The sequence below is a fragment of the Nicotiana tabacum genome, chromosome 17 (assembly GCF_000715075.1).
Source record: "Nicotiana tabacum cultivar K326 chromosome 17, ASM71507v2, whole genome shotgun sequence".
Taxonomy (NCBI): domain Eukaryota; kingdom Viridiplantae; phylum Streptophyta; class Magnoliopsida; order Solanales; family Solanaceae; genus Nicotiana; species Nicotiana tabacum.
In genome coordinates, this window is record NC_134096.1 from 149,080,596 (window position 1) to 149,146,879 (window position 66,284).

General features: G+C 39.4%; 2 protein-coding genes and 1 long non-coding RNA gene across 9 annotated transcripts; 1 reads left to right on the top strand and 2 right to left on the bottom strand.

Moving 5' to 3' along the window:
• Nucleotides 1–32,903: 32,903 nt before the first annotated feature.
• On the bottom strand, nt 32,904–33,753 carry LOC142172166 (uncharacterized). Its single transcript, XM_075235950.1, has 3 exons — nt 33,549–33,753; nt 33,337–33,464; nt 32,904–33,254 (listed from the first exon to the last, which is right to left on the bottom strand). Exons 1-3 carry the CDS (start codon nt 33,751–33,753, stop codon nt 32,904–32,906), a joined length of 684 nt encoding a protein of 227 aa, XP_075092051.1.
• A 14,591-nt stretch (nt 33,754–48,344) lies between these two features.
• On the bottom strand, nt 48,345–52,547 carry LOC107763250 (uncharacterized). Of its 7 annotated transcripts, none has more exons than XR_012701531.1 (4): nt 51,996–52,547; nt 50,924–50,986; nt 50,175–50,846; nt 48,346–49,554 (listed from the first exon to the last, which is right to left on the bottom strand). It is a non-coding gene; the product is annotated as an uncharacterized LOC107763250 (long non-coding RNA). The 7 variants fall into 7 exon arrangements; XR_012701529.1 differs by having other exon boundaries at nt 51,884–52,193; XR_012701527.1 differs by lacking the exon at nt 50,924–50,986 and having other exon boundaries at nt 48,347–48,953; nt 49,305–49,554; nt 51,884–52,180.
• A 168-nt stretch (nt 52,548–52,715) lies between these two features.
• LOC107763249 (uncharacterized) lies at nt 52,716–53,904 on the top strand. The gene is made up of 2 exons (XM_016581723.2): nt 52,716–53,217; nt 53,394–53,904. The coding sequence occupies exons 1-2, from the start codon at nt 52,870–52,872 to the stop codon at nt 53,586–53,588; spliced, it is 543 nt and encodes a 180-aa protein (XP_016437209.1). The 5' UTR covers nt 52,716–52,869; the 3' UTR covers nt 53,589–53,904.
• The last annotated feature ends 12,380 nt before the right edge of the window (nt 53,905–66,284 follow it).

The window sequence follows — 66,284 nt, forward strand, 5'->3', positions numbered from 1 at the left end:
ATAGCTAGTAAATAGGACATGCACTGAAAAGAGAAATAGTAAGCCACAACATTCCCACTAGCTATCTTAGACAAAAACCCTATATGGCTAGTCCCACCATGGTATGAAGTAAGGCACGACTCAACTACCTCCTAACCTACAACCCTAATACTCGACCTCCACATCTTCCTATCAAGTGTCATGTCCTCGGAAATCTGGAGCCTCGCCATATCCTGCCTGATCACCTCTCCCCAATACTTTTTAGGTCACCCTCTACCTCTTCTCGTGCCATCCACAACCAGTTGCTCACACCTCCGTACCGGAGCATCTGGGCTTCTCCTCTGAACATGTCCGAACCATCTAAGCCTCGCTTCCTGCATCTTGTCATCAATGGGAGCAATATGCACCTTCTCCTGAATATCATCATTCCTAATCTTATCTATCCTAGTGTGTCCGCACATCCACCGCAATATCCTCATTTCTGCTACTTTCATCTTCTGGATATGTGAGTTCTTAATGGGCCAACACTCAGCCCCATACATCATGGCCGGTCTAACCACCGCTTTATAAAACTTACCTTTGAGTATCGGTGGCACTCTCTTGTCATACAGGACTCCAGATGCTAACCTCCACTTCATCCATCCTACCCCAATACGGTGTGTGACATCCTCATCGATCTCCCCTCCCCCTGGATAACCGAACCAAGGTACTTGAAACTGCCTCTACTCGGGATGACCTACGAATCAAGCCTCACATCCACACCCACTTCCCCTGGCTCAGCGCTGAACTTGCACTCCAAGTATTCCGTCTTCGTCCTGCTCAGCTTGAAACCCTTAAACTCAAGAGCCTGTCTCCAAACCTCCAGCCTCTTGTTAACACCGACTCGCGACTCATCAATCAGAACTATGGCATCAGCGAATAGCATGCACCATGGCACATCCCCTTGAATATGGTGTGTTAACGCGTCCATCACCAGGGCGAATAAGAACGGACTGAGCGCAGAACCTTGGTGTAACCCCATTACAACCGAAAAATGCTCAGAGTCGCCTCCTACTGTCCTAACCCGAGTCTTAGCCCCATCATACATGTCCTTAATCGCCATAATGTAGGGAGCCGACACACCTTTTTCCTCCAGGCATCTCTAGAGAATTTCTCTAGGAACCTTGTCATACATTTTCTCTAGGTCAATAAACACCATGTGCAGATCCTTCTTCCTCTCTCTGTATAGTTCCACCAACCTTCTAACAAGGTGTATAGCTTCTGTAGTCAAACGACCCGGCATGAACCCGAACTGGTTGTCGGATACAGACACTGTCATCCTTACCCTCGCTTCAACCACTCTCTCCCACATTTTCATGGTATGACTCAGTAATTTGATACCCCTATAATTGTTACAACTCTGGATATCACCTTTGTTCTTATACAATGGAACCATCGTACTCCACCTCCACTCATCCGGCATCCTTTTTCCCTTAAAAATAATATTAAACAACCTAGTCAACCACTCCAAACCTGCTCTCCCCACACACTTCCAAAATTCCACCGGAATCTCATCTGGCCCAGTCGCTCTGCCCCTACTCATCTTACGCATAGCTCCCACGACCTCCTCAACCTCGATACGCCTGCAGTACTCAAAGTCATGGTGACTCTCGGAATGCTCCAATTCGCCTAGTACAATATCTCGATCCCCTTCTTCATTCAGAAGTTTATGAAAGTAAGTCTGCCATCTCCTCATAATCTGGGCATCTTCTATCAATACTCTACCATCTTCGTCCTTGATGCATCTCACTTGGTCCAAATCCCGAGCCTTCCTCTCTCTCAACTTGGCCAGCTGGAATAACTTCTTCTCCCTACCTTTTTCCCCTAATTCCTCGTATATATGACTATAAGCCGCAGTCTTAGCCTCTGTGACCGCCAGTTTATCCTCCTTCCTAGCTGCTTTATACCTCTCCATGCACACTCATCTCTCCTCCTCACCTATGCTCCCCACTAACTTCACGTACGCCGCCTTCTTTGCTTTCACTTTACCTTGGACCACTTCATTCCACCACCAGTCTCCTTTGTGCCCACCAGAGACGCCCGTCGAGACCCCTAACACCCCTTTCGCAGCCTCCCTAATACAGTCTGTTGTCGCTGACCACATAGTACTCGCGTCACCACTGCTCCTCCAAGCTCCCATAGCCGACAACCGCCCCTCCAACGCTTAGGCTTTTTCCTTAGTTAAGGCTCCCCACCTGATTCTCAGTCTTCCTCGAGTAGACCTTTTCCTCCTCTTTAACATAATACCAACGTCCATCACCAAGAGCCTATGCTGCATCGCGAGTATCTCACCCGGAATCACCTTGCAATCCTTGCACAACCCTCTGTCACACCTCATGAGGAGGAGATAGTCAATCTGGGTCCTCGGCACCGCATTTTGAAAAGTAACCAAATGCCCCTCCCTCTTCCGAAAGCTAGAGTTTGCAATCGCCAACCCAAAAGCTTTAGCGAAGTCCAACAACAATGTACCTTCTCTGTTCCTTTCCCCAAAAGCTAAGCCTCCATGCACCTCGCTATAACCACCTGCGGTCGACCCAATATGCCCATTGAAATCCCCTCCTATGAATAGCTTCTCAGCAGGCGGAACCTGGCGTACAATTTCATCTAACCCTTCCCAGAAGTGCCGTTTAACCTCCTCATCTAGGCCCACATGTGGCGCATAGGCGCTAACGATGTTTAGGGTGCACTCTCCAACCACCACCTTAATAGTCATCAATCTATCATTCACTCGTCTAACCTCAACTACAAACTCTCTAAGTTCCCTATCCACCAAGATGCCCACTCCATGATAATATCTTAATATGATTAATATAATAAATACAACAAACTAAAACTAACTATGACTAATAATTGTCTAGAAGATTACTTAAGTCGTTATCACTAGCGTAATCGTGGACCTCCACGGCTATGGTTTTTTTCGCCTTCTCTGTGATGGGATACATGAACTGTGTTAAAGAAATTTGCAGATTCTTGAGCACATTATTTCATCTTCATTATAAAACTTATGCCATAATATCATCTAGCATCCACTCCTAAAGAAATGAAGACATAGGGTATCTAGTTCTAATGGTTCTTTTCCTATCCATTTGACATAATTTAGATTAGATTTTAATTTACATGCACGGTTAAAGTTTAATTTTGATGCACTAGCATGATAACACATCTTTCAGAATAGTGGTTTCATAAATTGATCTCATCGAGTATTTAAATGTTTAAATTATGTTGAATTTATTGAAGTATCTTGCATGTGTTATGGTGCAATTGTGATTGAGATGAGAAAAGAATTCAACTTGTCCCGCATTGTTAGAATACAAAAAGATAGGAATACTTTTAACCACTTCAACCATATTTTGAAATATATTAATGAATACTTTTAGCCACTTCAACCACATTTTGAAATACATTAGCGGACGAAAAGTCAAAATTGACTATACTATATAGCCTAACATGTATCTCAAAATTAGATAATTATATTCATGCATCCTATTAATATTTTAAATTTTTTATCTTAAACATGCTTAAATATCAAAATAAAATGATTGTTGAAAATACTGACAAATTTACAGGTAAAAGGAGTGAAATCGAGCTCGGATGAGCTCCAATGGTAGACGAGCAGAAAAACTAGCTAGAAGAAAGGAAATGAGAGAAGAAGCTTCGAGAGAGTAATAACATATAATTGGAAAATTGAAATGATTATTCCAACTATGCAAAGTATCCAAACCTCTTACCTATACACATGACAGCCGGCAAAAGTGTTCAAGAACAATAAGTCTCCAGTCTGACACAAGTTCCAACAACTTGAGTCAAAGAAATGGTAGAGGGAACAGAAGGATATCAGTTCCCTTGATGACAGTACAAGTCAACTCTCCACAGCTATAAGTCGCTGTATTGTTTCTCTGCACACGCAACAGTGCAAATAATGCAGCAGTCACTTTATGGAGTATGCCTTGTACCGAAAAATTGCATACATCATCCCAATGACCTCATTTGTATAAAACCAACATGAGGCAAGAGAGAAACACACACTTGCATAACCCTAAATCATCAAGTTTCTCTCTCAAGTGTGCTGCCGACTTTGAGTGACTTCAAGGCTTCAAGAACAAAGCAACAACTGAACGAAGGACCAGATTCCAGTACTGTGTTACCATGTGTCCTTAGTATTGTTGTACCTTTGTTAGAGTGATCTACTTGTAACTCCTACTCAGCTTAGTTAGAAGCATTATGTAGGAAATCATTTGTAAAATCATAAACCTTGTGTTTGTGTTTTGACTAGAGTTAGTCAAAGTGTGAGCTTTGTAATAGAGTTATTACAAAGAGGCTCGTAATAGAGTTATTACAAGTATGTGAAGAATTAGAGGTTAATTCCTAGGTTACAATGGTTTGTAATCTAAAGTTTGCTCAGTTAGTGAAGTTGAAATCCTACGAGTATAGGTCGTAGTTTTTAATCCTGTGAGCTGGGAGTTTTTTATGTAAAACTCTGCTATGTCGTTTACTTATCTCTGTTTGTGTGTGTTCTGTGGGAATTGATAGAGAACCAGTTTCTCTATACAGTTTGGTGGACCCTAAGTTTCTATCAATTGGTGTCAGAGCAGATTCTTTCTATAGGACTAACACCTAGAAAGGATCCACATGGCTGCTCCACCAAATTTTGAAAAAGGTCAATCGACCTACAGACCACTAAGATTCAATGGACAATACTACAGATGTTGGAAGACAAGGACGCCTGATTTTATCATGGCTGAAGATCCAGAGCTCTGGGATGTCATCTGCGAAGGACCCTTCGTCCCCATGAAGACCATTGGCGAGCCAGCAGTGACATTTCCAAAGACAAGGAAGGAGTACAACGATGCTGACCGCAAAGCTATAGAGAAAAACATCTGAGCAAAAACGATCCTCATCTGTGGTCCTGGACCAGACGAGTACAACAGAATTTCTGCATGTCAATCTGTGAAGGAGATCTGGGAGGCTCTCCAAACCGCACATGAAGGAACAACTCAAGTCAAGCAGTCAAAGATTGACATGCTCACTACTGAGTATAAACTCTTTAGGATGAAGGATGATGAGTCCATTGAGGACATGCACACTCGATTCACCTCCATCATCAATGAGCTTCACTCTCTAGGAGAGATCATTCCAAGGAACAAACTTGTCAGGAAAATACTTAGTGTATTACCTGGTTCCTGGGAAAGCAAATTCAATGTTATCACAGAGGCAAAGGATCTGCAAAAGCTGACCATTGATGAACTCATCAGAAATCTGAAGACCTATGAAATGAAGAAAAAGAAGGAACATGAAATAATATAACCCAAAAAGGAGAAGAACATGTCCTCAAGGCTGACAACAATTACTCAAATGGTGATGATACTGACATGGCTTATCTGACAAAAAGATTTCAGAAAATGGTTCGCAGAAATGGAGGCATTACAAAAAGGGGTAGCTCCAGCAGACCAACAAGCTATGACTTGTGTCATAAATGTGGGAAGCCAGGACATTTTATCAAAGACTGTCCTTTGCACAAACAAGACCAGTACAAGCACAACACAGATAAAATAGCCAAGAGGAACCCGGTTCTTGACAGGAGATTCAAGAGAAAAGATGTTGCTGACAATGTTATGAAACAAGCTCTTGCTGCATGGGGAGATTCCTCTAGTGAATCTGGGGAAGATGATAAATAAGGTGACACCTCCATGATGGCTATTGAAAGTGAAGCAACTGGATATGACTCTATTTTTGCCCTAATGGCAAAATCTGACGATGATGAAGATGATGATGACGATGAGGTAAACTTTCTGGAAGTTCAAAGAAATTTGAAGTCTTACTCTCAAAAGAAGCTTATATCCTTGGCAAATGTTTTAGTTTATGCTTATCATAATCTCATCAATGATAAAAATGTATTAACTATAGAACTGGGAGAGGTAGAATATGAGAGAGATAATCTTGTAGTTGTAGTGGTTGATTTAAAAGAAATCATTGAGGATTTAAAGAAAGAAAAATATGCTCTAACTGAGAAAATTGAAAACGTAGAGCATGAGAGAGATGACTTATTGGTAGTAGTTGTGGATCTAAAAGAAATAGTTGAGGAATTAAAAAGGGAAAACAGTTTTGGGAACACCCAAAAGGGAAAGGAAGTTGCAAGTGAGGCACATCTTAAGCCTGAAAATGAGCTCAAAATGGTGAAATCTAGTATGTGTGCTGAACTTGAAAGAAACAGACAACTTCAGGAAGATCTAGGTAGAGTTAAAAATGACCTAAAAAAATCTCTAAAATGGACCTGGTCCTCTGATGCAATCACTGCCATGTATAAAAATAATGGGGGGAACAGGTAGGGAATCGGGTTCCAAAAGCAAAAGACTCCCTACAATCCACATAGCAAGTATGTTACTGTCCATAATAACTGGCTTTGCACTCACTGTGGTAATACTGGGCACTTTAAAGAAAACCTGTAAAGCTAGATTTCTGTCCCAACAGAAAAATAAAGTTTTTGTAGAGAAGGTAACTACTGTTAAAGAACCTGGTCCCTCAAATAAAAATCGTGTGATGCCTGCTTGGACAAGAAGAAGTTTAATTCATCCTTTTCCTCACTACAAGGGACCCAAACTTGTTTGAGTTCCTAAGTCTAATCCATGATTTTCTTGTGCAGGGAGCAGTGAAAGGAAGCAGCCAAAGATGGTATATGAATAGTGGCTGCTCTAAGCATATGACTGGAAGCACTGATGATTTTCTCTCACTCAAAGCCCTACAAGGAGGGAGTGTGTCCTTTGGCAATGGAAAAAAGGGATACATTCTGGGAGTAGGAAGAGTTGGGAAGACACTCACTCATTCAATTGAGAATGTGTACTATGTGAATGGATTGAAATATAGCCTATTGAGTGTCTCTCAAATATGCGACAAAGGAAATAAAGTGAAAGTTTTATCAAAGACTTGCACTGTCACCAATCTTGTAACTGGTGAAGTGGTTCTGATGGCAAAAAGATTCAAAAATATCTATGTTCCTGATATTGAGTCTTTGAACAATGGGGATCCTACATGCTTGAGTGTTGTTGATGATGATGTTGAGCTGTGGAATAGAAGATTGGGACATGCAAGATTTTTGTTTCTGAACAAGTTGGTCAAGAAGGACCTGGTTAGTGGGCTGCCTAAGTCAAGGTTCAAAGATCATAAGGTGTGTGATGCACGTGTAAGAGGAAAGCAAGTCAGGTCCTCCTTCAAGCCCAAAAAGGAAGTAAGCACCTCAAGGCCACTTGATCTCCTCCATATGGATCTGTGTGGACCTATGAGGGTGCCAAGTAGAGGAGTAAAGAAGTACATTTTCGTCATAGTTGATGACTACTCTAGATTCACATGGACCTTGTTCCTCAGAACCAAGGATGAAACTTTTCCAGTTTTTGTTGCCTTTGTGAAGCATATTCAAGTGAAGATGAGCTATAATGTTGTGAGTATAAGGTCTGATCATGGCACAAAGTTTGATAATGCAAAGTTCGACGAATTTTATGCTAAAAATGGTATACGTCACAATTTTTCAGCTCCCAGAACACCCCAACAAAATGGTGTTATGGAGAGAAAAAATAAGACTCTTGAAGACATGGCAAGGACTATGCTGATTGACAGTGGTATTGCAAAAGGTTTTTGGGCGGAGGCAGTCAACACTACTTGCTATTTGGTGAGCAGGTTTGGGTGTAAATGTTTCGTTCTCAATAATGGTAAGGAAGCGCTGGGAAAATTGATGCCAAGGGTGATGAAGGAATCTTTCTTGGATATTCCTCACAAAGAAAAGCATACAAGGTCTACAACAAAAGGACTCGATGTGTTGAAGAAAGCATACATGTGATCTTTGATGAATCATACAACTTATGTGGGAAAGATTCACATGATAAGATTGATCAAGATGGATGGTGTCGCTCAAATTCACACCACTGATTGGGATTGTGAAGCGGTCGATGCAATTATAATTACCCAACTTTGAGTCGAGGTCGATTCCTCAGAGAGCTTATATTGGATTAGGTATATACTTAGACTAGGTGTATGACGTGCCTAAAATGTACTTCTGCATACTTGGTTGTTTCTTTCTACTTCTAAAATTTATGCTATTATTTGTAAATGTAAGGCTATAGAATGATATTTTTGGTGTTGTTGTTTTTCAAGTTTATAAAAGACCTAGGGCTGTGACTTCCACCTAGGTGGTTACCTAACGGGTTGTGGGATTTAGGGCATGTTTCGTTGGTCGGGGTGTAATATAGCAATCAACACGCGATTATCCACTCGATACCTCTCGATAGTTAGAGTGGTTTTTCCCAATTTGTCTTTCTCAAGTCCAAATGGGTAATTCACAAAACCGTTGATATATGCTCAAGTCGGGTCTTACTATCTCTAGATTCAACTCTTTAATTGGGGCCAATTTCTTGATTTCACCCCAATTTCTTGTTAGCCAAGTTTTCCTAGACTTAGTCTCTCTTTCTCAAGTAGAGACTAAGTCAATTAGGCATGAATCATTGTTTGCAACCATTAATTCCTAAATTCAAGCAAGAACTAGGCTAAATATTATACACCCAACTTTAAACAAGCCATAAATCAAACACCCATTAGGTACCCACACTAGGGTTGGGTCACAACTCTAGCTAGAGATTTAGCTACTCATAGGCAAAAATGAAGAAACTAAGGAAGAAAATAATATTAAACTCATAATAGATGATAAATGGATGAAAATCCAATGTTAAAATGATAAACTAATACAAAGTTTCCCAAAGCAATAAAGGAAAAACGGCGATCTACTTTCTGGAGTTCAAACTTAACCTAAATTTGATAAAAAGAACTATTTATACACAACTAAAATTATCGGACAAAATTACCCCTGCAGAGGTTCTTCGGCCGCACAATTATGTGTGCGGTCCGCACTTTGAAGATGGGCTTGACAGGATGGACTTCTGTGGCCGCACAATTCTGGGTTGCGGCCGCACGTCTTCAGATTTTGCGGACCGTACATTTCTGAGTGTGGACGCACTCTTGAATTTGAGCTTGACAGGAGAGACTTCTGCGGACCGCACATTTCTGAGTGCAGCCGCACTCTTGAATTCTGTGGCCGCACAATAATAGTACGATCCGCACTTCTTCATGGACTCAGAACTCCATCTCTTTGAACCTCATCTTCTGCGGCCGCATAATAATTGTACGGTCCGCACTTTGCAAAGGAATTCTGTCATAGGTCTTTCATAGTCTGCGGCCACACTCAATATTGTGTTGTCCGCACTTTGCTCTTTTTGCTTGGTTTTAGTCCTTGTCCAAAAATACTCCTTCTTGAGTTGAATTTCATTGTTTTGGCTCTTTTTCCTATGCTCCTGCAAGCAAGCACATTTTATCAGTTTTCGTGAATACCTTTAAGTATTTTTGAGCTAAAACTAAAGTAAAAGAGTGCAAATAAGTAGTCAAAATACCTACTTATCAATGGAGAGCAGTCAAAAGTTCCCGGAGAAGTTATTGATATGGCAAATGGAAAGGCTGACCCGATGAGTCAAGTCAAGGAATCCGACGAAGAAGATGCAGCAAAATCTCCAACTGATACAGAAGAACCTGGTTTTTCCATCACAACAACTGAAGCATAAAATAGAGTTGCTGATGCCATGTAATGAACTCCTAATGCTGAGCTGAGAATTGGCACTCAATCCTCCATTGATGCCAACAGTGGATCCCATTCAGAGGAACCTGGGTCTTCTCACAATGAGACTCGGGTGTCTAACTGGAAGCATAAAAGTTCACATCCTCTCCAAAATATGATCACTCATCTTGATTCAGGGATTCAAACCAGATCAAAGACAAGAAGCTCACTTGCCTTCTCAGCTTTCCTTTCTCAAATTGAGCCCATAAATATCAAGGAAGCATTGAAAGATGCTGACTGGATTAGTGCTATGCAAGATGAACTCCATCAATTTGAGAGGAACAATGTATGACACTTGGTTCCTCGACCCTCGGACAGAACTGTTATTGAAATCAGGTGGGTGTTCAGAAACAAGATTGATGAGTTTGGGAATACAACAAAGAACAAGGCCAGGTTAGTAGTTCAAGACTATAACCAAGAAGAAGGTATTGACTATGATGAGACTTTTTCCCGAGTTGCTCGAATGGAAACCATCAAAATTCTTATTGCCTTTGCATCTCATATGAAATTCAAATTGTTCCAAATGGATGTCAAGAGTGTATTTCTGAATGAGTATTTAAAGGAAGAAGTCTTTGTCAAACAACCACCTGACTTTGAGTGTCATGAGCATCCTTAACATGTATTCAAACTTGACAAGGCACTCTATGGGTTGAAACATGTCCTATGAACAGTTGTCCAGGTTCCTTCGGGAAAATGGCTTTACAAGAGGAAAAATCGACAATACTTTATTTTAAAGAAACGAGGGAAGAACCTGCTCATTGTGCAAGTTTATGTTGACGATATCATCTTTAGTGCAATAAATAATTCCTTGTGTGAGGAGTTTGCCAAGCTTATGGGAAGCGAGTTTGAAATGAGCATGATGGGAGAACTGAGGGGGGGTTCCTAGGTTTGCAAGTTAAGCAAACCTCCAAGGAAACGATGATAAGTCAGCAGAAGTACACTAAAGAGCTTCTGAAGAGATTTAAAATGGAAAGTTCAAAAATTATTGATACTCCTATTGCCACTGCCACTCGTCTAGATATGGATGAACCTGATTCTCCTGTGAATGAAATCATGTACAGAGGTATCATTGGTTCACTCTTGTATCTCACAGCCAGCAAACCTTATATTGTATTTAGTATGTGATTATGTGCTAGATTCCAATTAAGTCCAAAGGAATCTAATCTGAAAGTTGCTAAAAGGATTCTAACGTATCTCAAAGGAACATAAGACCTGGTTCTCCACTATCCTTCAGAAGATAATTTTAACTTAATTTGGTATGCTAATGTTGATTATGCTGATTATCTGTGGATATGAAGAGCACATCTGACATGTCACATTTTCTGGGGTCATGTTTGATTTCATGGGGTACAAAGAAACGAAACTCTGTGGCTCTTTCAACTGCAGAAGCTGAATATGTGGCAGTTGCCTCTTGTTGTGCTTAACTGTTGTGGATCAAGCAACAACTGAAGGATTTTGGTGTATTTTATGATTGTGTGCCATTACTGTTTGATAACACTAGTGCTCTCAACATGGCAAAGAACCCGGTTCAGCATAAGAGAACAAAGCACATTGATGTGACATCATTTTATAAGAGATAATGTTGAAAAAGGTCTCATCTGCATGAGTTCTGCAAAACAAAGAACCAGGTAGCAGATATCTTTACCAAAGCACTGACAAGAGAGCACTTTGAAAAGAATTGACTGGCATTGGGGTTGATAAAATCCATTAAGTAATGTGACTAAAAAGGGTAAATTAAGGTCTTAACGTTGGTTAAGATGGATTTGTTATAGGTCATGTGATTTGCAGCCCCAGAATCAAGTATCCAAGAGTCAGCATTTGGCTTAAAATATTCATATAAATGATTTCAGGGGTCAAGAGAAGTAGAGCAAGCTGAAATACCTGCAAAGTTTGTTGCTCCTGACCTCATGCCATAGTTGTCTTCTGCATTTCCAGTATGAAAAGTTTCTAAGATACTGATGAGCTAGTTGTATTGTTCTTTGGTCAGATTCTGCATCATTCGTCCCTCTTCTTGAGTCTGTGGCTTTCCCCCATCTTCTACACCAACATCTTTATCACCATAGTCTCCAAACACATTGGCAACCACTATTTTTACTTTATTGAACTTGGAGTCTTGTGGATAACCGTGAAGCTTGTAGTACCTGTTCTTGGTGTGCCCTAGCCTCTTGCAGTAATCACAGACTGGTCGAGGTCTGTTTGTGGAGTAGTTTCCCCTGAAACCATTGCTCCCAATGCTACTCGACTGATTGTAGTTTGTATAGAAATTCCCTCCAGGTCCATTTCCTTGTTGTCCATAACTAGTTCTGAAGTTATTATTTCTTGGCCTGTTCATACTCAAAGCAGTGGAATCAATCATTAATTGATTATTTAGTTTCATCTCCCTTTGCTTCTCCTCCTAAACGAGAATAGCAAAAACTTGTGCCAAGGAAGGCAAGGGGTTCATCATTAGGATGCTTTCCCTTACAACAGTATATACCTTGTTTAATCTCATTAGGAATTGAATTAACCTCATATCCTCTTCAGCTTTCTGTATATTTGCCTTGGCACCACATGTACACTAGCACTTGCATTGAGCACGTGCATTCAAGGTGTTTAGTTCTTCCCATAACTTCTTTATCTTAGTATAGTACCCTATAATATCGAGTGTTCCTTGACTCAAATTACTGATTTCTTTCTGTAATTGATATAGGCTTGCCCCATTAGTTTGATCATATCTATCCTCCAACTCCTACCAAAGATACTTAGCATCATTTACATATAGTAAACTATCCGCCGATCCTTTGAAAGAGAGTTCAAAATTCACGATGTCACTATATTATCACAGTGTTCCCATTGATCAAAAGTAGGATCCTTTGAGTCTAGTTTCCCACACTTCCCATTTATGAAACCTACTTTGTTTTTCATAGAAAGAGCCCTACGTACTCCTCGCCTCCATAATCTGTACCCCGATCCATCAAAAGGTACTGGTATAAGCATGGAGCCTGGATTTTCGGATGGATGCATGTAAAGGAGTTGGTTGAATCAAGTAGCGGATTAGGAGAATCTGAAGTACTTTCTTCAATTGCCATGATCCTAGTCGATATGTGCGCGAAGAGAACTCTTAATCACCTGATTTGTGTACCAAACATATATTTTGGGCTGACCTCAAACCTCAAAACGAAATAATATCAAACCTTGAGTTTTCTGGACTAAAAATGAAATTGAGCTAAGGATTAGTACCTCCACTCTAATACCATGACAAATTCATAGGTGAAAGGAGTGAAATGGAGCTCAGATGAGCTCCAATGGTGGACGAGCAAAAAACCTAGCAATGAGAGAAGAAGCTTCGAGAGAGTAGTAACACATAATTGAAAAATTGAAATGAATATTCCAACTATGCAAAGTGTCCAAACCTCTTACTTATACACATGACAGGTGGCAACACGTGTCTACTAACTAATAACTTCCACTATCAATAACAAGCTACATTAACAAACTAATAAAGCTAACAGCTAACTAACTAGTAAAGGAAAGATAAATACACGTGTGTATAAAGTGTATAACCAATCTCAATAAATACCTATTCAAGAAAGTTGTGTCTGTTTTAATAGAAATCTGAGGTATTATATTATTTTACGCCTCCAAGACGTAATTACTGTTAGATTTTCCTGACTACTATTTACTTCTCTTCTTCACCTTCAAATGTTCACGTCATGCTCTTAAGCAAATTCAAGTATTTTTTGGAGTTTGAACTTCTTTCGGCTTTGTAAATTTTGAAAGAATTCTGCCATTCACTTTAGCAATATAATGGGGATTTCAATTTCTTAAAAATAGGGATTACGCTATCAAAGCCATTAGTTTTCTGTTTATGCAATTTTTCCTGACGAGAGTGGACAATTAGCAATGTATAGCTATGATTGAAAAAAGAGAGAGAAGAAAAGAGTGATTGACATGAATGACCCCATAAAACGTTCATCTTTAAGTATTGTCCTTGTTATAATGTATTTAAAATTTAACCTTTCGACCCATACACACACTTATTGCTTTTCAAGGATTTAGCTCATGGATTGGTAGAGTTTAAGCTATATTTATTCTACCTATATTGTTAAAACTCGATCCGATTAGCATGATTTTGTGCTTGTTCAATTGTTCACCACCAAACTCTACCAGATTGATATAATTTTGTGTTATCTACATCGACATATCTGTCATCAAAGTCTACCAGGTAATTGGCATGATTTTTTTGCTTGTTCAATTATTTACCAAACTCCACCAGATTTGTGTGATTTTGTGTTATCTGCATTCGACCTATCTATTAAATTGCTCATCAAAGATGACATAATTTTTTTGTGTTATTCAACAAAATACTATTCGAATCTGCAATTTCAATTTCGATAAAACCCCGAAATCTGCTTCAAATGAGAAACAATGCATCTAAACGCCCGCACAAACTATTCTCAATAGTCAATTTAGTAAAAAAAAAAAAAAAAAAAAAGAATACCAAATCAAGAAGACTCACTTTATCTTCTTTAACACTTTCTAAGGACTAATAATGGAGTCTTGAGATTTCTAAAATGAATTATTAAATCAGTGTTTAAACACAAATTATTAATATTCAAACGAATTTAATAATAATAAATTATTAATTTCCCTTTTCCATCAATAAAACGAGAATCAAGCTTCCAAAATTAAAAAATTATGATATTTTTGGTGAAGAAGAAGAGTTGGGGAAAGAAGGAGATGAAGGGGCAAATATGTTATTGGCATACAATGGAAAGATGCCACGTCCATTTATTAAATATCACTAATTGGGAGGACATTCAGCTAAGACCAATCCCACTTGAGGGACACGCCATGTAATATTTTTGAAGAAAATAGTGTATATATGCTGCAATTCCACAACTATACCTATTTTCTCCCATCGCAAGACTTTCGTTGAGCCGTGTTTTCCTTTTACTTTGTTTAACATAGGAGGTTAATTGTAAATTTTTATATTGAAAAGGGGATTTACATAATTAAGTTTATTATCGAGAAAAGAAAATTGTTATAATCAGGTGCATGCAGTGTGAATTATAGCATTTGATTATTTACAAGGTATTCTCTTCCGCGTTGAATATCAACAAATCACTAATGGTTAATTACCTTCCCAGCTTAATTAATAGCTCAATCCAACTTCCAAGTAATTTTTATGCACACCTAAGCATTCACGACTACCTTCTTTACTTCATTATTTTATTTTATTTTCTTGTTAAGAAAGAAGAAAGCATGCGTTTAGACAAACAAATTACACTTAAACAAATTAGGATCGTCGCTTTTCTCGGAATAATACTGACAAAGAAACAAAGCATATGCTAGTCCATTAAAATTTTCTTATAACAAAAATGTTTATATAATTAAGCAATTGTACGTGTCAGGTTCGTTTTCTATTTCTTTATTCTTAATCTCATTGTTGCAGACCCCTTAAGATATAAGTAAAGATGCCTAATCAAAATTAATTAAAGATCCATATCTGTCGGTGACGTCTAGTCTTTTTCCAGACTAAAGTAAAGAACACCGATTTCAAAATTCAGGCCAATTAAGGGCCTCTCATTTAATTAATTAGATTGTTACTTCTTAAGAGAAGTGGCATGTAACGTGTACAACCTGTCACTGGAGACTAATGGCCTCGCCCGAATCAAAGTCATAAGATCCAATTAGTCCGTACTTAAGTGATTGTTGTACTTTGATTTTGTCTAATTAGTATTGCCTCTTTTATTTTTAATTACACCTATAGGCATGTGATTAGCAATATTGGCATATGAGGTTGAAGCATAATCTGCATAAAAATTAGGGTAGCCTACTTTATTTGGCCTTTATTACTTCATGATGTGATTGCATGTTAGGTAAGGCCATGATATTTGTAAGTTAAGAAACACTATCAGACCATAAGTGGACAACCATAATCAGAAGATTCCGCATGCTTATACTGAACAGAAATGTATAATTCCAAACCAGAACAAGGTCATTCACTCCACACAAAAAAAGTATACTAATTAACTATATAGGGTAAAATTAAAACCCAAAGACTTGGAGCTCATTTATCTTACCTTTTTCTTGTCAATCGTAATACTTAGTTGTTAATCTATTCATCTTCTATGTTATAATTAGGGGTGTGGATGTTTGGTGTCTAGTCCCGAGGGCTCAGATGAGTTTCAGACGTGTTTCAAAATGGTTTGAGTTGGTTTCAGGTTGCTGGTGTGTTAGTGCTCCAGTTATCGCAATTGTGAGCGCCAGCATCACAATTGCGATCACAGCAGAGGGGTCTCAGGTACCGCATTTGTGATACCTTGATCGCATTTGCGACGTTTAGGCTAAGATAGGGTAGGTTCGCAATTGCAATCAATTGGTCACATTTGCAAGAGTGACAGATTTCGCAAATGCGGTGTCAATTTCATATTTGTGACATTCCTCTAGGTTGTCAGTTGCAATTGCGACTTCTACACCTGAACAACATGGCTGGAAAGACAGGATTAAGTCTCATTTTTATATTTTTAAATCCTAGACTCGGTAGGAGGCAATTTGGAGAGGGGATTTTCACATTCAACCATTGGGTATATGGTTTTGATGAATTTTCAATTATATTACATGATTATATATGAGATTTAACGTCAAATTCATGAGAATCTAAGAAAAATTTGAGGATTTTTGCCTATGTTTTGAAAGCAAAAGTTGAGACTTGAGAGTCGAATTTGACTCGAATTTGAAAACAAATCACATATATGGACTCATGGGGTTATGGATAGTCGAGATCTATCATGTTCAAACGCATGCTTAAGGCTCCTTAGGATGGTGTTTTCACCAAGCTTTATTCTGGAACTTTATTTGAAATAGCCTTGTTGCTCTTAAACTCTGTTTCTGGAGTTACAACCACAAACCTTGCCGCATAAGTGTTTATATGACCTTATCTATAAGTCTTGGTTAGAGGTGTTGTTGATCACAGCTTAAGGACTAAGTGTTTTAATTTTCAAAATTGTTCAATTAACTCTGTGTGTAGTGTCGTCTGTATATCCAAGCTTAACATCCTTTGGGTAAGAAATTATTCATCTGGGCCTAGTATGTTGGGCCTGCTTTGGAATTAGAAGAATGAAGAACACAGTTTGCACTTGAAGTCTGGGCCTGTAGTCCACATGGAATTCTAAACCTATCTGAAGGCCCAATTATTACTAGGTTATTATGTATTCATATTTGTACCTGTAATTATTCAATAGGGCCTATAATAATTTGTAAACAAACAATGCGGAGATTAGTGAAAAGGGTTGGGGTCTCCTAATTCTTGCATAAACGGGTAGAGAGCATGCCTATAGGACATACCTGCTTTGTTTGCTACTTTGTTCGACATGTTTTATTTCTGTACACACATAGAAACCATGCCTATAGGAAATCACACACTTCACTTAACTTGCTTAATACTTGTACATTATTCAAAAGCATGATTGTTTGACTAAATATTTTACCTGGTCTCATGTCTACTTCTACATGATCATTAGATATCATGCCTATAAGGTTGTAATCATACATACCTTTGTTAACGCTCATCTAGATACCTTGACTATATGGGTATTAACTAATTAATTAATCGGTTGCTTCAGTTATTTTATTATACTGCCACTTAGATAGCATGCCTATAGGATAAGTACGACAAAATCGAGTTCAAATACCAACCATTAAAAATCTTGTCTATAGGATATTGTTACATGCCTAGAGAGCATGTCTATGGAATCAAACTTTGGTAATGCAAAATTTTCTAATACCTCTCAACTTAGAAATCATGTCTATAGGTTTTATAACATCTGTAATCTGCAAATTGGTTAATTTGGAATAGCAGCACTGCCTCTACGACTTGAAATTAAAATCATATAGAAATCATGCCTATAGGACTTAACGACTCAAATACGTCTTAATCCTGAAATGGTCTACTAAGTATCCTGGAACTCGTTTGCTTGCTTTGTTGCTACGTGCGGAGGCTAACATAAGGCTCTCTTTGCTATTATGTGCAATCCTACTTGTTTTGAATGTGTGATTAGTTTTATCATTTTGAGCAACCTAGGTGAAGTCTATAACCACCCGAATAGAGGTCCAAAGCCTCCTGGACCATAGGCATGGGACAGGTAATGCGCACCTAGGACACGATTTAGAATTAAATTAGAGCTCCTTTAATTAACAACTTCAACATAGTAATTGGGTAGCAGGAGATGCTTCAGACATTGGGTATTCTAGAGACCAATGGGGTCTCATTCACTACTTTTCAGTTTTCTGGGTCTGCATTCAGATGGTGGGAGACTTACGAGAGATGTAGGCCTGTTGGCACAGCACCCCTTACTTGGCATCAGTTCTCCGTGGTCTTTTTGGAGAAGTTCATACCTCAGTCCCGCAGAGAAGAGCTGCGCAGACAGTTTGAGCAGCTTCGCCAGGGTGATATGTCCGTGACGCGGTACGAGATGAGATTTTTTGAGTTGGCTCGTCACGCAGTCTGGTGGTTCCCACTGATAGGGAGAGGATTAAGAGGTTCATTGATGGACTCACATATCAGTTGCGGTTACTTATGACTAGGGAGAGAGTATCTGGTGCTACTTTTGATGAGGTAGTGGACATTGCTCGGCAGATAGAGATGGTTCGTAGCCAGGAACGTGGAGAGAGAAAGGCTAAGAGGCCTCGTGGTCTGGATGATTACAACGGTGTTCCTTCAGGGATTCAATTTCACCGTGGTAGGGGTCGTTCTTACATACACGCTCAGATGGGTCGTCCAGCTCATCGTGGTGCATCAGCTAGCCATGGTTCTTACAGTGCTCACTCAGGCCAGTCTTCATTCAGTGCACTACCAGCGTAGATTTCTCATCATGCCTCATCCGCACAAGCTTTTGCATGTCATCCCTCGGGTTATCAGGAGCAGTAGTTCCGTCAGAGGAAGGGTTGTTTCGAGTGCGGAGAATTTGATCATTTCAAGAGAGAGAGTCCTAGGCTGTTGAGTGGGGTTTCACAGTAGAGTTCTCGACCGACGGCACCAGCACCAGTAGTTATACCACCCGCCCTACCATCTCGGGGTGGGGGTTAGGTAGCTAAGGGTCGCCCAAGAGGGGGAGGCCGATTAGGAGGCAGGCAGGCTCGATTCTATGCTTTTCCTTCCAAGCCAGATGTTGTTACCTCATATGCAGTGATCATATGTATTGTTTCAGTGTGCCATAGGGAGGCTTCTATATTATTTGACCCTTGTTCCACTTATTCATATGCATCATCATATTTTGCTCATTATCTGGATATGCCCTGTGAGTCCTTAGTTTCACCTGTTTGTGTATCTACACCGGTGGGCGATATTATTACTGTGGATCGTGTGTATCGATCATGTGTAGTTACTATTGGGGAACTGGAGACTAGATTTGATCTCTTATTACTCGGTATGGTTGATTTCGATGTAATCCTGGGTATGGATTGGTTTCCCATGTCATGCTATTCTGGACTGTCACGCAAAAATCGTGACGTTGACGATGCCGGGGTTGCCAAAGGTTGAATGGAAGGGTTCTCTAGATCTTGTTCCTAGCAGGGTAATTTCTTATTTGAAGGCCCAACGTATGGTTGGAAAGGGATGCTTGTCATATTTGGCCTTTATGAGAGATGTTGATACAGATGCTCCTATTATTGATTCAGTACCGGTCGTGTGAGACTTTCCGGATGTATTTCTTGCAGACCTGCCGGGTATGCCACCCAACAGGGATATTGATTCCGGTATTGACTTGGTGCAGGGCACTCAGCCCATTTCTATTCCTATGTATCGTATGGCACCAGCTGAGTTAAAAGAATTGAAAGAGCAACTTCAGGAACTCCTTGAAAAGGGATTTATTAGGCCTAGTGTGTCACCTTGGGGTGCACCGGTTCTATTTGTGAAAAAGAAAAATGGTACTATGCGGATGTACATTAATTATAGGTAGTTGAACAATGTTACAATCAAGAATAAATATCCATTGCCGCATATTGATGATTTATTTGACCAGCTTCAGGGAGCGAGGGTGTTCTCCAAAACTGATTTGAGGTCTAGGTATCACCAATTAAAAATTCGGGATTCAGATATTCTAAAGACGACATTCAGGACTCGTTATGGCCACTATGAATTTCTTGTGATGTCTTTTGGGCTAACCAGTACCTCAACAACATTTATGCATTCGATGAATAGTGTATTTCAGCCATATCTTGATTTGTTTGTCGTGGTATTCATTGATGATATTTTGTTGTACTCACGTAGCCAGGAGGAGCATGCACAACACTTGGGTATTGTATTACATAGGCTAAGAGAGGAGAAACTTTATGCCAAATTCTCTAAGTGTGAGTTCTCGCTTAGTTCGGTGGCATTCTTGGGACATATAGTGTCCAGTGAAGGTATTAAGGTGGATCTGAAGAAAATAAAGGCAGTTCAGAATTGGCCAAGACCATCCTCAGTTACTGAGATTCGGAGTTTTCTTGGCTTGGCCGGTTATTATCGTCGTTTCATGGAGGGTTTCTTGTCTATTGCATCTCCTATGACTAAATTAACCCAGAAAGGTGCTCCGTTCAGGTGGTCAGATGAATGTGAAGAGAGCTTTTAGAAGCTCAAGACAGCTTTGACTACACCTCTAGTATTGGTGTTACCTACAGGTTCAGATCTTATACTGTGTATTGTGACGCGTCGCAGATTGGTCTCGGCGCAGTACTTATGCAAGACGGTAGGGTGATTGCCTATGCGTCCAGACAGTTAAAGGTACATGAGAAGAATTATCTAGTCCACGATCTTGAGTTAGCAGCTATTATTCATTCCTTGAGAATTTGGTGGCATTACTTGTACGGTGTCCAGTGTGAGGTATATACCGATCATCGGAGTCTACAACATTTGTTTAAACAAAAGGATATTGACTTTCAGAAACGAAGGTGGTTGGAGTTGCTTAAGGATTATGATATCACCATTCTCTATCATCCCGGAAAGGCCAATATGGTGGCTGATGCCTTGAGTCGTAAGGCAGAGAGTTTGGGAAGTTTAGCATACTTACCGGTAGAAGAAAGGCCTTTAGCCTTGGAGGTTCAGGCCTTGCCTAATCAGTTTGTTAGATTGGATGTTTCCGAGCCGAATCGAGTTTTGGCTTGTGTGGTTTCTCGTTCTTCTTTATATGATCGCATCAGAAAGTGCCAGTACGATGATCCATATCTGCTTGTCCTTAAGGACATGGTTCAGCACGGTAATGCCAAGGAAGTCACTATTAGAGATGACGGTGTATTACGGATGCAGGGCAGACTATGTGTACCTAATGTGGATGGGTTGCGTGAGTTGATTCCCCAGGAAGCTCACAGTTCACGGTACTCTATTCATCCAGGCACAGCGAAGATATATAAGGAATGAGACAGCACTATTGGTGGAGGCGGATGAAGAAAGATTTAGTTGGGTTTGTATCACGGTGTTTAAATTGTCAACAGGTAAAGTACGAGCACCAGAGACCGGGCGAATTGCTACAAAGACTTGAAATTCCGAAGAGGAAGTGGAAGCGTATTACCATGGACTTCGTAGTTGGACTCCCACGGACTTTGAGAAAGTTTGATGTTGTTTGGGTGATAGTAGATCGGTTGATCAAGTCCGCACATTTTATTCCAGTCGGTACTAATTATTCTTCGGAGCGGTTGGCTGAGATTTATATTCGCGAGATTTTTCTCCTACACGGTGTGCCAGTGTCCATTATTTCAGATCGGGGTACGTAGTTTACCTCACAGTTTTGGAGGGCAGTGCAGTGAGAATTGGGCACACATGTTCATATGAGTACAACATTTCACCCTCATACGGACGGATAGTCCGAGCGCACTATTCAGATATTGGAGGATATGCTACGCGCTTGTGTCATTGATTTTGGGGGTTCTTGGGATCAATTTCTGCCACTCGCAGAGTTTGCTTACAATAATAGCTACCAGTCAAGCATTCAGATGGCTCCGTATGAAGCTCTATATGGGAGACGGTGTCGGTCTCCGATGGGTTGGTTTGAGCCTGGTGAGGTTAGACTATTGGGTACTGACTTGGTTCAGGATGCTTTAGAGAAGGTCAAAGTAATTCAGGAACGGCTTCACACGGCACAGTCTAGACAGAAGAGTTATGCCGACAGGAAGGTTCGTGATGTTGTTCATATGGTTGGGGAGAAGGTTCTGCTCAAGATTTCACCCATAAAGGGTGTGTTGAGGTTCGGAAAAAAGGGCAAGTTGAGCCCTCGGTATATTAGGCCTTTTGAGATACTTAAGAAAATTGGGGAGGTGGCTTATGAACTTGCTTTGCCACCTAGTCTATCATGTGTTCATCCCGTGTTCCATGTATCCATGCTCTGAAAGTATGTCGGGGATCCATCTCACATTCTGGATTTCAGTACAGTACAGCTGGACGGTAATTTGACTTATGATGTGGAGCCGGTGGCTATTTTAGACCGGCAGGTTCGAAAGATGAGGTCAAAGAACATAGCATCAGTGAAGGTCCAGTGGAGAGGCCAGACAGTCGGAGAAGCTACTTGGGAGATGGAGTAGGAGATGCAGAACAAATATCCACACTTATTTGAGACTCCAGGTATTATTCTAAACCCATTCGAGGACGAACGTTTGTTTAAGAGAGGGAGAATGTAACGACCCGGCCGGTCATTTTGAATATTATAACCCCGTTCCACCATTTATTGCTCAATTTATGCCTTGCAATTGATTTATGACGTATCGAGTTATTTGGTTCGGGTCCGGAAGGAATTCGGAATGAAATGAGACACTTAGTCTCATAATTGAAAACTTTAAGTTAGAAAAGTGGACTGGATATGGACCTATGTGTAAATGACCTCGGATTTGAATTTTGATGATTCCAATAGCTTCGTATGATAATTTTGGACTTAGGAGCGTGTCCCGAAAAATGTTTGGAGGTCCGTAGAGGAATTAGGCTTGAAATGCCGAAAGTTGAATTTTTGAAAAGTTTGACCGGAGGGTTAACTTTTTGATATCAGGGTCGAAATCCGATTCTGAAAATTTTAATAGGTCTATTATATCATTTATGACTGGTGTGCAAAAATTGAGGTCAATCAGACGTGATTTGATAGGTTTCAGCGTTGTTTGTAGAGATGAAAAGTTTCAAAGTTCAATAGGCTTGAATTGGGGCATAATTCATTGTTTTAGCGTTGTTTGAGGTGATTTGAGGATTCAGATAAGTTCGTATGATGTTTTAGGACTTGATGGTATATTTGATTGAGGTCCCGATGGCCTCGGGTGAGTTTCGGATGGTTAACGGATCAAAAATTGAACTACAACAGCTGCTGCAATTTCCTTCTGTTGGAAATTTATTATGCCAGAAAATCGAGCCCAAATAAATCGAGCACAGAAAAAAAATTGATCCCAGAATCGAGCTCAAATAAATCGAGCCCAGAATCAAAGACGATTGAGCCCAGGGTCAAGGGCCACGATCAAAGGCAGGGTCGAGGATCAGGCTCGAAGCCATGATTGAGCCCAGGGTCGAGGGCCACGATCGAAGGCAGGGTTGAGGATCAGGCTCGAAGCCACGATCGAGCCCAGGTTCGAGGGCCATGATCGAAGGCAGGGTCGAGACCAGGGTTGAGGGCCAGGATCAAGGGTCAGAATCGAGGCCTAGGATCGAGGACCTCGATCGAAGGCCAAGATCGAGGTAGTCTGGGTAGAATTATAAAAACAGCGACTTCGTCCCATTCGCCATTTTTGACAAATTGGAGCTTGAGGAGAGGCGATTTTTGATATATTTTCAAGGAAAACTTGAGGTAAGTCCCTTGTGAACATTTCTACTCCATAATATTGAATTATCATCGAATAATCCGAGATTGGAACTTAGAAATTTGGAGATTGGAACTTAGAAATTTGAAAATAAGATTTGTAGATTTGAGGGTCGAGTTGAGGTCGGATTTTGGTAAAATTGGTATGGGTAGACTCGTGGTTGAATGGGCCTTTGGATTTTGTAATTTTTGTCGGATTCTGAAATGTGGGCCCCACGGGCGATGTTTGAGCTAAATTTCGGATTTTTATGAAAAATTAGTATTTTCTTATGGAATTAATTCTAATAAATTTTATTAACTAAAATGAATTATTTGTGATTAGATTCGAGGCATTCGGAGGCCGATTTGCGAGGCAAAGGCATAGCAGAGTAAAGAGTTTGACGTTTTGAAGTAAGTAACAGTTTTAAATCTGGTCCTCAGGGTATTAAACCCCGGATTTTGGTATCATGTGATTATTTTGGAGGTGACGCACATGCTAGGTGACGGGCGTGTGGGCGTGCACCGAGGGGATTGTGACTTGGTCCGTCCCGGAAAACTATAAAGTTGAATAATTTATTGTTAGCTATATGCTCTCTATGTGTTGATAAAAATTTGACTGTAAATCATGCTAGAAATCATGCTTAGGCTATGTGATAGTACTGTTGGGACCCACAGAGGTCACGTACTTATTGAATTGCCCGCTAAATGCTATATGTACTTAGTCTCAGTTTTTACTTGCACATTTTATCTCAGTCTCTGTTAGTATTATTGATACATCATATCATTGTTGGTTGGGCTGATTTCATGATTAATGAGAGCCCGAGAGGCTGGAGAGATTTATGACTGAGAGAGGCCGAGGGCCTGATTGTAAGATATTGATATCATAGCACATGAGTTGTCCGTGCATCACGTAAGTTGGCCGTGCAGATCTTTATATTATACTATAGCACGTGAGTTGGCCGTGCGGATCCTTATATTATACTATAGCACGTGAGTTGGCCATGCAGCACGTGACTTGGCCATGCGGATCCAGATATTTATATTATGGCACGTGAGTTATCCGTGCAGATTATAGCGCTTGGGTTTGTAGGAGCCCCTCTGGAGTGTGTACACCCCCAGTGAATGCGGGTACCCATTGAGAGAGTGATGAGGGCTGGGAGCCCAGGGAGTGATGAGGGATGGGAGCCCAGGGAGTGATTGTTGTCCTAAGAGGTTGTACTTGAATTCTATTTGTTGTTGCACTTAGTTGCTATCTGTCATTGTTGTGAAATCTCTGAAAAATTGTTGATATACGGATTACGTGAACAAGAACTGTATAAAAATTGATTTGACATTAAACTGTGAGATTTGATAGCATGTCTATTCTTTGATGGAATTACTGGAAATGAACCATAATTGTGTAACTCGTTACTATCTTCAGTTCCTTATTTATTATTGTTACTTGCTGAGTTGGTTGTACTCATACTACACCCTGCACTTCGTGTGCATATCCAGGTGTTCCCAGACATAGCGGGTGTTGATCCTTTCGCGCGATTGATTTTCAGGAGATTTTGAGGTAGTTGTCGTATTCCGCAGACCTTATTTGGTCTCAAACTATTATAGACTATATTTTCCAGACTTGTATTCATAGTAGATGCTCATGTACTCAGTGACACCAGGTTTTGGGGAGTGTTTGTATTGTATTTAAATATTATATTTTTAACCTTAAAGAGAAGTTTTGGTTTATTGAGATTTTTGGCTTGCCTAGTATCGAGATAGGCGCCATCACGACAGGTTGGAATTTTGGGTCGTGACACTTATGGAAATATATCAATATTTTTTACTTGTATAGATGGAACATCATACTTGGATGTACAATAGTAATTATCCTAATCGGCGGGGATTGCGAGAAGATTTTGTAGAAGGGGTTGCTGACTTTATTAAACATGAAATGTCACTTTCATCATAACAAATTGAATGAGTAATTAGATGCCCTTATGCCAAGTGTGATTGTGTGAAGTTTAAAAAATCGGAGAAAGTTAAGCTTCATCTTTATAGGAAGGGCTTTATAGAGAATTACTTTGTGTGGATTAATCATGGAGAGATTGATGGTAGCCGTGGAATATTTCATAACATGGTTGTTAGTGAAAGTAGTAGGTCGATGGAGAATAGAAATCATGATTCTAGAATTCAGGATATAGTTGCGGATGCTTTTGGGATGCACTCCGGGGGTGAGCCCAATGAAAATGTTGAACAAACTCCTAATGATGATGCAAAACGTTTTTATGAACAGTTAGAGGAAGCTAGTCGTCCACTATGTGAAGGAAGTCTGCACTCTGAGCTGTCTATTGTAGTTAGATTACTAAGTATCAAATCTGATTGGAATATTTCTCAAGCGTCCATGGACTCTTTCATTGATCTTATGAGTGAACTAGTTGACCCAAATATCAACTTACCTGATGATTTCTATAAGGCAAAGAGATTAGTTTCTAAGTTAGGACTTTCGTCGATAAGAATTGATTGTTGTGTAGATGGTTGCATGTTATATTATAAAGATGATGCAAATTATAAAGAAAGTTGTAAAGATAGTTTCTAAGTTAGGACTTTCGCTATGGCAGGATCATCATAGTCCCTGAGGGTAACGGGTAAGAGTTATTTGTTATTTTTTGCATTTATTGTTTTATAATGTTTTTACTAATATATTCATGTATTTTTATTGTTAAACTGTAGGTTCAGGCCGGGTAAGCAGACTACGAAGTTAAATACCGCAGGTATCAAAGAGCTTTATGATGGCCCTTATGCGACTTGGACTGATTTCCCATACTCACTGAAAAAGTAAATTTTCAATCAGTTTAAGGTATAAATGTTCTTTTAAGCAGTTTAATAATTTATATTTATGATGTTTCCATCTAATATTTAACTTTTGAAATGCAGAGCAAGTGTGTATGGGAAGACCGCTATAGCGAGGAAGTGGCTGCAAATTTTCATCATAAAGCCCGCAAATGCTTGGCAGATCATTTCTCGAATGGTAGAAAGAAGAACCAGAGGCCTGAATGGTGTCTGCAGCATTTATGGGATGATTTGTTAAGGCAATAGCAGACCGATGAGTTCTTAAAGAGGAGCGAACAAGGAAAGAAAGCTCGCTCATCTGAGAAGGGAGGCTCCTTGCACACTGGGATGCTATCAGGATTGGGACAACAAGCAAAAGATTGGTAATTGCTTAAATTATTTTACTAGGAAACACATATTTTAAAGAAGAAGAAAGAGGGGGATGGAGATAAGTGGGTCGAAGAACGGGCAGAGACTGCATATGTAAGCTTTCAATTTTATTTAAGTGTTATAATTTACTTTTGTAAGAATTTTTAAATACTAATTTAATTTAAAATAATGTAGGGTCGCTACCAAAGTAACGTGGAGGAATTCATTCGTAGTCAGCCAGCTGGTGAATCGACCAACACAACCTTCAGACGAGGATGCTGAAAGAATATGGTTGGAGGCTGTTGGCGGTCCAAAAAGAGGGAAGGTATACGGGCTTCATGAGAAAACATTCCATCGTTATAGGTGTGGTGCAAGGAATAGGGACTTCCTCATAGGGTGAGGAACTTAATAGGGAGAGCCTCTCAGTTATATGAGAGACAATGACAAATCTTACATCCGAGCTAGAAGCGGCTAAGGAAAGAGAAAGGCTTAGAGATGCTCAATTCTTTGGTATGCAAGCTCAGATCAAAACTCTCCTTTCTACTGGAGCCTTTCTGTTGCCCCGGTCTCGTGAGTCATCGCCAGAGGCTCGGCCTCCATGTGATCATTCCTCCCGTCCGACCCGCGATCGTTCTTCCCATCCTCCACAAGGACGTTCTCTATACCGTCTTGTAGATGAAAGTTCATTAGATGGTGATGATGTTGTAGAAAACACCCCTTGACCAATACTTTGATATACTTTGAACTAGACTAATAGAACTAGTTTTGAATTAGATTGAACAATTTTGAACTTGTTGTAATTACTTAGTTTTTGCTTGGTTTTGGATTGTGATGTTTAATTGAACTTTAATTTGTTAGTTTTAAAGTATTAATTGGATGTTTGGTTGTTGTTGTTGGATGTTTGGTTGGATTTGTGGTGAATTAGGGGTTGTATGTGGTAAATTGGTGGTTATTAGATGTTAATTGGGTTATTAGTATGTTGTTTTTATTTGGCAGATGGTGTAGCTACCAAAACAGGCATTTTCTGCCAAAATTAATCCCAGAAAACCGACCAACCTTGGTCGGTAACTTAAAAAAAAAAAATTCAAATTACCGACCAATGTTGGTCGGTTAATGCATATTGAATTTTCAAAAATTCAACATTACCGACCAACTTTGGTCGGTAAGTTGTCTGCCCTGTCCAGATTACCGACCAACGTTGATCAGGATTTTTAAATATTAATTATTTATAAAAAAAATATTTTCTAATACCGGCCAAAATTAGTCGGTAAGCAAAATTAATAAATTTAAAACACCGACCAACTTTGGTCGGTATAATTAAATTATTAAAATAACATTCCGACCAATGTTGGTTGGTAAGTCAATTAAACTGTCAGATGGTCGTGTAGAGTATACCGAATTGGTAATTTCCGACCGACTTTGGTCGGTATACTCTTCCGACCTTCAAAATACCGACCATACATTAATGGTAGCGTTTTGGACGGTTATTGTCCATTACCGACCGACTTTGGTCAGTTTTTGTAGACGGTTGTTCCCGAATTTCTAGTAGTGACACTTAGTCCTGAATTTAAAATTAGCAACTCAAAAATTCAAGACACTAAGTCCTGAATTTCCAAATTCAGGATACTTAGTCCTGATATTTGGGTGAACTGGCTAATCTTTAAATACATTGTAAATTGTGAATATATTTTAAATAGAGGACTTAAAAGTAGCTATTGATGCACTTCGCTCTAGCTAGGATCCATTGTAATTTTAGTTTCGAATTGGGCTAATAAACTAGAAGTCTAGAACCAAGAAAGATGGCCCATGATCTCTTTTAATTACATTACCAGCAAATCGTCAAAATACTCAGGAATTAGCAATTTTCGTGTTTGTTTATGCAATGTCGTTACATTCTTGTAAAGTAGGTATTTTCCCTATTACTGGCATCTTTTATTATATGCATGGAGGATCTCATGGTGAATTCATGAGCTGAAACGGGTCGAAATATACCATTCTCAGATGAATGCATCAGCTGGGTGATTTGTTTGCCCAAAGATGCACTCTCTAAAAAATCGATAATCAAGAAATTTGTGATGTCACAACCAGAGGGTACCCGGGATAAACGTTGACAAGATTAGTTAACAGTCATTACATGGTTAAGAACCTATAAACTTTAAATCTTAGATCCGTCTCAGACCATAATAGGTGAATCATAGAGAAAAAGTAAGAAATAATGAAAGTTCCATGGATGCTTTAATTCACTTTGTTCCACGGGTAAGTTAACAATCATAGAGTTATGTAGCAATGGCGACAAGTTGTTGTTGCCTATTGTTGGATTCTTTCAACATAGCGTTGGGTTTTATTCTAGCTCTATAGAGAGAGAGGTCAACGTCCAAAAGGATTAGTTTAATTTATGGAAAGGCGAATATAACATCATTTTTTCTATTACCTTTGTAATCTTCTAATACCATCGTCTACTCATCCCATTTACAACTTGAAGAAATTGATACAGAGATGAAGCTTCACTGCTAGATCAATGGAGCAGTGGATTAGGGTACATACAGAGATGAATATTCTAGAATCTGAGATAGAGAATGAAGAAGATAAAGATATTTTCTTATATCTCTAAGCGTATATATGACAACCTTTTATAGACTAATATAATGTTGTATTCTCACATGCACTACATATGCAATTAACCACCTCCAATAGTAATCACTAACTCTAACAACTTAACAGACTCTAACAGTAATTAGGCAAGCTAAGTCTATATTATTTCAATACTCCCCCTCAAGCTGGAGGGTGGAATACATCGAGCACTCCAAGCTTGGATAGAAGGAAATGATGCTGAATAGTCCCTAGAGCCTTAGTCAGTAGATTTGCCAATTGATTTTTGGTGTTGTCATGTTCAGGCACTATCATCCTTTTTTGATCATGCCTCTTACAAAGTGACAGTCGATTTCGATATATTTCATCATTTCATGATAGATAGGGTTGGAGGCAATCTGTATAGCTACTTTGTTGTCACAGAACAACTTCACAGGTGTAGTTACAAACACATTTAGTTCTTTTAACAGCCATGTTATCCAAATTACCTCTAAAACTGCAGCTGCCATGCTCCTATATTCTGCCACTGCTGAGCTTCGACTCACAGTGTACTACTTATTTGACTTCCACGATATGATAGAGTCCCCTAGTTTTACTATGTATCCAGTCACAGATCTTCTAATGTTTGGACAGGCTGCCCAATCACTGTCACAGAAAATAGTCAGTTGCGTGCAAGGATTATTCTTTAGAAAAATACCTTGACCAGGTGACCTTTTCAAATATCTAACTAGCCTGAGTGCCGCCTCCCAGTGTGAAGCTTTAGGTTGTTTCATGAATTGGCTTAGAACCTGTACAACAAAACTGATGTCAGGTCTAGTGATGTTTAGGTAGAGCAATTTTCCAATGAGCTTCTGATAAGGAGTGGCATCTGGAAGTACAGGATCTGTAATGCCCCCCATATGTGCATCATAATCCATAGTGGTGAACCTGGCATTTGCTTCCAAAGGCGTGTTCACTGGCTTTGCTCCACTCAAGCCAACATCAGAGATTAACTCAAGAGTGTATTTTATCTGATTGAGTAGTATGCCATCATGTGATATCAATACCTCAATTCCTAGGAAGCTCCTCAGTTCACCTAGGTCCTTGACTTTGAAATTATTGTGCAATGTGCTCTTTGCTTGGTCAATTAGCCTCCTACTGTTCCCAGTAATTAAGTAGATCATCTACATACACTAGGACAATAACTAGTTATTCACCTTCCTTCTTTGTAAACAAAGAATGATCATATAGACTTTGAATGTATTTGGCTGCTTGTAGAGCATCTATAAGTTTGATACTCCACTATATAGAGGCTTGTTTTAAGCCATATAGTGACTTGAGCAGCTTACATACTTTATACTCCCCCTGTTTTTCAAACCCTTAAGGAAAATCCATATAGACCTCCTCTAATAGGTCACCTTGTAGGAAAGCATAATTTACATCCATATAATACAGAGGCCAATTCCTTGAGGCTGCAACACTGATTAATGTCCTTACAGTCACCATTTTAGCAATTGGTGAGAATGTTTCATGATAATATAAACATTCTCGTTGAGTGTATCCTTTGGCCACAAGCCTGGCTTTGTATTTGTCTACTTTTCCATTTGGCTTGTAGTTAATTTTGTACACCCATTTTGATCCAACTGCCTGCTTCCCTTTAGGTAAGTCTGCGAGTTACCAAGTCTGGTTCACATCTAATGCATTGACTTCCTGTTGCATAGCTTCAATCCATCTCTGATATTGAGATGCTTCTTTAAAGGTCTTGGGCTCTGTGGGTGCTGAGAACAGACTTAGATATTCTTGATAACTTGTGGACAAATAATCATACTCCACATAGTTAGCAATGGAGTATAAGCAGTTAGGAGCCTTGCCCTTAGAGGTCACATAGTCTTTAAGCCAGATTGGTGGCCTGGTAACTCTTTTGCCTCTACCATTCTCTGCAATTTGCCCAGTAATACTAAGCTCTGCTGCTGCTGATTTAACTCTTTGTACTGAATTATCAGGTTCTTCTGTTATTGATTCAGATCCTTGCACTGAACTCTCAGAATTTGCAGGTTGTATATTATATTGAGAAATAGATGCATTGTCTGCTGTATTTGTCTCATGACCATCAGTGGTGTGAGGTTTTGTTGTTTCTTCTGCTATTGTGTCACTATTATTGTCATGCTGCATTGTGGGAGGATGATCTGGTGGTGGTGGTGTATGAGCTTGTCAGTGTCTGCTAATGTTTGTTATATCATTGATTGGTATGAACAATACCTCCTCTTCATTTTCAACCTGCATGGCTCTAAAAGGAAGAATCCCTTCTCTGAAGCTTACATCCCTGCTAACAAAGAAAGTCTTGGAATCTAGATCAAGTAACCTATATCCCTTTTGAACTTCAGAGTACCCCATTAGTACTTTCCTTCTTGCCCTTGAGGCTAGTTTGTCACCCCTGGGCAGGCTGCTTGCGTAGTACAAACAACCAAATACCCTTAGATGATCCAGTCTAGGTTCCTTACCATAAAGCAACTCATAGGGTGTTTTTCCATCTAGTATAGCAATAGGTAATTTGTTGATCAAATAGACTGCAATCTTTACACACTCTCCCCAGAATTTAACTGGAATTGAACTGTGTATTTTAAGGGCCCTTGCCACCTCTAATATATGTATATGCTTTCTTTCAACTGTTCCATTTTGTTGAGGTGTATAAGCACAACTACTTTGATGAACTATGCCAAGGGAAGATAACAATCCATTACATTGTGAATTGAAACATTTTGTGCGATTGTCTGATCTCAGTACCTTTACAGAAACATCAAACCGATTCCTTACTATTGTTAAGAAGTCTTTAAGCACAATTGAAACCTCACATTTGGATTGAATTATAGAGACCCAAGTATATCTACTGTAATCATCAACTACAGTTACAAAATATTATTTTCTTTCAAATGTAGCCTTTCTATAAGGTCCCCAGACATCAACATGAATCAACTGAAAAATACTACTAGATTTACTCTTACTAACAGGAAAATTTAACCTGATTTTCTTTGCCATTGGGAACACTGAGCAGTTCTCATGTACTACATTATTGACTTTATTCTTTAAGCTAGGGATATGTTACATTGCAACTGTTGATGGGTGCCCCAGCCTTAGATGCCATAACTCTGCTTCATTTCCTCCTCCGGTTATTGTTGCTCCTACTATGGGTTTGAACTCTCTCTATAGAATGTAAAAATCATTACTTTCTCTACCAATCCCCATTACCTTGCCATTGTAAAGTACCTGAAATACACAGAAGTTAGGGGACACTGAAAGTAGATTAAATTTGAAGCTGGGATATGCAACACATTTGTGATTTTATGACTCCCTAAAATTATTGTATTTGCTTCACATGCTATGGAAGATCTACTTCCTGTTGGCACGTGCACTCTACTGTCATGTTGTTTTTCCAAGCTCCTTTGTTCTTCTAATAGTTTCTTGCATGGTATAATATAATGAGATGCTCCAGAATCAATTATCCACTCACAGGCATAGGTACTAGATAACAATGTAACAGTACCTGCCATCACATTTAAGGTACTGTCATTAGATGGTGGCTTGTTCAGGAGGTCCATCAACTGTGAGTATTCTTCCTCAGCGAAGAAATGTCCTTGCATCTGATTTTCAGTTGTTGCATTATTGGCATATGGTCTGAATCCTCCACTAGACTGTGCTCTACCACCCGGCTAGCCTGTGTTTCCACCAAATTATCTAGTTTTCTTCTTACTTTTAAAATCTGGAGGATATCCTACAATTTTGTAGCAGTTTTCCTTCAAGTGACCCTTGTAACTACAGTGTTCACAGATTAACCATGTGTCCTTTGGTTTGAATCCTTGTGTCTTTCCTGCTAACATAGTAAGTGAATCCGTGTGAGTATCTACCACACCAAGTGTTCTTTGGCTTTCTTCCTGAGTCGCAATCGCATAAGCTTCATTAATTGTAACTACTGGTCTCCTTGCAAGTATGTTACTCCTCACATTCCCATAGCTTTCATTTAAGCCCATAAGGAACTGCAACACACGCTGAGATTTCAAATGTTCAACTGATGGCCTTGATTCCTCACAATCACAGGAAGAGAGTGGAGATTTAACATCCAACTCATCCCCATAGGTCCTTTATTTTAGTGTAATAACTTGTCACTGGATCTGTTCCCTGCCTCATTGTTTCAATCTCTGTCCAAAGGTGATAGATCCTTGTTAGGTTTGATCGATCAAATCTCTCCTGAAAGTTATTCCACACCTTTATCGCATCTGAGGCATAAACAATCCCTGGCATTAATTTGTTCGAAACTATACTTCCAATCCAAGACAACACTATCGCATTACACTTTTCCCATTATTCAACTAATTCACCTTTGTATCTGCTCTTAGTACAGGAACCGTCTACAAATTCAAGCTTACTTTTTTCTCTCAAAGCTAGTTTCATTGCCCTACTCCACATGGCATAATTCTCTGGCCCTGTGAGCTTAATTGGGATGAAAACTAGCCCTGGAGTATCTCCTGCTGGAAGAAATAGCGGGTGATTATGATCAAACGAGCTTACCTCGTTTCCAACCATATTTGCGGAAATTATCTTCTGTAATTAGCTCAATTTCGCCAGAGCCTCACGCTGGACCGGATCCTCATGATCGCCGCTCTGATACCATGAAGAAATTGATACAGAGATGAAGCTTCACTGCTAGATCAATGGAGCAGTGGATTAGGGCACATGCAGAGATGAATATTCTAGAATCTGAGATAGAGAATGAAGAAGAGAAAGATATTTTCTTATATCTCTAAGCGTACATATGATAGCCTTTTATAGACTAATACAATTATATTCTCACGTGCACTACATGTGCAATTAACCACCTCCAATAGTAATCACTAACTCTAACAACTTAACAGACTCTAACAGTAATTAGGCAAGCTAAGTCTCTATTATTGCAATACAACTAGCTACTCAAATCATGTAAATATTTGCATTGCAAATGGTTGTTCATATATACTTTGAGTTTGTATCCAAATGAAATAGAATTTTTGCTATGGCCATATAGTTCATGCCGGAAAAGTTCATATATGCAACTTCAATAAAGGGTGTGTTTGGTATGATATGGAAAATATTATTTTCATGAAAAATGAGTGGTTTTATCACTTATTTTCCCTTGTTTGGTTGGTGAGTGGAAAACTTTTTCCGAAAAATATTTTCTTGTGTTTGGTTAGAGAGTAGAAAATATTTTTTACGAAAATAATTTTTTATACTACCCTCTTCACCCCCTCGTCCCCATGTTTTCTGTGCTCCCACCAATACCCAATGTTTTCAGGACTCTATTTTCTTCAAGAATTTAATTATTCTTCTAAAAATTCACTCAAACCCAAAGGAACTAATGTGCTGCTTTACTTTTTTACGCAAAAATAATGTTGAAATTTGTGCTCCATAACTAAAAAGAAAATACTCTTTTTTTGGTTGAAAAAGAAAGTACTCTTTCTACAACATGAAAATAAAATATTCATTTTATTGAAATAAAAGAAAATATTTTTTTTACATCATGAAAAGAAAATATTCATTTTGTTGAAATTTAAAAAAAATATTTTTTTAACATCATGAAAAGAAAATATTTTTTTTATTGAAATGAAAGAAAATACTTTTTCTACATAAAAAGAAAGTATTGTTTTTTGTTAAAATTAAAAAACTACTTTTTATATCATGAAACAAAATACTCATTTGTTAAAATGAAAAAAAAAAATCTATCTATAACATGAAAAGAAAGTACTATTAATAATATTTTTATTTAGGGAGGGGTTGGGGTGGAGGGGGTGGGGTGGGTGGGTTGGGGTGGGGTGAGGTGTGGGGGTGGATTGGTGGGGATGGGGAATAGAGTGGGGAAGGTTAAGAAGGAGTTTTGGAAAATATTTTCCCTTCTCTTGATAGGGAAAATATTTTTCTCCAATTGGAGAAAAATGGATTCGGTTGAGCGTCGGCCGTGCCCCTCGGTTTTCTACTCTTGCCTCTCCATTGACTAAATTGACGCAGAAGGCAATTAAGTTCCAATGGTTAGATGCTTGTGAAAAGAGTTTCCAGGAATTGAAAGCAAGATTGACTACGGCACCGGTGTTGACTCTACCAGAGGGTATAGATGGATTTGTGATATATTGTGATGCTTCAAGAATCGGGCTTGGATGTGTATTAATGCAACATGGAAAAGTGATAGCTTATGCTTCTAGGCAACTTAAGAATCATGAAAAGAACTATCCAACACATGATTTAAAACTTGCAGGAGTGGTATTTGCATTGAAAATTTGGTGTCATTATTTATATGGGGTCCATGTGGATATATTCACGGGCCATAAAATCCTTCAATATATTTTCAAACAGAAGAAATTGAATCTAAGGCAGAGAAGATGGCTTAAATTACTTAAGGATTATGACATTGATATTTTATACCATCCGGGGAAATCTAATATTGTGGCAGATGCTCTTAGCCGAAAATCTATGGGTAGTTTAGCATACTTGGAGGCATACAAAAGGCCATTGGCCAAGGAAGTTCATCGATTGACTAGTTTGGGAGTTCGTCTTACGGATTCTAGTGAAGGAGGGGTAATTGTGCAGAATAGGGCTGAATCATCGCTTGTTGTGGAAGTCAAAGAGAAGCAATACAACGATCCATTGTTGGTGCAATTGAAAGAGGGAATTCATAAACATAAGACCATGGCCTTTTCTTTGGCATGGATGATAGTACACTAAGGTACCAAGGACGACTATGTGTTCTAAACGTGGATGGTCTCCGTGAAAGAATTTTGACTGAAGCTCACATTTCTAGATATTCCGTGCACCCAGGTTCTATAAAAATGTATCATGATCTTAAGGAAGTCTATTTGTGGAATAATATGAAGAGGAATGTGGCGGACTTTGTGGTAAGATGTCTGAATAATCAGCAAGTGAAGGCCGAATACCAAAGGCCCGATGAGTTGGCACAGAACATAGAAATTTCAATGTGGAAGTGGGAAATGATTAATATGGATTTTGTGGTTGGATTACCACGCACCCCACGTAAGTTTGACTCGATTTGGGTAATTTTGGATCGACTCACGAAATCAGCACACATTTTGCCGGTTAAGTCTACTGACACAGTGGAGCAGTATGCTCAGTTGTATATCAAAGAATTAGTCATGTTGCATGGCACCCCAGTTTCCATCATTTCTGATCGGGGAGCACAATTCACTGCTAACTTTTGGAAGAAATTTTAGCAAGGTTTGGGTACTCAGGTGAATCTTAGTACAGCCTTTCACCCGCAGACTGACGGGCAGGCAGAGCGGACTATTCAGACGCTTGAGGATATATTGCGTGCTTGTGTTCTAGACTTCAAAGGTAGCTGGGATGATCATTTACCACTCATAGAATTTGCATACAACAATAACTATCATGCTAGCATTCAAATGGCACCGTTCGAGGCTTTATATGGTAGGAGATGTAGATCTCCCATTGGTTGGTTCAAAATTGGAAAAGCAGAGTTGATAGGGCCAGACCTCGTGCATCAGACTATGGAAAAAGTTAAAATCATTAAGGAGCGGTTAAAGACCGCTCAGAGTCATCAGAAATCCTATTCGGATGTTCGTCGTAGGGATTTGGAGTTCAAAGAAGATGATTGGGTATTCTTGAAAAAATTTCCCATGAAAGGGGTAATGCGATTTGGTAAGAAAGGAAAATTGAGTCTGAGGTATGTCGGACCGTACAAAATCATCCAGAGGATCAGTGAGGTGGCGTACAAGCTTGAGCTACCACCTGAGATGTCATTAGTACACCCGGTATTTCATGTGTCTATGATGAAGAAAGTAGTTGGAGATCTGACACTTATTGTTCCGGTTGAGACTATTGAGGTAAATGAGAAATTGACTTACGAAGAGATTTCGGTTTCTATTATTGATCGCCAAGTCCGAAAATTGAGAAATAAAGATATTACCTCTTTGAAAGTGTTGTGGCGAAACCAACAGGTTGAAGAGGCTATTTGGGAGGCCGAGGAAGAAATGAAGAAAAAGTATGCTTATTTGTTTGAATGACCATGTATTTATAAAGTTGTGATCTAAAAAATTATAAGACTTACTTTCTATGAATTATGTATGATTTGTACATTTAATGTTGAGGGTGTTCCGTTCTGGAAATATATTTCTTATGAGGCCACAGTTGGTGTTGTTTCGTATTATGTTACGTCATTGGATTATGTATATGCTATTAGGATGTGTTTCTGGGCTCTCTGACAGGTGGATAGGCCAAATTACAAAGGAAACTCTAGCGAAATTTTTGAAAATTTAGGGAGTTAGTCAAACTTGGGACTGCTAGTTTGTGGTATAAAACAAACGAAGTTGCATATGATGCTAATGATGGATTTTACCCTCATTCGAGGGCGAATGATCCTAAGCGGGGGAGAATGTAACACCCCGAAAAATTTCGAAGTACTTAAGTGTAAAGCCCGATAAAATTTGCAAAGAAAATAATATTTCATGGTGCCACACTAGGCTTACGTGTTTGGGTTGAACAATGTACCGGAAAGTAAAGAAAACTTTTTGGCGAAAAAGCGCGTTTATGCGGTCCATTATGCGACCGTATAATCACTCTGTGGGCCGCATAATGGCCGCAGAAGTGAGCAGGAGATGGCCAAATCTGGCACCAGCTATGCGGTCGACTATGCGACCGCATAGTGACCGCATACACAGACAGATTTTTCATCATTTTGTCAGCAATTTTGCGACCTATATGCGATCCGCAGAACCGTTCCGGAGCTCCATTTTTGGGTTTTTAAAACCCGACCCTATTTCGTTAAATACACTCTTTGGGTCATTTTTTGAGCTATAATATGATATTTAGAGTGAGAGAGAGTGGCCTAGAGTGAGAAGGTGTTCTTCAATTCTTTCCCAAGTTTTGAAAGATTAAGAAGGGAAACTCACTAGGTCTTCATCCTAGAGGTAAGATTCTACACCCTAACCCTCACTTTCGAATTTTATGTAGAAATAGACATCTAGCAAGATAATATCTGGGCAGAGGGTTGTTTATTTACATGCATGTGTTATAAAAGAGTGTAGGAAGATTGTTGAGCTAAAAATGGTAAAGATTGGGTTGTGGGAAGATGGAATTCTTCATAAAAGGACCTTGGAACCTTAATGCACACTTAGTGTTTGATAAAATGCTCAAATGAGCTAGGACCATGATCATCTTCCTAATTTTGATTCAACTTGTTATATTTCTACAATAGATTAAAGTTGCTAAGAATTCCGGAATATTTAAGAGTTTAAGGAAGCTCATGTTGGCTAAACTCTTCTCTTAGAATTGGATCCCGGGATATTCGTGTGAATTATGTAAGTCCCGAGTGGATCATTATAAAATTGGCTGTTTCGGGTAAGATTGGGTTGAAAGATATAAGTTGAACAAGTACTCCAAATGCATTATTTATGTTATGTTATTAACTGAGGATGTGTTAAAAATATAGGATGTGCATTAGAAATGTTCGACTTCAAGTTAAATTCAAACGAAGGATATTATGCCAAATTTTGTGAAATATCTCTATGTGACTTAGACTCTTAATTGCTCACATGTTTACTACATGTCGTTATTGTTGATGATGATGTTGATGTTAGAAAGTGAAAAGGTAATCATGAAATACTAAATATGGCCAACGTGCCAAGAATGATCTTATAATAATGGCCATTAGTGCCAATGAAATGAAAAGATGTGAAAGTAATATGAAATGCGATGATTGATATAAAAAGGTTGATGTCTCGATTAAGACAGCCTAACCGATCGGGTCGTGATCGGACACCATGTCGCACACATGGTGGTGATTGTACTGGAAATTATAATTGAAATGGTAATTATGGTTGATGTCCCTAATGGATAGCCTAGCCGATCGGGTCGTGATCGGACTCCGTGTTAAAGATGGTGGTATTGATATTGAGAGTAATTGTGGTTGATGTCTCTAATAAGATAGCCTAGCCGATCGGGTCATGATCGGACTCCGTGCTGAGAGTACGGTGGTATTGGTATGTGGAATAATGGTATATCGATACTAAAAATCTCCCAATGTGAGATATGGAAATTAATTTGAACAGTGTCTTGATCCTAAATTGAGGTTTGATGTTGATTAAAGCTTCCTTTGATATTATGATAATCTTGTTTGTATTATTTGTTATTCTATTAAGAGGGAGTTTAGTTATACATACTAGTGCTATTCGATAGTACCAACATCACTTTTGCCGGGGGCGCTGCATCTTTCAATGGATGCAGGTGGTTCCACAGCAGGAGGTATTGGTCAGTGATAGCAGTGCACCTTCTTCCCAGCTGACTTGGTGAGCCCCACTTCATTCCGGGGTCATGAATCTTTTGTACCTTGTGTATTCTGTTTGAGGTATAGCCGGGGCCTTGTTGTCGGCATTATCATTGTACTCTTCTTTATCTATAGAGGCTCCGTAGACATAGTGTGGGTTGTGTATTGGTGCTGGAAAAAACAAACTATGCTATGTTGTGGTTGTATTACTTGTCCGTTATGAGACTTTAAAAATGGTGAAACTTATGGTAAAAAATTGATAATTACAGACATGACCACTTTATTATTTAATTAAGGAAAACATATATTCTCTTTATTCATGAATGAGTTTGGGTAGAAGGAATCTAACAGGCTTGCTCGGTCGGGTTCACTCGGTTGAGCGTCGGTCACGCCCCTCGGTTTTGGGGTGTTTGAAAAATATTTTTCAAAATATTTAAACCAACCAAACATGAGAAAATTAAAAAATATTTTCCGAAAAATATTTTCCTCTTGCCAAACGCACCCAAAATCTCCGTCCTAAGATCTCACCAAATCATAGCTTGCAATAATTATTTTTAGATTACACGTGCCGTGCATACAGAGTATCCACAGCTCAAACAATTAATTCATGCCAAACCATGTACGTATTTTGATCCTAGCTAATCCTAATCCTCCATTAACTCGATTGTTCCCACCGCCCAAGTTTGACTTAATCTGTCTATTTGCCACCTATAATTCTCCATATAATGATCCAAATTCAACAGCTAGATGGAATATCTTGTATAGTAAGACTACAATCCTTAGTTCAAGCGATGGCAGAGACTTTCACGTCTCTGCGCAAATAACAAATACAGCCAACCAGCCAAAATGATATTGGTGTAAGTGTTAGCTAGGCAGTAGAAAATATCGTCTTAAATTTACACAATATGAACGTCTTGTCAAATTACAGCTCACAATGCGAAAATGCTCTAATTATAGAAAGTAGACCAAGTTAAATGAATCGGATGCGCATTAGTGTGATCCATTTCTATCATACACCATTGACGAGCAAGCTAAGTTGCGCTCCTATTCTTGTGTTAATATATTAGGCTTAGAAAAAGTCAGCGACTAGAATTGAAAAACTAAATCAAGCTATAATTATGGCAATTAAATTGAGTCACGCATCATGAATTTTAATAGATCGAAGAGTCCATCAAGCAACAACCATATTGTTACACTGTCAAAATGCAAACCTGCCCCTCTCATTTTATTTAGGAAATAAATTATATGCATATCCTTTGGGATTTTTAACAAAATTGATATTGATAATTAACTTTATTGTTGGAACTTTTCCAAAGAAAAAGGCTTGATTCCAGGAATTAGTTCAACTTCCCTAGCTTATTTGACTCCTCTGAGATAATTAATTGCACATATTTATTAAAAAATTCGAAAACTCGTTTTTTAATGTTTTTTTCATCTTCGTTGAAATTCTTTCTCGTCAAAGGACATAAATCACATGAGGCTATTTTCATGTGCTCACTGTCATGGGAATATATCCTTTTATAGAAACCAGGTAAAGTGGCATTACATGCATGCATTCGGGATAGATAATAAAATTATTAGTACGTACTATATTTATGTTGGACCAATTTACCTGAGGAAATGGGTAAAAGGCAGAATGAGAGAATCAGATTTCTATTCTCAGATGGGCTATAAATAGAGTACTGGGATTAGAGCTCTAACGTCATTAATAGAGCAAATTATTAAAGCATGAGGAAATTAAGGAGAGAGGTCTTACATGAAGTGTAAGAACCCTTTTGATAGCCAAGGATGACTTGCCTGCTTCATTCTTAGAGGCTACTAAAATTTAATATATATATATATATATATATATATATATATATATATATATATATATATATATATATATATATATATATATATTAACGTGTTTGATTTCCAGGCAGGTGTCCTTAGCTACTCTAATTGGTTCTTCTTTTCATGCTTGACTCCTCTCTTCTTCTTCAACCCAGTAGAACCCCGCCACTGCCTTTTACGGATGGAGAAATTAACTTTGAGCAATATTGTCATCTTTAAAAATTTGACTTCTAATCTCCATAGGAATTATTGGTACATATATATATGGTTTAATTTGTCAATGCTCAGTGCAAAGTGGTGAGAATGTTCTGCAGCATGAAGGGATCGAGACTATGGACAAGGTATGTAAAATTTTAACAATATGCTCGTCTCATCAAACAAAACTATATGTTGAGTGAAATGATGATTAAATGAACTACTAAGTCGTTTCCAGAATAATCTAGTGTGCATAATGTTTTTGATCTACCCCATATTGTACTTTTATGAAGTTTAATTTTATTGTTTTTAGAGAAATTCCTGGACCCTATATTGCAGAAGAATAATCCCAAATCTAATGAGATCGGATCATTGAAGTAAACACTGTATTCAAGAATAGCGAATTGTACGAAAATTCCAGCATCTCATAATTTACAGAGGTATAGATGGAATACTGGGTCTGGATTAGAAGGCCATTGGGCTGGAGACAATTTAATAGTAGAGTGATTGTTGGGTCATTCAATGAGGAGTGCTATAGAGCCCAATGGTTCAAATAAAATTGAGATTTTGAGAATTATTTCACAAAATGTCGATGTAATTTGTCAAGATAAGTTAAATGCACCGATGACATTGTATAAACTATAAAGTACTTGCAAAATCTAGTTACTTAAAGATTACAACACATAAATCTTTAGAATAAGTATTGATGTTGTAAATTATTGTAACAAGTTAAATTGTATAAATACAGTAATAGTATAAAATTTTATTACATATTCAGCGTATATAATTTATAATCAATTTGTCAATTAACATGGTCACTTGATTGTCTACTCGAATCCAAAAAGGCTTGAAGCAAGTTTTCTCTCTTCAAATTCTTGTTAGGACTTGTAGTATCCAAAAATTAAAAAAACAACTAGTTATACAAGCAAAGGCTACACCACATTCAATTTCTACAATAGGAATTTAAAAAATTGGAATCAAATCATAATACAGAGGGCGGGAAGGAACACACGAACTTATGTTTGTTATCTTTGTTAGCTAGATACATTCGCGTACGGGCTTTGATATTTTATCCAAAGCAAATCATCCAAAATTCTTATCATAAGGGCCCACAGAACATGAGTTTATCCTAATTTTCAGTTACTAGTAGGGATAGCCCGGGCTTTGCCCGGCCCAACGTGAATAAAGCTATGCTATTACAAATAAAGGTACCGTGATAATATCTAGAAGAATGAGCTTTTGTTCAGAGGAGAAATAGAAGATTACAGAGTTACTACAGGAGCCATAATATTAAAATAATATGGCTTTCCAACAAAAGCATGTGATATGGATCTAAAAGATAGCAGTAGTTATAATAGCTCTTGTTGCGACCAAACACACTCACGCAAGTATACGCGGTCGTCAAGTAATAAAGTGACTAAAAGTCGGATGTCGAACCCACGAGGACTTATGATTAACTATTAACTAAATTAGACTATCCTAATTATCTAAACAAGAATTAAACCTAAAAATATTTTATTCTAAACTAATTAAATAAGAAAATATAAATAATGAACTTTGAACAGAGAAAGAGCAGATTTTTATGATATCAATGTAAGGAAAACGATCTAGGGTTATGGGCTATCTAACAATCCTATTGTATTCTTCAATTGAATTGACCGACTAATTTATCTAGCTTATTGGTTGACAGGGTTAATATTGCTCATAAGAATCTGTCGAGTTCTTACTCGCCTATTCAAGCTAACCTAACGCCTATATGTCTATGGAGTTAGAATCAACAAGAACGCATGTATAATTCCTGTAAATCAACCACGCAAGGTAATTAGGTATATGTCTATCCTAACCACGAATCTGTTCCCCGATGCCCGAGTTCAAGAACTTGCCCTACTCAATCCTATATGCAATATAAAATTCCCACTTTCGAGTTCAATTCTAGATTCGTAGATAATATTCAATTGGTGATCAAGCAATTAAATAATTAAGTGCAAGATTGAATAAATAAACTAATATGATAAATCAAGAAGTCAAAATCAATATCCGAATAACAATAGTCGTGAAAGAATCACAACCCTAGAACGTGAAGTTTAGCTCCACATAGACATGGTAGCCAAACAACAAATCATACAAAGAAACATAAAAATTACTAAGTTTGGTGGGAGAAAGATGAAACTTGATGAATTCCAGCCTCCACAGCTTTTTCGTGGCTTTTTTCCTCTCCCCAATATGTTAGATAACCTAAAGGAGGCGTTTTTGGCTTATATATTGCGTACAAAAGTCGTGGGCCAAAGCTCTCCTATTCCTAGTCCAAATCGGCTTCAGGGATTGATGCTAAGGTGGATGCGACGCATCCACCTCGTCCTCCATTTCAATTTTGCCTGCGAAGGTGGATGCGACGCATCCACCTTGTCCTCTATTTCTCAGCTTTGCATGCGAGGGTGGATGCGACGCATCCACCCCTAGTTCCTCCATCTCAGCTTTGCCCAGGTGCGGATGCTATGGCGGATGCTATGGGCTGACTTCACTGCTAAGGGTGCGCGAACTGATCTTTTTCTAGATTGGATGCGACGCATCCAATCTCTCTTCCTCTACCTAGAGCACCTTTTCTTCATATTTTTGCACTCCAAACACCCTAATTCACCACACACAACTCAACTAGTCATAAAACCAATAATTAAACCATGTTGGGCATTTTAAAGATCAAATAACATCAAGAAGCCGTTAAAACATGGGTAAAGTAACATCAACACATATCGAAATATGCCAAACATCACTACCCCACACTTAAACCTTTGTTCGTCCTCGAACAAACCATCCTATAGTAGACAAAACAAAATTAAGCTCTTATCATTCAAAGCACACTGCACCTATGACCATGGTTATTTGCAACAATTAGGCTCTAGACTATGCATCACACAAACTTCCCTTTACTTATGCTCTTCTTTAAACATATTCGAACAAAGACAACATGCTCACAACAACCCTAACCTCAAAAACCGACTCAATGTCACTATGCACTCATGGCTTGAACACCCAACATCATAGAGAAGTCTAATAACGTTACCTATCCCTCGTGAAACCATGTGCCCTCACAACAAGAACAAGAGAGCGAGTTCAATCCACACATTCGAATCTCATGATCAAATATATTTTAATGACTCACATATATCAAAGAAAATCACTCACTCTCACAGAGAAGTCACATGCATGCAATTGGTACCATAGGCTTGCCCTTAATGTAAATCTCTACTAATGTAAGCTCGCTCGATCTAAAATCAATTAGGACTTTTTCATGGTTGTAATGTGGGCTAAGGGAAAGGTAGGATATATTTTAGGAATAGTGACTCAACCTCCTAAGCACTTTAACACATCATCAAATAACTTAAGCGCAAATTCTTCAACACCACTTCAATTTCACAAATAATATCACCCCAATAATATTTCCTCTTTCTTTAAGCACTACTTTAATTCATACCCCCTAGCAAGAACAAGACAACAATTTATTCCTCTATATTTTTCTTTCTTTTTTTTTTCCGATTTTCCTCTTCTTTTTTTTTTTTCAATTTTCGCTAGTGGTGTATTATTTTACAAAATAAGTGTACCCTTCTTTCTTTCATTGGTTCCACTCAAAAGTCACCCCACACTTAGTCCCTTCTTACTTCTTTTAGCGCTCATCTAACAATTAAAGTGCTTTAAGAGGTAAAAGGATCAAAATAATGTCAATTAAGAATAAAAAGGGTATAGGCTTGTAATGTGGGCACCAAATAAAAGGTCTACAGGCTCAAAAGGGTTAACTAGGGATAGATTTTATTTGTGATAAGCAATAAGCTCAAAAAGATCAAAGAAAGCCTAAAATCATTTTTCAAACCGAGCATCACCTAAAATTTCGCTTCAACTCACATACCGGGCAAGTTCTAGACACAAGTACAATACATGGACAACACAAAAACCTCACCACACATGGCACATGACTCACTAAGGACGATCACATTCCGACTCTCAAGCAATGCAAGTATTCACGGAGCCACGAGATATTAAGTATTAAACACAAGGTGAACATAAGTCATGTAAACGAGACATAGGCACCACAAAACATGCTGTCCAATTTAACAAGGCATCATCAATAAATTCAAATCATACAGAAGATACTACACATGCCAAAGTATAAATATGTTACTATCAAACAAGTCAAGGGCGCCTAGGTTCATCATTCTTGCTCCTTTTATTCCCTAAATTCCTAATCTACTCAGAAAAAAAAGCTACCCGGTTCAAACTACATCCCATGGAAAAGAACCGAGGCACAAAGAAAAACCACAGGGGATTATTACTACCTAAAGAAAGCTAAAAGACATATTTTGGATTTTAGTTTAGACTTTAATCCCTCAAGAAAAACTGTCTAGGAGATCAATCGTCGGGAAAAGTCCAATTTTTCTACTTTTTTTTTTTCACAAAAGCTACTACACTTTAGAATGAGTACTACAACTAAGCTAAAATAGCACAGAAACTCATCCAAACGATCTTCTCACCCCACACTTAAAATTTTGCAATGTCCTCAATGCACACTATAAATAATAAGAGGGTAAACGAGACTCCTGATAGGCCAAAGGCCGAAGCAATAGCGGCTCACGAGGTACTCAGACTTCCCTCAGGCATCGTCCTTTGTGTGGGCACCCCACACTTAGTCCTCACCATCTAGCTCGCTTTTGCACTCTTCTAATGGCTTTGCTTCCTATGCTCATAATCCTACAAAACAAAAATAAATACTACAAAATAATAAAAATAAAATAAAATAAAAAATAAACAAAAATAAAAGAAAGCAGTAAAGCTGGGTTGCCTCCCAACAAGCGCTTGATTTAACGTAGTGGCACGACTTGAACCACTTTCTGCCTCCACCTCGAACTTATGAATTGTACCCCTAACATGGCATCCAGTCTGTGGCTATGCTCCTTTGGTGGGGATACAAAAATAAATAGGCCAAGTAACAAATTTTTCACTCTATACTTCTCGGCCTTTATATGAGGAATGTAATTTTTTCTCTCTGGCACGACAAATCCAAGAATGTAAGCATCCTGTTCCTCTTCCATTGACTCCTCCAAAGGCTTAGATGACTCGATTTCCATGTCATCATCCAAATACAATGTCGAAAAATGTTTAGAATGAGAACCAACACGCCCTAACTTTGGAATTGTATTACTATTTATATCCTCATATGTGCACACATTAGAGTCTTCAAATATAACATTATCTGCTACCTCGTATTGCTCTAGTGTACTTTTCTCAACATGGGCATCATCAACAGAAATATGCTCGAATGATTGGCTCTCCACTTTTAGCTCCTCAATTTGGCGTATAAGCTCCTTTTCAGCTTCTGACAACTCATTACTATTTTGTTGGGCGATAGACGCAACAACCTTTGCATTTAATTTATCTTGCAAGTCGTGAATAGTAGTGACAAATTTATCGATCCCTTGTCCTAGTTTAGATCTTCCCTCTATAAAGTGTCTCATCCCATCAGTAAGTTCCTCACGTTGAGCTTCATATATTTCTAACTTTTCAGCCTGTTCTACCAGCCAAGTTTGGCTCAAAATCTCCTCTTTTTCAAAAATTTTCTCTTGCTGGTACTCGCTCTCTTCATTCAATTCTTCCATATTGGCCTTCATTCTTGTGATTGCTGCCCTCATTTTTTTCATATCTTTTTTGAGTTCATCTTGTTGCTCTGCTACTTGCCTCAAAATATCCCTAATATATGCATCAGGTTCCATATCCTGCACTTCATTGCCCCTATCAAACTCAGAAACATCATTAGAAAGATCATAATAAGGGCTCAGAGAAGGATGAACAAAATTAGGACAACCATCCCAATGGCCATCTTGACCACCACACATATTATAAATATTCCACTCAAAGGATTGAGATTGTGCGCACAAATCGGTCCCGGGAATATTCTGATAATTTTTCTACCAGTGGGGTCCTCCACAATATGGACAAGGATCATCAAAATAAGAATAACCATCATTCGAATAATTTTCATTCCAAGATGCCATGCTAAAATAAATAAAAAATACTAACTAAACTAAAATAAAATAAAAAACATGAATAGATAAAAAAAAAATGTCTAATCTAGAAAAATAGCTATTTTCTGAGTCCCCGGCAACGGCGCCAAAAACTTGTTGCGACCAAACACACTCACGCAAGTATACGCGGTCGTCAAGTAATAAAGTAACTAAAAGTCGGATGTCGAACCCACGAGGACTTATGATTAACTATTAACTAAATTAGACTATCCTAATTATCTAAACAAGAATTAAACCTAAAAATATTTTATTCTAAACTAATTAAATAAGAAAATATAAATAATGAACTTTGAACAGAGAAAGAGCAGATTTTTATGATATCAATGTAAGGAAAACGATCTAGGGTTATGGGCTATCTAACAATCCTATTGTATTCTTCAATTGAATTGACCGACTAATTTATCTAGCTTATTGGTTGACAGGGTTAATATTGCTCATAAGAATCTGTCGAGTTCTTACTCGCCTATTCAAGCTAACCTAACGCCTATATGTCTATGGAGTTAGAATCAACAAGAACGCATGTATAATTCCTGTAAATCAACCAAGCAAGGCAATTAGGTATATGTCTATCCTAACCACGAATCTGTTCCCCGATGCCCGAGTTCAAGAACTTGCCCTACTCAATCCTATATGCAATATAGAATTCCCACTTTCGAGTTCAATTCTAGATTCGTAGATAATATTCAATTGGTGATCAAGCAATTAAATAATTAAGTGCAAGATTGAATAAATAAACTAATATGATAAATCAAGAAGTCAAAATCAATATCCGAATAACAATAGTCATGAAAGAATCACAACCCTAGAACGTGAAGTTTAGCTCCACATAGACATGGTATCCAAACAACAAATCATACAAAAAAACATAAAAATTACTAAGTTTGGTGGGAGAAAGATGAAACTTGATGAATTCCAGCCTCCACAGCTTTTTCGTGGCTTTTTCCCTCTCCCCAATATGTTATATAACCTAAAGGAGGCGTTTTTGGCTTATATATTGCGTACAAAAGTCGTGGGCCAAAGCTCTCCTATTCCTAGTCCAAATCGGCTTCAGGGATTGATGCTAAGGTGGATGCGACGCATCCACCTCGTCCTCCATTTCAATTTTGCCTGCGAAGGTGGATGCGACGCATCCACCTTGTCCTCTATTTCTCATCTTTGCATGTGAGGGTGGATGCGACGCATCCACCCCTAGTTCCTCCATCTCAGCTTTGCCCAGGTGCGGATGCTATGGCGGATGCTATGGGCTGACTTCACTGCTAAGGGTGCGCGAACTGATCTTTTTCTAGATTGGATGCGACGCATCCAATCTCTCTTCCTCTACCTAGAGCACCTTTTCTTCATATTTTTGCACTCCAAATACCCTAATTCACCACACACAACTCAATTAGTCATAAAACCAATAATTAAACCATGTTGGGCATTTTAAAGGTCAAATAACATCAAGAAGCGGTTAAAACATGAGTAAAGTAACATCAACACATATCGAAATATGCCAAACATCAGCTCTCAACAAGATGATGATGATAAACTATTAAGTAAAATAGCACCAGGTGATATGGATCTAAAAGATAGCAGCAGTTAGTTAACAAGATGATAAACTATTGTGAAAAATAAAGTATAGCAACAGTGAAATAAATTAGCCGTCGACAGAACTTTAGGAATCAATTTTTCGTGAAAACACTTATGGATAATGGAGTTGGACTTAACAATACCAATTAACGAAATTCCTGTTAGGTCACCAGAGCTGCTCGTTGCCTGCGATTATCTGTCTCGATTGCTTGAAATTTTTGAGCATTCTCATAAAGTGAATCAACACCAGATGTGCAATAAGGAGACATTCTCTTTAGGGATCTTGATGAGATTAAACAAGACTCTTGTCCTCTATTTTTTCCTTCAGTGGCTAAACCACCAGTTTCTCCAAGAACTTTAGTATGGGCATCAAGTTGCAGCTTGATCACAATCCTACAAAAGAAAAGAATAGTGCGATCAGGGAAGGCAAGGAAAGAAACAGATTCTGAATTTTTTATACAAATTATTAAAAGACACACCATATGCATCAAATATAAATTCACCTGCTTATTACTATAAGCACATCAAATACAATACTGTATAAGGACAACTAAATAGACGTATAAAAGTGTTCTCACTTCGCATAGAGGCTACCGAAACTGCCATCAATTAGAATAATAATTTATAATTCGATTTGATGCGTATAATCTAGAACACTTAACCAGCAAGGTCAAACCCACTTCCCATATTATTCAAGCTACAAGGACTATACCTTGTCAAGTCCATTTTTGCTACAGAGACCGAACTCATAGAAACACATATACACAAATAAAATAATTCTCATAAAAAGATCTAGTTAAAAAGATATATGGACTCAAACAAAACATAATGGATCTGACGTAGACAGTAATACAAAATAATCCTGTCAAATGAACTTTTTCTAATTAAAAACAAAGGCAGGGAAATAGCAGATAAATCATGAGAGCAACTCCAACTTATTACAAACTTTTATAACAACCTTAGATTTCTCTGTAAAGCCAAAACAAAATAATAAAATGAAAAAGAATATGTACCTTTCTGATCAAAATCCATTTGCCATCTTTCCAATTTTGTCGATCTCTCATGCCTGATATATGAATGCTAAGTTTCAGAGAGCAACCAAGTAGTCTCACCAAATAACGATCACGTGGTAACATACTGAGCACGATGGCAACTTTCCAAGAGCAGTCATTATATACCTCCACAATGTCCCCAGGTGCCCAAGTCTCCACATACTGCACTACAGGGGGCAGGGCCTTATCATCTTCCTTGATACCCTTTCTTCGATATTTTCACTTTACATTGGTGAACCAGAACCATATCTGACAACTGCAACTGTGGCCATTACCAGACACTATCTCGACAGCTAAAGGGATGCAGAAATATTGCAATAGTGTAAGTTTGACGCATTATATGACCAGTAGTAATATTTTCATTAGCATCAAAGCAGAATTGTCTTACTTTGGCAAATGAGATGGAAAGCTAACCAATGATGTTAGGTATAGCAGCTATCATTAAAGACTGCAAATAGGACAAGAAACTCGAGTATCCACTTGTACAAAATAGGCAAGCAAAAGAAAAGGGGAAGCAGAATTCCTAGTGATGTCATTATCTTACCCCTTTCCCCCAATGTACTCGGCAATTTGACCACTAGATATTGCTCCGACCATAGCACCCACATTAGATAACGAACCGAACAAAGAGAACTGAAAAGATTAACTTTAGTCAGAAATTGCTCTCAAGCAAATGAATCGAAATATATAAAGCAAGAATGACTCGTTACCTAAGAAACAGTGAGCTTCAGATCTTTGGTAATAGTAGTTTGCGCAGGCAAAGAATAACCAGACTACAGTAACAATAACAACAAGAACAAAAAATGTAAAACAATAGATCAAGCAGAGACATATATACGCACACAAACACATATACATACATACATATATACATACATAGCAGCAATATAAAACTGGTATGCATCCACGACAGTGCAAGTTACACAGAGACACTTCAACCTCTACATTAACTACGCATTTAGTTAGAAAATTGCCATAACAAATTGTAATCCCAGAAAAGAAATTGTATTCCCAATAAATAAGTAACTTTTATGCCAAGTGATCCTTTATGACTTAATATCAGCCAAGAAATTGCAGACTACATAATGAAAACTTCAATCTCTAAAATTACTACAGATTTAGGTTACAAGAATCAATAGAAATCTCAATAAAGACTCCGCCTTTTAGCCAAAATTGATCCTTTAACCACTAAGAAAGAAAGGTAAAACAGGCAACAAAAAATCACATGTAGTACTATCACACTTTTCATTGAAGGAATAAGTTGGAAACAGAGAGAAGCCATTATACATTTTAAGAAGTATGTCCATCCTTTTTGTATTTGTGCAGAATCGATCACTTCACAAATTACGACAATTATTCTTTTGCAGTCAAAACCTTTGATGTGTAAGAAAGATGATGATCACATGAGCATTATTTACAACCATTCTTATATCATTTAGCCCAAGCGAAATCAGAACAAAAACCATTGATACTCCTCAAGAGAAATACACATAGAGATGAATCACAAACAGTTAAAAAATAGAGAAGACAGAAATATGCATAAGAAATTTAACAGAAATGGTAATTCATTGAAGAATTTTCTCAAACACCTAGAGACCAAAATCCGTTGATACTCCTCAAGAGAAATATGGATAAAGATGAATCAAAGAGATGACAAAAGAGGTACCCACCAGAAAATACTATTGACGGAAGAAAACACACTGAAGTGCACACTTGACAACAAGAGGAAAGACGGAGAGCACAGACATTCTGGATTTTTCTTAAGTTTGAAGATGGTGTTACCTCTACACGATTGTTCGAGATTTAGCTGAGAAACCAGCGGTACTTCCACGCGCTAAAATTGGAATCCACGTGTTAAGCTATATAATCAAATGTATAGCTGTGAAAGTTTTAAAATGATAAAAATATCCTCATTTTAATTTTTATTTTCATATAAGCACACATGTTGACCTTGAGGTGCCAACTATTCCCTCTTATTAGTGAGTAGTAATATATGTCATAAGGATGAGTCATAGGTGCTGCCTCTCTTACCATGCCACGTTTAAGGCTATTTGAATTCCCAGTCCCAAATTGTTGGTATGTACTCCTTAGTCCATATACCCCCAAAATGAAATTTCCTCTTCCCTTTGTTGGATGTAGCAATAATTTGTCATTAACCTCCTTGTCCTTGTCCTTGTAATAGCAGCGAAGTGTCACATTAGTTTTTCAGTTAAAAATCTTCTTCCATCTTTATGTCCAGTCGACTCTGGCCAATACACTTGTCTTCCATTCTATGCTCTTAACCTCGCTCAGTGTAAAGCTGCGAAGTGTCACCTTCATTTTGTTCTAGTTGCGTAAGTTGCACTATTGCAATCAAATATCTTCTTCCAATCTTTTAATTATTACTCCTCTCTTTATCTCCCAGCCGACACTCACCACCTGTCTTCAACTCTCTGCTGCCACGATCACTCTTCGTTATCCTAAAACCCTCAACTCCATTAGTCACTTAACACCTGTTATGCCTCGAACTAGCCTTTCCAGCTTCTCCTTTCCCTATATAAATCTCAACTCCCCGCAGCTCACTCCATCACAACAAACCAAACTGCAAGTAGAATAATATTCTAGTTCTCTTAATTCGTCTAGCTTTGTTTGTTCAAGTTTTCTTTACTAGAAAGAGATGGCACAATACAACGAGGGATACGGTAGCCAGGGGCAAATGCGCCAGACTGATGAATATGGAAACCGGGTCCAAGAAAGTGGGGGCATGGGCAGTACTGGTGCCTATGGAACTCAGCAAGGTATGGGGGGCATAGGTGGTGGAGAATATGGAACCCAAGGCCAAGGTACTGGTATGGGGACCACTGGTGGTGGAGCCTATGGAACTCAGGGTGGTACTGGAATGGGGGCTATGGGTGGAGATCAGTATGGAACCCAAGGTACTGGAATGGGTATGGGTACTGGTGGTATGCATACTCAGCACCATGAGGGCCAACAACAGCTTCGTCGATCCGACAGCTCTAGCTCTGTAAGTTAAAGATCTTTCACATGGAGTATATAAAAGTGTCATTTCTTTCAAAGACAAAAGAAAAAGGAAAGTGTCATATAAAATGGAATATTGGGAGTTTTTTGTTCCTCCATTTGATATTACTTTGTGAAATATACCCTTCTAACGTGATTTTATTTATGTGGTTTAATTTGCAGTCTGAGGATGATGGAGAAGGTGGAAGAAGGAAGAAGGGAATGAAGGAGAAGATAATGGAGAAGATGCCAGGAGGACATGCCCAACAGGAAGGTGAGTATAACCAACATGCGCAAACAACTTATACTAGTACTGAAGGAGGAGAGAAGAAGGGAATGATGGACAAAATCAAGGACAAGATCCCTGGGATGCACTGAGAACAAGTTGATCAGCTTGTTCCTTAATTTGTTTTCATTTCCAGCTTATAAGTAACAAATAAGTGTCTAAAAAGCGCTTGATTTTATTTCATGCACTCGTGAGTCGTGAGTTTTCTTCACGTTGTATGTTTGAAGTTGTGTAAGGGCAATGTGCTGACTCTATGTGTATATAGGCGGCGGCCATGCTCGCTTCTGTGTATTAAGAAGAACAGTGAGTTTACTACTCAATATGTATCTTGTTAAGGTGTTGTGGTGTCCCATGTTTAATGCTGTACGTACTCTTTGGAACTAATATATGAGTTTAAGTTGTGTTGTATAATTTTACACTATCTAAGTTTAGTTGACATATAATAGTACTCCATAATGGTAACTCTTAAAAGAGGGCTAAATGGGTCTCTTGAACTGTTTTTTTTTTTTTTTTCTTTATACTGTGCTGCTATTTCCTACAAATATTTTCCAATAAAGCGATGTAGGTCTTTTTTCTTTTCTTTTTGTTTATGTCCTTTAATTTTTCCTTTGTGGTATCATTTTCTTCCTTCTAGATTGTAGTCTTAGGATGTTATTTCTGTTGTTGTGACTACTATTATTATGAATGAATAAGTTGTGCTCTTCAAATTTTATTCAAACAATAAACTACTACGTAATTTTATGGTAACAAATGAAAGGGAAAGAAATTAAGAAGGAAGCTCGATTATCCATATTTACTACGAATAAAGATTAGGGGGGGAAACTTAACTATGCAATCAAACATGTGAATAGAACTCTTCTTACACATTGTGGATCTATTTGGACCTTGAGCGTACGTATCTGTATTGAACATGGGCTGGTAACACTCTCATTCAATAATTTTACGTTCATATGCATCAATGGCAAAGGTTTTTAACTCTTAATCTTTAACAAGTTGAACTTTAAGAAAGATAAATATCTTGTTCGATTAGTTTTCGTCATGTAACTGGAGAAGCGAGAAGGCAATTTAGTGCGTTATAACGTCCTGGTGAACTTCTATTTTGGATTAATCAAACCAATTTATGGGGAAGAAATTAATCTTCAAACGACTAGGAAAACATTTTGTCATCATGAGAGTTGTCCTAACTACACTAACAAGTACAAGCAAAAAGAAAACCAGGACCGCGTACATACAAAACTTTAAATGTTAGTTAAAATTCTAAACCTAAAGAGTGGTGAAAGTTACCGAAAGTAGACAGAAGCATATAAAAGTTTTTTAAAAAAAAATACAGAAGCACACAAAAGATAAAGAAAAAGGCCCAAAAGTGACCAAATTTGAAGATTTTGGCGCATTGAGATTTCATGTAGGCCCTTTTAGTTCAAGACTCACCCTCCCTAACATTTTAACATAGTTGGTCGGTCCCACAAAAATAACTACAATTGCAAGTCAAATATAACAAAATATATATACTAATTATGTACGAAATATGTTATATTATATATTAATGTATAAAAAATATATATTTATCGGCTATTATTTTGAGTGGACGAACTGTATAAAAATTGCAACATTATTTTTACCGCAATGGTTTATTCTCGCCAGAGAGAACGTTGTTACCTCTCTAGAACCTACTGAGCTTTTCATTATTTCATATGCATCAAAAATGAAAATAACATTTGCTAAGTTCATTGAAATTTATATAAATTAATACAGCACAGTGTTAGTTAGCTTCCATCAAGCTGTTTATTGATTAGTATTGTCTTATTTTCCAGAGTTGGGTACTTGGAAGTTGGACGTGGTTCCAGATTTCAATGTACTTCTTTGCACCAATAGATTTTAACTTTGTATACGGTTAAAATCGATCCTCGGCCATGAATATCGATCGAGGATGGCATTTCAATCAAGGGGTATCTTCATGGAGACCCCGAACGAATTCCGAGATGGATGCGTCGAGCTCGGGCGTTCGAATCGACCGAGATAACATCGACCGATACAGGTCCCGAACATCGATGCCCAAAAGTGATCACCTAGCTCGAAACCAAGGCCGAGGTTCCGATCCGATACCGAGCTCGAGTCGGTATCGAGTTCACAGACAAAAAGCTATTACAACCGCACCAAAGGAGAGAATCTCTGCGGGAATTAAGGAGAAGACACACCATCATGGGTCCTCCACTAGTAATATTTATTCCATCATGTTGCTATAGATAAAGTAGTGATCCTTGGCTATAAAAGGAAAGATAGTTTGTAATAGAAGGCACTTTTTGGCTGGGATTAAGAATTCATTGTGTTTATCCTTCTAAAGCTCACTAAATATTTTTGTTCATCATCTTCTATTTTTGTACCATAAATACGTGTATTGTTATTTTCAGATCAAAGAAATCTACTTGCCCTTAGAACCATACATAAATTCAACGTTATCCGATTCTTCGGGTAAACAGTTTGGTGTTTGGCGTCCACCGTGGGGCTAAGGATAACAAGTGATTATTTGATACAAATATACAGTATACTCCAGCTTACAACTTCATACTAGCAATGGCTCCGCCAATCGACCTCGAAGCCGGCCTTCAGGATGAAACCAACAACTCGGTGTCCGTGGCCGAAAGGCTACCCAACAACGGCAACGAGGCTCGAATCGAGGAACCCGAAATTCGAGCCGAAGTACCAGTAGATATCAATTCACGAATAGCTCTAGAAGCGAATCAACATTCCGAGCAGGAAAGAAGCGTTCAGGGTGGCGCTCGACCCATAGCCCGAGACACCTACAGCGCGGGGGAAATCGGGGTCAGCTTGCGTATGATTTTCGAAATGCTACAAGCCCAACAAGTAGCGATAGCTCAGTTGCAGAGCCAAACTCATATGCAAAGTAATCCTAACTCCAATCCACTTCTTCGAGAAGTAACCCCCAGAACGGAGCCTGTCACAGTGAAATCGAACGAGCGAAAATCAGGAACCGCTCCTGAAATTACTAAACTACTCGAGGAACTCACAAAATGAGTCGAAGACAACGACAAAAAATTCGAAACATATGATGCTAGGATCGATCAGATCCCGGGGGCTCCGCCCATGATGAAAGGGCTGGATTCGAAGAAATTCTTACAAAAGCCTTTTCCATCGAGCGCGGCCCCAAAACCGATCCCAAAAAAGTTCCGTATGCCCGTAATTCCCAAATATAACGGTACGACCGATCCTAACGAACATCTCACCTCCTATACATGTGCCATCAAAGGCAACGATTTGGAAGACGATGAGATCGAGTCCGTATTATTGAAAAAGTTCAGAGAGACCCTCGCAAAAGGAGCAATGATCTGGTATCACAACTTGCCACCGAATTCTATCGATTCTTTTGCCATGTTAGCAGATTCGTTCGTAAAAGCACATGCTGGTGCCATAAAGGTCGCAACGAGGAAATCAGATCTATTCAAAGTAAAACAAAGGGGTGACGAAATACTGAGGGAATTCGTATCCCGATTTCAAATGGAACGCATGGATTTGCCACCAATCACGGACGACTGGGCCGTACAAGCTTTCACCCAAGGGTTGAACGGACTGAGTTCGACAGCATCACGTCGGCTGAAACAAAGCTTGATCGAATACCCTGCAATAACTTAGGCGGATATACACAATCGGTATCAATCGAAAATCAGGGTCAAAGATGATCAATTGGGATTTCCGTATGAACCCACGCGTCAGAACCGCGCAACCACTAAAATTCTGAAGGAAACCAACAGAGAACAAAGGTCAAACAGAGACCGACACCAGCCGTACGTCACAAATCGGGTGAACCATGGTTCGGCACATGAGACAGTTAGGAATAACCGCAGGTATGATCAGGGGCAAAATTCTCGGGGACTTATGAGCAAGAGAGGCTTTGATAAATATGCCGATCCTATAGAAGTTCCTCGATTATCGGAATATAACTTCAACATCGATGCATCCGCCATCGTATCGGCTATCGGACGCATCAAAGATACTAGATGGCCTCGACCCATGAAGACCGATCCGGCCCAAAGGAATCCCAATCAGATATGCGAGTATCATGGCACCCATGGTCACAAAACGGAAGAATGCAGACAATTAAGAGAGGAAGTAGCCCGCATGTTTAACAAAGGGCACCTTAGGGAATTTTTGAGTGATAGGGCGAAGAACCATTTTAAAAATAAGGACTTCGGCAAGCAAAACGAAGAAGAAGAACCACAGCACATCATTCACATGATCATCGGCAGCGTCGATACCCCTCAGGGACCTTTGCCCAAACGCGCTAAAACGTCGATTGTGAGGGAAAAGCGATCTCGAATTCAAGATTACGCTCCCACAGGGACTTTATCGTTCAATGATGAAGATGCAGAGGGAATCATCCAACCCCATAGCGATGCACTGGTAATATCCGTACTCATAAATAAAATTAAAATTAAGCGTGTGTTAATTGATCCAGGTAGCTCCGCCAATATCATCAGATCGAAGGTCGTAAAACAGCTCGGCTTACAAAACCGGGTCGTATCCGCAACTTTGGTTTTAAACGGATTCAATATGGCATGCGAAACCACCAAAGGCGAGATAACCCTACCGATAAACGTCGCCGGAACAATTCAGGAAACAAAGTTTCACGTGATCGAAGGCGATATGAGATATAACGCCCTTTTCGGAAGGCCATGGATCCACAACATGAGAGCTGTACCTTCGACCCTACACCAGGTCCTCAAATTCCCAACACCGACAGGTGTCAAAATAGTATACGGAGAACAACCAGCCGCAAAGGAAATGTTCTCCGTCGAGGAAGCAAAACCAACATCCTCGTCTTCGCCAGTGAATGGATCGGGTTCAAAAGGAGGGACAGTCGAAGACCAGAACGCCAAATAGCAATCAAAGACATCGCCCCCGACCCAGCCAGATAAGCAGAGCATCGAAGAAGATAATAATCAGTGGATCCCTCGATCCTTCGTGACCCCCTATGACTCCGATGCCACCAAATCAACTATTGAGGAATTGGAGCAAATCATTTTGATCGATCACTGGCCCGAACGAAAGGTATACCTGGGAAGGGGTTTGAGACCCGAACTCAGGAAGAAAATCATTCAATTTCTTATCGATAACATCGATTGCTTTGCTTGGTCCCACTTAGATATAACAGGAATCCCGCCGGACATAACGACACATCGACTAAGTGTGTCCCCTAGATTCAGACCGGTGAAGCAAAAAAGAAGACCCCAATCGGAGGTGAAGCACGCATTCATAAAAGATGAGGTAACCAAACTGCTCAAAATAGGATCCATTAGAGAGGTAAAATACCCCGAATGGTTATCCAATGTGGTCGTAGTGCCTAAAAAGGGAAACAAACTTAGAATGTGTATAGACTACAAAGACTTGAACAAAGCATGCCCCAAAGATTCTTATCCACTGCCCAACATCGATCACTTGATCGATGCCACGGCCGGCCACGAGATCCTTACCTTTCTCGATGCCTATTCCGGGTATAATCAAATCCAGATGAACCCGGAAGACCAGGAAAAGACTTCGTTTGTGACCAGATATGGAACATATTGTTATAACGTAATGCCCTTCGGGCTAAAAAAATGCAGGAGCTACTTATCAACGCCTAGTAAATAGAATGTTCGAAGAACAAATAGGTAAATCAATGGAAGTCTATATTGATGACATGCTAGTCAAGTCCCTGCGCACAGAGGACCATTTGTCCCATTTGCAGGAAACATTCGATATCTTGAGGAAATACAACATGAGGCTCAACCCCGAAAAATATGCTTTCGGAGTCGGCTCGGCTAAGTTCCTCGGCTTCATGGTGTCAAATCGGGGAATCGAGATTAACCTAGACAAAATCAAGGCCATTGAAGACATCACCATCATAAACAGCGTGAAAGCTGTACAAAGGTTAACAGGAAGAATAGCAGCCTTAGGCCGATTCATTTCGAGATCATCAGATCGAAGCCACAAATTTTTCTCTCTACTCAAAGAGAAGAACGACTTCGCTTGGACACCGGAATGCCAACTAGCGTTGCAAGAACTGAAACGATATCTATCGAACCCACCATTGCTGCACACTCCAAAAACCGACGAAAAACTTTACCTGTACTTGGCAGTATCAGAAGTCGCCATAAGCAGTGTCCTGGTTCGAGAAGAGGAAGGTACGCAATTTCCTGTTTACTACGTAAGTCGGACCTTAGGGGAAGCGGAAACTAGATATCCGCACTTGGAAAAATTGGCGCTTTCACTGGTTAGCGCCTCTAGGAAGTTACGACCGTACTTCCAATGCCACCCCATAAGCGTATTAACCACCTGCCCACTTCGTAATATTTTACATAGGCCTGAACTATCGGGCTGATTGGCCAAATGGGCCATCGAACTCAGCGGGTATGATATCGAATATCGACCTCGAACGGCCATCAAGTCTCAAATTTTAGCAGACTTCGTAGCCGATTTCACGCCGACCCTCGTACCCGAAGTCGAAAAAGAACTACTGTTAAAATCAAATTTATCGACGAAGGCATGGATCCTCTTTACGGACGGAGCTTCGAACGTAAAGGGGTCCGGGCTAGGCATAGTTTTAAAATCTTCCACGGGTAACATTATTAGGCAAGCTATTAAAACTATCAGGTTAACTAACAACGAGGCCGAGTATGAAGCCATAATTGCAAGTCTCGAGCTAGCTAGAAATTTGGGAGCGGAGGTCGTTGAGGCCAATTGCGACTCTTTGCTGGTGGTGAGTCAAGTAAACAAAACCTTTGAAGTCCGAGAAGGCAGAATGCAAAGGTATTTGGACAAACTGCTTATCACTTTGAACCATTTCAAACAGTGGAGTCTACGACATGTTCCACGAGAACAGAATAACGAGGCCGATGCGCTTGCTAATTTGGGATCATCGGTCGAGGAGAATGGTTTGAACTCGGAAACTGTCGTTTAACTTTCAAGGTCTGTAATCGAAGAAGGGCACGCCGAAATAAATTCTACTAGCTTAACCTGGGATTGGAGAAACAAGTATATTGAATACTTAAAAAATGGAAAGCTCCCTTCAGACCACAAAGAGTCCAGGACCCTTCGAACTAAAGCTGCTCGATTTACTTTGACTCCGGACGGAACGTTATATCGAAGAACATTCGACGGACCGATGGCGGTGTGCATAGGTCCGGGGGATACCAATTACATCCTCCGGGAAGTACACGAGGGCACTTGTGGCAATCACTCCGGTGCCGACATGTTAGTTCGAAAAGTGATCAGAGCAGGGTATTATTGGATCGATATGGGCAAAGACGCAAAAGAATTTGTTCGTAAATGCGATAAATGTCAAAGGTTTGCTCCAATGATCCATCAGCCCGGAGAACAGCTTCACTCGGTCCTATTGCCATGGCCATTCATGAAATAGGGAATGGACATCGTCGGCCCCTTACCATCGACCCCAGGTAAAGCCAGATTTATTTTGTTTATGACTGACTATTTTTCTAAATGGGTTGAAGCGCAGGCGTTCGAGAAAGTAAGAGAAAAAGAGGTTATCAATTTTTTGTGGGATCATATCGTATGCCGATTCGGGATACCATCCGAAATAGTATGTGATAATGGGAAGCAATTCATTGGCAGCAAAATCACAAAATTCTTCGAAGACCACAAAATAAGAAGGATACTAGCAACCCCATACCATCCCAGCGGAAACGGACAAGCTGAATCAACAAACAAAACTATTCTTCAAAACCTGAAGAAGAGATTGAACGACGCTAAGGGAAAATGGAGAGAAATCCTGCCCGAAGTCCTTTGGGCATACCGAACAACATCGAAATCCAGTACAGGGGCGACCCCATTCTCCTTAGTATATGGCTCCGAAGCATTGATACCAGTCGAAGTCGGAGAGCCTAGTCCCAGATTTCGATTCATGACGGAAGAAGCAAATAACGAGGCTATGAACACCAGCCTTGAATTATCGGACGAAGGACAAAAAGCTGCCCTCGTCCGGTTGGCCGCACAAAAGCAACGAATCGAAAGGTATTACAATCGAAGAACTAAACTTCGCCACTTCAAGCCAGGGGACTTGGTGTTAGGGAAAGTCACCATCAACACTCGGAATCCAAACGAAGGAAAATTAGGACCAAATTGGGAAGGGCCGTACCAGGTGCTCGAGAACTTTGGGAAAGAATCGTACAGGCTCGGCATCATAAACGGCAAACAGCTATCAAGCAGTTGGAATGTATCACATCTAAAACGGTACTACTGCTAAGGTCCGACCTTTCCCATATTTATTAAATTGTCCCGTACAGAAGTTCGAACGAAGAACAGAAGTATTCTTTTACTCAAAAGCACGTGTTGCACTCTTTTTTTCTTAGACCGATTTTTCCCAAAAGGGTTTTTTGCGGCAAGGTTTTTAATGAGGCAACCATCAATCGTGCTGCGCTTTCAAAACAGTATCTGAGGCTTTCAACCCTTAGCCCGAACGGCCTCGAATACCGGGGGGGCACCAGGGCCTCAAATACATCGAGTTCAGACGCAACAAAGTCTTCTCACAACAATAGAGGAAAAATTGTGAGAGCCAAAATGGTCAAAATGAACCATGCTCATATTAGATTGCCCCAAAACATATGTACAATGACTTGAGATTTATTATGCAACCAGAATTAACGATCACTCGAATATTAAGCCTACGGGCTACCACATTATCTCGAGTTCGAAATAAACAAGCCTACGGGCTACTTCAACATCGAGTTCGAAACGATCACTCAAATATTAAGCCTACGGGCTACCACATTATCTCGAGTTCGAAATAAACAAGCCTACGGGCTACTTGAACATCGAGTTCGAAACGATCACTCAAATATTAAGCCTACGGGCTACCACATTATCTCGAGTTCGAAATGATCACTTAAATATTAAGCCTACGGGCTACCACATTATCTCGAGTTCGAAATAAACACTCAAATATTAAGCCTACGAGCTACTTCTATATCAAGTTCGAAATACTCAGTCGACCGTTAAGCCTACGGGTTATTTCAACATCGAGTTCGAAATAATCACTCGAATATTAAGCCTACGGGCTTCCACATTATCTCGAGTTCGAAATAATCACTCGAATATTAAGTCCACGGGCCACTTCTGCATCGAGTTCGAAATAAATACTCAAATATTAAAGCCTACGGGCTTCTGAGTTCGAACAAGGACCCAATCGAATTTGAAACATTGAAAAAGCTACGTTTACTCAGAGTTTACGTTAACCACCACATTATCATCAACTCAACAAGCAAAACGGCACTCCAAATCTGATCGATCAAAATCGACCTTGGTATATATATATACAAAATTGCCTACGTAATTAATTTACAGATAATGAGAATTAGACTCTAAGCTTCTGGGTCGGGGTCTTCCCCACCCTCGGACCCGCTTTTGCTACCATCATCGTTATCATCATCATCATCATCAGAAGCCAAGGCTTCAGCTTCCGCTTCAAGCTCTTTTGCCTTTCTTACCTCTTCGGTAAGATCGAAACCTCGAGCATGAATCTCCTCGAGGGTCTCCTCCGAGATCTACACTTAACAAGTTCGGCAACCCAATGAGCTCGAGCATCAGCAATCTTCGCCGCTTCCCGGGCCTCCACCTGAGCGGCCTCAGCATCAGCTCGATATACAGCAATAGACTTATCCGCCAAAAGTTTCGACGACTCAACCTCCGCCTTAGCCTCAGCAAGTCGTATCTCAAGCTCATCGATTTTCTTAGCCTGAACCGACACCTTTTGCTTGACGTTTCGAAGCTGAATGTCGGCTGATAATAACTTTGTTAAGATGGTTTCTTTCTCCGCTGCCAGGCGGTCAATAGTCTCCTTCCACTGGTTGCATTCGGTCCGGATTTGATCGACCTCCTCCCGAAGTAGCCCGATCTTCTCGATCTTTTGCTGCAACTGAGACAACGGAGGGTTAACTTCCACAGTCGAGTCGAATCCATACTTTAACAGAACGAGGCTCACCTGCTGATCGAGCTCGACCCTTTCTTCACGAACCTTAGCCAAATCCGCTTGAAGATCCTTTATAGCCTCCTCCTTTTTGCTACAAAGAAGCCGAAGGTCATCTCTTTCACCTAGGACCTTCCGGAGTTCGGCCTCACACTGGCTAAGATCAACTCGAAACCTACCGATGGCCTGCATAGTTATAAACTGTCATCAACACTAATAAAGCAAAAAGGGATCACCGATATCGGAACCGCCAAGTATGGAAAAGAACAAAGAAGCCAAGTATGGAAGAATCATTGCCCGAGTAATAAAACGCTGAGCTTCCTCTAACAAAAGAGAAGCATCACCGATATCGGAACTGTCATCAACACCAGTAAAACAATCCTTAAAAGGATCTGCTGCACCTGAGCCAACACCAATGTCGGGAGTCTTCAGTTCTCGAGCCTCCTTCAACGCCTCCTCAGAAAAAGACGGAAGGGAAGGTGAATGACCCATTGCCATTGCCCCGAGCAAATCACTCGGAGTACTCCGATCGAGACTTAGGTCTTCGGAACCAACCCCGATGGGCACGGCCTCCATCGGCTCAGCAACTCTAGCAACCTCGACTGCCTCCGTAGGTCGGACTATCAAAGCCGAGGAGCTATCTTCTTCTTCTTCTTCTTCTTCCTCCCTCAGTCGATGGACAGAGTCGATCGAAAGCGCAATGATTTTTCTCCTCACCTTTCGAGTTTTGGGCTTAGGGTCCTCCGGCCGAGAGGAAGCCCTTCGTTTCTTTTCTTTCCCTTGTTCCAGGACCGGGGGCTTGTTTCCTTCATCACCGCTCAAAGGCCGCAAAACAGCATCCCTAGTTACACCTATATACAAGGGAAAAACAGATAATGAAATGAACGCAGAATATACCTCGAGGGAAACAGGAACCAAACCTCACCATGATTCTTGGCCTCCCATCTACCTTTAGCCAAATCACGCCAAGCGCGTTCGGCATAGGCTAACTTTCGAACCCAATCCTCGAGATCAGGCACAGCTTGTGGCATCCAAGGTGCAGCTGAACATCAGAAAATAATATTAACAAATACGAAAAAAGACACGAAAAGCAAACATGGATCACTTACGGTCGAAGTTCCATTTTTCAGGAAACGGCATCTTTTCCTCCGGGATAAGATCACGAGTCCTCACTCGAATATATCGACCCATCGAGCCTCGATCCTTATCTTCATCGATGCTCGACATCAAAGCCTTCGATACCCGACGATATAGCCTAATAAGTCCACGATAAATCTGAGGCCGATACAGTCGTATAAGGTGGCTCAGAGAAAAATCCAACCCTCCGGCTTTGATAGAGAAGAAACGTAATAAGATGACTATACGCCATAAGGAAGGATGAATTTGGCCGAGGGTGACCTGATATCTCCTGCAGAAATCAAAAATCACGGGATCGACAGCTCCCAACGTAAAAGGATAGGTGTAAACACTTAAAAATCCCTCCACATAGGTAGTGACGCTCTCATCGGGGGAGGGGATTTGTAACACAACCTCAGAACCCCAGCCGCAGTCTTTTCTGACGGCCTCGAGGTGAACCTCCGCTATAGAGCATGTATACATCGATACGTGCTCACACCGACCCGGAACTGACGAAGGGTTCTCCACCTTAAAATCAATTTTTTAAAAAACACGGGCCGGGAATATAATCTTGAACGGACGGCTCGGGCGGCGCCTTATCATCACACAGCCGCGAGGAAGAAGCTTTCTCCTTGTGAGGTACGATTTTTGAAGTTTTCGCCATTAATATGAGAAGAAAAAATCACAAAGAAAGGTGAAAGAGGGGACAGCACCGTAACTCCGGATAAGCGGCACTAAAGCAACGAAATAAGAGAAACTAATCAAAGGGAATTTGGGAAAAGAGGAAGCACAAAAGTGAAAAACATTATATGTGAAAACTATTTATAAGGCATGGCGATTCGTTTCTAACGGTGGTCGACCACCGACTGACACACATTAAATGCCTCGATAAAACCAAATCGATGGGACAGCTATCACGCACGTCATAGTCAAAGCAGATAGAAACGTCATTATCGATTCGGTCGAACCTTAGGAAAATCACATCGTTTCTCGTCATCTCCTTTCCAAGAAACGAGGGGGCTATCTGTATACGGTTAAAACCGATCCTCGGTCATGAAGATCGATCGAGGATGGCATTTCAATCAAGGGGTATCTTCATGGAGACCCCGAACGAATTCCGAGATGGGGGCGTCGAGCTCGGGCGTTCGAATCGACCGATACAGGTCCCGAACATCGATGCCCAAAAGTGATCACCTAGCTCGAAACCTAGGCCGAGGATCCGATCCGATTCCGATCCGATACCGAGCTCGAGTCGGTATCGAGTTCACAGACAAAAAGCTGTTACAACCGCACCAAAGGAGAGAATCTCTGCGGGAATTAAGGAGGAGACACACCATCATGGGTCCTCCACTAGTAATATTTATTCTATCATGTTGCTATAGATAAAGTAGTGATCCTTGGCTATAAAAGAAAAGATAGTTTGTAATAGAAGGCACTTTTTGGCTGGGATTAAGAATTCATTGTGTTTATTCTTCTAAATCTCACTAAATATCTTTGTTCATCATCTTCTATTTTTACATCATAAATACATGTATTGTTATTTTCAGATCAAAAAAATTTACTTACCCTTAGAATCATACATAAATTTAACGTTATCCAATTTTTTGGGTAAACAAACTTGCCTGCTCTTGCATTGCATACTAAAAAGTAAGTATATGTAAACTTTAGATAGGCATTATTTGCTTGCTTTAATGAAAGT

Bases quoted from the DNA above. Each gene is read 5' to 3' on its own strand.
- LOC142172166 (XM_075235950.1), bottom strand. From the start codon at position 33,753: ATGGTTGGAAACGAGGTAAGCTCGTTTGATCATAATCACCCGCTATTT. The intron at 33,465-33,548 runs GTGAATTAGTTG...AATTAATGCCAG, and splicing joins TACTAAGAGCAGATACAAAG to GGATTGTTTATGCCTCAGAT. The intron at 33,255-33,336 runs GTGACAAGTTAT...TGTGATTGTGAG, and splicing joins TGAGGCAGGGAACAGATCCA to GAATCAAGGCCATCAGTTGA.
- LOC107763249 (XM_016581723.2), top strand. From the start codon at position 52,870: ATGGCACAATACAACGAGGGATACGGTAGCCAGGGGCAAATGCGCCAG. The intron at 53,218-53,393 runs GTAAGTTAAAGA...TTTAATTTGCAG, and splicing joins GATCCGACAGCTCTAGCTCT to TCTGAGGATGATGGAGAAGG.